Source organism: Mustela nivalis, assembly GCF_964662115.1.
Source record: "Mustela nivalis genome assembly, chromosome: 8".
Taxonomy (NCBI): Eukaryota; Metazoa; Chordata; class Mammalia; order Carnivora; family Mustelidae; genus Mustela; species Mustela nivalis.
The window spans coordinates 119,020,875-119,092,481 of NC_139027.1; the positions used below are offsets into that span (position 1 = coordinate 119,020,875).

Below are 71,607 nucleotides of genomic sequence, written 5' to 3' on the forward strand. Positions count from 1 at the left end.
GTCGTGGAGGAAGAAACCGAAGCTCAGAGAGGGAAAGAGACTTGCCCAAGGCCACACAGAACTGGTATATCCAAGACTCCCTGTGCTTCCAGAGCCCTAGCTCATGCAAACTCCGCATCTTAACCACCTTCAGGTGCCTTGTAATTCCTACAATTACTCGTGCCCACCCCAAGGTTTTTTAAGTAAACATTTCCTGATGGGTGGGCGGCTACCAGTGTCAGATGTCAACTTTATGCAGAGACTGGGCCTGGTTGTGAGTGGGGCCAGAGATGACCCTGCTGCTCAGGGGAAAGAAAGGGAAATAATAGTGTCCTGATGGATCTTCATGACCTTCCAGGTGATGGCCATCCCAGGAACTGTAATCACCAGCACCAGGATGGTGGGTTCGCTAATGACAGATTGCATTATGATCACAGTATCTACTTAGGTTCTCTTTTTTTAGAGATTTTATTCTTTCACTTTTAATTTCTTTAAAAGATTTTATTTATTTATTTGACAGAGAGAGAGAGATCACAAGTAGGCAGAGAGACAGACAGAGAGAGGTGGAGAAACAGGCTCCCCACCGAGCAGAGAGCCCGAATACGGGACTCGATCCCAGGACCCTGGGATCATGACCTGAGCTGAAGGCAGAGGCTTAAACCACGGAGCCACCCAGGCACCCGAGACTTTATTTTTTTAGAGCAGTTTTAGGTTCACAACAAAACTGAGGGGAAGGCACAGAGAGATTGAGCACACACACTCCTTGTCTGTCCCCATATGTGTGGCCTTCCTTGTTAGCAACATCCCCAGAGCTGTACCTTTGTTGTAATTGATGAACCTCCACTGACACATCTTATCACCCATAGACTATCCAAGTTTACAGTCAGGTTGACTCCTGGTATTGTACGTTCTATGGATTCGGACACATGTTTAATGACGTGTATCCATCATTATGGTATCATACTGAGACGTTTCTCTGCCCTTAAATTCCTCAGCTCTCTGCCTATTCCTCCCTTCCTGTACCCTACTCCGGGCAACCGCTGATCTTTTTGTTTGTTTGTTTGTTTGTTCAGATTTTATTTATTTATTTGACAGAGACAGACACAGCGAGAGAGGGAACACTAGCAGGCGGAGTAGGAGAGGGAGAAGCAGGCTCCCCGCTGAGCAGAGAGCCAGAGGCTGGCTAGATTCCAGGACCCTGGGATCACTAACCACTGAGCCACCCAGGTGGACCACTGAGCCACCCAGGTGGACCAACCACTGATGTTTTACCATCTCTGTGATTTTGCCTTTTCCAGAATGTCAGAGTTAGAATCATACAGTACCGTTTGGTTTCTTCACTTACTAATAAGTTTCCTCTGTGTCTTTTCATGGCTTAATAGCTCATTTGTTTTTAGTGCTGAATAATATTCCATTATCTGGATGTGCCACAGTTTATCTGCCCAGTGAACAACTCCCCATAACCCCCTCCCCACAGCCCTTGGCAACCACTGCTCTGCAGTCTGTCTCTGTATTTTAACTACTTTAAGTACCTCCTATACTTGAGTTACCAGTAGTTACCTTTTTATGTCTGGCTTACCTCACTTAACATAATGTCTTCAAGATTCATTCATGTGATAGCATGAATTTCCTTCTATTTTATTATTTATTTTAAAGCTTTATGCCCACCCTGGGGCTTGAACACACTACCCTGAGATCAAGGGTTGCATGATTTACTGGCTGAGCCAGGCTCATACCCCTAATCGTCTTCCTTTTAATATTTATTTATTTATTTATTTATTTATTTATTTATTTATTTATTAAGATCTTACTTATTTATTCGACAGAGAGAGAGCAAGCGAGCACAAGCAGGGGGAGCGTCAGGCAGAGGGAGAAAAAGAAGCCTCTTCTCTTTCTCCCAGTGAGCAGGGAGCCTGGCGCAGGGCTCGATCCCAGGACCTGGGATTGTGACCTGAGCCAGAGGCAGATGCTTAACTGACTCAGCCACCCAGGTACCCCAATTTCCTTCCTTTTCAAAGCTGAGTAATATTCCACTGTATGTCTATATCACATTTCATTTGTCCTTCCAATGGACACTTGGGTTGATTCCACCTTTTTGCTATTGTGAATAATGCTGCTATGAACATGGGTATATACAAATATATCTCTTTGGGACCCTGTTTTCAGTCTTTTTGGGCATATACCAGGATATGAATTTCTGGATCATATGGTAACTCTATTTTTAGTATTTTGAGGAACCACCATATTGTTTTGCGCAGTGATTGCACTGTTTTACATTCCCACAAAAAGTGCATGAGGGTTCCACTTTCTGTGCATCCTGACCAACTCTTGTCATTTCCTGTTTTCTGGAAATAGCCACCCTAATGGGTGAGGTAGGATCTCATTGTTGGATCTGCATTTCCCCTGATGACTAGTAATGCTGAGCTTCTTTTCATGAGTTTATTCACCATTTGTAGATCTTCTTTGGAGAAACGTCTGTTCAAGTCCTTTGCCCATTTTTTAAAAAAGATTTTTATTTATTTATTTGACAGACAGAGATCACAAGTAAGCAGAGAGGCAGGCAGAGAGAGAGGAGGAAACAGGCTCCCCACTGAGCAGAGAGCCTGATGCGGGGCTCGATCCTAGGACCCTGGGATCATGACCTGAGCCGAAGGCAGAGGCTTTAACCCATTGAGCCACCCAGGGGCCCCTACCCATTTTTTAAAAATTTATTTATTTATTTATTTATTTATTTGACAGAGATCACAAGTAGACAGAGAGGCAGGCAGAGAGAGAGGGGGAAGCAGACTCCCTGCTGAGCAGAGAGCCCAATGCGGGGCTTGATCCCAGGACCCCTGGGATCATGACCTGAGCAGAAAGCAGAGGATTAACCCACTGAGCCACCCAGATGCCCCAATATATATTTTTTAATAGTCTGCTGTGTGTTGCTATGTGCCAGGCACTGTGCTATGCCTAGAGAATACAGTAAGACAAAACCCAGTCCTGGGACCTTGATTCTGGTCCTAGTTCAGCCACAGGCATCTAGGACCTCCTTCAGGCTCTGTGATGTTAGTTATTGTTTTTTCTTCATCCCCCATGATTTATGGTGCCTGATAGCTGGGAGAGCAATGTCCCACCCATTCTCTGGGTTAAGTTCTCACAGCAGACCTCCAGGGGGCAAATAGGGAATGAGATCCAGAAAGGTGAACTAACTTGCTCAAGGTCATAGAGACAGTTAAGTGCCTGAGGAGGAAGCAATTAGCAGCCAACTCCCATCTGGTTTTCTTCAGAAAACTTCAAAGAGCTGAATTTAGAAGGCATTAGCTTAGTGAATTTAGAAGGCATTAGCTTGATTCTCAGCCGGTAGAGCCTCCCTCAGGTCCCAGAGCCTCATCCACACTGAACCTGGGCACTTAGCCAAGTGAGAACCATCCAGGTTGTCTCAGGTGCTTGGCCTCCGTCCAAGCCTGGCATCTTGTTTCTTCCTGAAAGGGGCTCTGGGATGCCACCTCCTTGTGTTCTAATAAATCATTCCCTTTACGGTCTTTCTTTCTTTCTTTTTTTTTTTTTTTTTTAATTTGAGATATAACTGACATAGTATTATATTAGTTACAGGTGTACAGCATAATAATTTGATATTTGTGTATGTTGCAAAATGATCACCACAATAAATCCAGTTAGCATCCATCGCCACACACAGTTTTAAAAGTTTCTTATAATGAGAACTTTCAAGATCCACTCTTTCTCTTTTATAGAAAGCATTAACTATAGTCACTGTGTTGTACATTACCTACCCAGGACTTAGTCCTGGGTATAACTGGAAGTTTGTACCTCTTGGCCCCCTTCACCCATGTGGCCCACCCTCTACTCCCCACCTAATGCAATTACTAATCTGTGCCCTGTATCCATGAGCTCAGATTTTTGTCGTTGTTTGTTTTTGATTTTGATTTTTGATTTCTGCATGTAAGTGAGATCATAGGGCATTTATCTTTTTCAGTCTGACTTACTTCACTCACCTTTGTAGTCTTTTTACAGGATCCCCTTTCAGCCCTCTTCCGCAAGTGGTATTAAATTTCTAAAAAGATCAAGCTCTCTTTGCCAGCAGGACTCCTTACATTTGCAATGATCATTTCCCTGGAGGATAGTATGGCCCTTCACCCAATCAAGGAAGGAAAAAGATCCACCATTTACGGAGCACGTACTAAGTGCCAGGCATGGTCCCACACCATATCTCAGTCAATCCTCACAACAAACGCAAGCGGTACCCTTAATAGCAGATGGGAAGCTGAGTCCCAGAAAGTTCACATGACATGCACTGGGTTACTCAGCTGTCTGGCGAGAGGAGGAGCTGGGATTCAAACCCAAGACCATCCAGACCCCATAGTCCAGGCTTGTCATTTTCCATAGCCCAGAGCTGCACCATCCATTTAAACTTAAATGAATCCAAATTGAGTAAATTACAGTTCAGTTCCTCAGGAGCACTAGCCACATTACAAGTGGTCGATAGCCACACGTGGCTGGTGGCTACCGTATTAGACACTGCAGACATAGATCATTTCTGTCACTGTGGAAAGATCTTTTAGACCACTCTGCTCTCAAATGTCAGAGAGAAGAGAGCAAATTGGGTGATTTTCCCCTTGCGAGAGGAGCCAGACCATCTGTCATTTGTCAACCCTGTGAGGAGCCCATCAGGAGTTATTTTCTCTAGGTGAGGTCATAATAAAACTGTTCATGGGTGTCTAGGCTAAAACTTGCCTTTCTCCTGGTCTGGTAGGAGACTGCAAGCTGGCTCCATTCAGTCCAACCCAGGCTAGGTACCAGCAGATCCCTTTCTTCACTCTCCTCCTGCCCCCAAGTCCCTAACTGTCTAGTGCTCTCCTCTGTCACAGAGCATTTGGGATGCCTCCAGCCATGAAAATGGGATGTCCTCACAGGATGAGACAGATGAGGACTGAGCAAGATTTCATGGCATGGTGGGGTTCATTCTGGTGGGTGGTCACTGGTGTCACGCCTGCCACTGGGGTGAGTTGTCCTCACTGAGTGACAGTGAGGGGGAGGACTGATGGAGCTCCTTGATAAGGGGATGTCTGGTTGTAATGAACTACCTTGCTCCTGCCTAGCAACAGAACTCTTCCCAGTGTTTGGGAATTCTCACTTTGTAAATGAAGGTAGAGTCTTCCTGCCACCATAGAAGAAGCCCCAAATGTTTGCCTTTATAGCTTCTACTACAGGTAGGAGATAGATACATGATCAAAGCTCAACCTATCAGAGCTTGGGTTACAAAGAAGCCGAGACTGTGGAGGATCCTTATGGGGAGGGTGAGCAAGAGTGGTATTGAGACAGTGCCCATGGCCAGATATCTGTGGTGACAGCTGGGCATCCGGTGTCCTCACCAGCCTGGCCAATGACCTCTCTCATTCCTGGCTGCTTCTAGAAAATTCTGATTTTGAACTTCCCATTACCCTTTTAATGAATCCCATTTCTGCAGCCTTCAGTCAGAATTGGTTTCTATTGCTTATGATGAATAGTGCTCACTGGAATTAGATCAGATCATTTCTAGGCTGGAGTTCGCTCCATCTGGCAGGGATGGGTCTCTTTTCTGGTCCACATGATCTTTCTGTATCAGGACCCTTTGACCTCATCCCATTGGCCTCATTCTCCTTGTTACATTCTTTTTTTTTTTTTTAAAGATTTTATTTATTTATTTGACAGAGTGAGAGAGATCACAAGTAGGCAGAGCAGCAGGCGGTGGGGGGGGGGGGAGGGTGCGGAGGAAGCAGGCTCCTCGCTGACCCTGAGATCACGACCTGAGTGAAAGGCAGAGGCTTAACCCAGTTAGCCACCCAGGTACCCCTCCTTGTTGCATTCTTTTTTTTTTTTTAAAGACAATCTGATTTTATTTATTTCAAGATTTTATTTATTTATTTGACAGAGAGAGATCACAAGTAGGCAGAGAGGCAGGCAGAGAGAGAGAGAGAGAGAGAGGAGGAAGCAGGCTCTCCATGAGCAGAGAGCCCGATGTGGGACTCGATCCCAGAACCCTGAGATCATGACCTGAGCCGAAGGCAGAGGCTTAACCCACTGAGCCACCCAGGTGCCCCTCCTTGTTGCATTCTTAACATTAAGATATGGGGCGCCTGGGTGGCTCAGTGGGTTAAGCCGCTGCCTTCGGCTCAGGTCATGATCTCAGGGTCCTGGGATCGAGTCCCGCATCAGGCTCTCTGCTCAGCAGGGAGCCTGCTTCCCTATCTCTCTCTCTCTCTCTGGCTGCCTCTCCATCTACTTGTGATTTCTCTCTGTCAAATTAATAAATAAAAGCTTTTAAAAAAAAAGATTTTACTTATTTGTTTGACACAGAGCGAGAGAGAGAGAGAATAAGCAGGAGGAGTGGCAGACAGCAGAGAGGGAGAAGGCCTGCTGTTCAGTGGGGCTCCATCCCAGGACCATAAGATTATTTCCTGAGCCAAAGGCAGATGCTTAACCAACTGAGCCACCCAGGTTCCCCTGCTTCCCTCAAACTTAGCAAATCTCTGCTCTGACTTGTCAAGATTTCTTTCATTCTGAGTCTCCCTCCAGGAATCTGGAGACTCAGAAATTTCTTTCCCTATTTTTCTTCTGAAACAACTCTTCCCTGAGCAATAAATGCCTCCCAGTCCAGGTTGGATGGAAAGGGGGGTCACAATCTGAAAAGGAAAAGGAACATAATAGTAATATCATATATATATATATATATATATATATATATATATATATATATATATATCACTGCAGTGGATAACTAACCACCCCAGTTTGCCCAGACTGAGGGATTTCTTGGGACATGAGACTTTTGGTGCTAAACAAGGGAAGTCCTATGCAAACCAGGATGAGTTAGTCACTCTACATTTTAGTACTACTATTACTATTACTAATCCTGTTCCTTCAAACAGAGTCATACAACTTGCTGAGGACACAACCAATACCAGACTCTCATCAACACATCAAGAGTGCGTTATCAAAAGTTCTTTTTCTTTCTGATTACGTGGGGGGAAAATCATATGGTTGTTTAAATTTTCATTTGCTTTAATATGAGTGAGCAGAAGCATGTTTTCATATGTTTAAAAGCCATGTTTTCTGTTCTTTTTCTAGGAAATACCTATTCATCCCCTTTCATCCACCTTTTTTTAAAAATTATGAAGCAAAACAGACATCCTGTTAAATACAGTGGATTGATGACATTTATATGAACTCCACTTATATGACAATAAGGAATTAAAAAATAATGTATCACCCCATGATGCTAATGGTACAGGAGGGAGACATTAGTAGTCCAGAAATTTCAGAAAGCTTTTAGCAGACAGAGATAGAGGGCAAGAAGTAACTGACTTTACAGAGAGAGGAAGTTAGGACCTAGAGTCTGCAGAAGGGAATATTGATGACTGAAAGGTGAGTCCAGAATCCTTCCACTGAGAGGTTGAATGCTAAAGTGGAGGAAATCTCCCAGATAGTAGGTGGGAAAAAAAGCCAAAAAGAGGGAAAATAAGAGTAAAACAATGAGAAAATTAAGAGCTCATTCCATGAGATACAACTTCTGACTAAGAGAAGTTCCAGAAAGAGAGAACAGAGGGGGAAAAAAATAGAGAGGAGAAAATCATCAAAGAAATAAGAAAATTTCCTAGAACAAAGAGATACAAGTCTCCAGATTGAAAGGACTCAGCTGACACAACGAGGGAAAAAACTCACTGAGGAGAATCATCATCAAATATCATAACATTATAGATAAAGAGAACGGCCTAAAAGCTTCCAAAGATTAAAAAAATAATTAGTCTTTTTTTTTTCAATTTTTTTTTTCCCCATATATTTATTTTCAGCATAATGGTATCATTATTTTTTCACCACACCCAGTGCTCCATGCAATCCATGCCCTCTATAATACCCACCACCTGGTACCCCAACCTCCCACCCAAAAAATAATTAGTCTTATACAAAGGAACAGGATTCAGAACAGGGTTAGAGCTCTTAAATATAGATACCAAAAAGAAAATAGGGCAATACCTTGAAAATTCCAAGAGAAAATAATTTTCAACCTAGATTTCTATACCCTGCTAAACTGTTAATCATATGTGAGACTAAACATATTTGCTTCCATGCGCCTTTTCTCAGGAATCTGCTAAAAAATGTGCTACACAGAAATGAAGAGTAAATCTAAAAACTGGAAGACGCTGGATGCAAGGAACGGGAAATCCAATCTAGGAGACAGACACAGGAAAGAGCAAGTATGACAGTTGTGCATTAGGTTTGGTGAGCACCAGTCCAGATTGGAGCCAAGGTCTTCAAGAGAAAAAACAAAACTCATGGACTCTTTGTGGTGTCTAAGCATCTGGAAAATCCACTGCTAAGTATTTGCCTGATTTATTGACACTATACAAAACAACAACAACAACAACAACAAACAAACAACTAAACTAACAGTAGCTACAAAGAAAAGTAATGAAGGGGCGCCTGGGTGGCTCAGTGGGTTAAGCCGCTGCCTTCGGCTCAGGTCATGATCTCAGGGTCCTGGGATCAAGTCCCGCATCGGGCTCTCTGCTTGGCAGGGAGCCTGCTTCCTCCTCTCTCTCTCTCTGCCTGCCTCTCCATCTACTTGTGATTTCTCTCTGTCAAATAAATAAATAAAATCTTTAAAAAAAAAAAAAAAAAGAAAAGTAATGAAAAAGAAAAAAAAAGGCAATTACTAACCTCAGAAAATACCAAAAGATGTGGAAGAAAGGAAACATAAACATAAACATATTATTTGATTCAGTAGAAAACAGTATTTTTCTTTTTGTTGTTTAAGATTTTATTTATTTCGGGTGCCTGGGTGGCTCAGTGGGTTAAAGCCTCGGCCTTCAGCTCAGGTCATGATCCCAGGGTCCTGGAATCGAGCCCTGCATTGAGCTTTCTGCTTGGCAGGGTGCCTGCTTCCCTTCCTCTCTCTCTGCCTGCCTCTCTGCCTACTTCTGATCTCTGTCTGTCAAATAAATAAATAAAATCTTTGAAAAAAAAAAAGATTTTATTTATTTCTTAGAGAGAGAAAGCACGAGTTAGGAGAGAGGCAGAAGGAAAGGGAGAAGCAGACTCCTCGCTGAGCAGGACCCGGAGATCATTACCTGAGCGGAATGCAGAAGCTTAACCATCTGAGCCATCCAGGCACCCTAGAAAATAGTATTTGTAGTCAGTATACGGTAAACATGATTTACTGACTTGATTAATATCGAATAACAGTGGATAGGATAGTACAGTAGGTTAACAGGATAAGGGAAATAAGCTGGAACCCAGAAGATGATTCAGAGTTACTTGGGATCAGCTAACTGCTGTGACAAAAAGCATCAACATCTCAATCACTGAATCCAACAAAAATTTATTTTCTTGTCCATCTTAAATGGTAGGGGTTGGCTAGCTTCTGGCAAGCTGTCCTTTAAGGGATGTCTCATTGATCTCCTAAGGCCTTGGAGTCCTTCCCCCTTTTTTTTTTTTTTAAGGTGTTTTTTTTTTTTTAAGATTTTATTTATTTATTTGACAGAGAGAGAGACCACAAGCAGGCAGAGAGGCAGGCAGAGAGAGAGAGAGAAGGAAGCAGGCTCCCTGCCGAGCAGAGAGCCCGATGCGGGACTCGATCCCAGGACCCCGAGATCATGACCTGAGCCAAAGGCAGCCGCTTAACCCACTGAGCCACCAAGGCACCCCACTTTTTTTTTAAAGTTTTTATTTTAATTCCAGTTAGTTAATGTGCAATGTTATGTTAGTTTCAGGTGTTCAATGGAGTTCTTCACTTTACTTATTTATTTTTTAAAGATTTTATTTATTTATTTGACAGAGATCACAAGTAGGTAGAGAGGCAGGCAGAGAAAGAGAGGCAAGCAGGCTCCCTGCTGAGCAGAGAGCCCAATGCGGGGCTTGATCCCAGGATGCTGGGATCATGACCTGAGCCAAAGACAGAGGCTTTAACCCACTGAGCCACCCAGGCACCCTGAGTTCTTCACTTTAAAGAAGAGAAAGTGAGAACAAGTATACAGGAATTTTTTATACACCAGGTCTGAGAATGTGCATATCATACTCAATTGGCCAGAAATTGGTCTTAACTGCAAGGAAGGTTGAGAAATGTCGTCTACTTGTGTGTTCAGGAGCAAGGAAAAAAGCTCTGGGGAGCAGGTAGCAATATCTTCTAGAGTAAGCAAAAGTAGGGTGTGGGGTAAGGAAGAGCATCTCAGGTATTCATTTATGTAATACTTAACACATATTTATTGAGCACCTACTATTGACTAGGCAAAGTTTTAGGCATGGCAGCTATAGTAGTAAACAGACTCTGCTCCTATGGAGCTTTCTGTTTGGTGGGGAATGGCATATGGATTTTATTTTATAATTTATAAGTAGGCTTCAAACCCAGCATGGAGCTGAACACCGGGCTTGAACTCATGAGCCTGAGATCAAGAGTGAGAGGCCTAACCCTGGGAGTCACCCCGGGGGGCCTCAGCATATGGATTCTTCTTGAGGGGATGGTGGTTAGACTGGCCTTTCAGACCAACTTGGCTGTAACAGATTTATAGCAATTTTGTAGGAAGCAATAGGGGTTTGGGATTTGATTCTAGGAGCAACGAGGTTCTGTCAAAGGATGTTAAGCCATGACCATGACATGCTTTCTTTTACCTTTTGAAAGGATCCCTCTGGCAGTCTTAGGGAAAAATGGCTTGGCAGGGCAGGGCTGGACATGAACAGAAGCAGATATTTCAGCCAGTCTAGAGGTGAGGGGAGAGTGGCCTGGCCTGGTACAGTGGCACTGAAGATGGAGAAAGGTGGACCGACGGGAGAGATATCTAGATATCTGAGAGATAGATTAAGAGATATGGTGACTGGGGCGCCTGGGTGGCTCAGTGTGTTAAAGCCTCTGTCTTTGGCTCAGGTCATGATCCCGGGGTCCTGGGATCGAGCCCCACATCGCACTCTCTGCTCTGCAGGGAGCCTGCTTCCTCCTCTCTCTCTGCCTCCCTCTCTGCCTACTTGTGATCTCTGTTCTCTGTCTGTCAAATAAATAAATAAAATCTTAAAAAGAGAGAGAGAGAGAGAGTGGATGAGGGGGTGAAGGAGAGAGAAGAGGCAGGAATAATCCCTAAATGTTTTCGGCTTGAGTGACTGACCCTAAATGAGAGCAGTCTCAGTAGCAGTTCAGGGCTTAAGTCAGATAATGAACGTGAAAGCGCTTTCGGAAAGGTCAAACGGCGGCGGCTGAAATCCGGTGGCGCGACCAAGGCAGTGAGTTCCACTTTACAGATGGGAAAACTGAGGCACGATAGTCTGGCAGATGGAGGCATTCCATGACGCGCTCGCCTCACACCTCTTGGTTGAGTGAAAGGACCCAGGCGCGTTGGGAACCTACTAAGCGCCAGTACCGTGCCCGGCCTGGCTCCGCTCCGCCGGTTTCCCTGTTCGCCGCTCGTGTTCCAATAAAGTTATTGAAATTGACACCGGTTGCTAAGGAAGTGGGTCGCTGAGCCGGGTTGCTAAGGAAGTGAGCGGCTGCCTTCTCTCCCCATCCGGGGCAGCGGGGAATGGCTGAGCCCGGGGTTTGCCGCCGCCCCCGCCGCCGCCGCCGCCGCCGCCGCCGCCGCCAGCTGTCGGCTCGCGCCGCAGGTGAGTCCGGGAGGGGCCCGGGCTGCCGCGGGGCAGGCCCATCCTGCCGGCAGCCCGCCGTCTGCCCGGGGGCCCGCGCCGCAGCCGCCGCCTGGCTCTGCTGCTTCACGAGCGGGAGCATCCTCTGCCCTGCCTCCCGGGCATCCTCCGGCTGTCTGGGCGGCCTCGCCCCTCCTCCTTCGGGCGGAGGTGCGGCCCGACCCTCAGGCTCGGCCGCGAGGGGTTGGGATCCACCCGGCGGGGTCTGCGGCCGTGGTCAGGGACCCAGCTCTGGAGAGAGGCGGGAAGCGAGAGCCTGGGGTCTGAACCTCGCCGCTGCCCCGGCTCACTGTGTGACCTTGGGCAAGTCCCTTCCCCTATCAGGCTTCTGTCGACCGTTCAGGGATCTCCGAACACTTGCTGCTCAGAGTGGTTAAGATGATGAGGTGTGTACGTTGAAAATGTCCTGAATGCGGAGAGGGAGAATTCTTAGGGCACCCTGACATGAGGACCTAGAGTCCGGTTTCAAGTCGAGAGTGTCTGAGTAGGAGACTGCACCTCCATTTAGTAATTGTGTGGCCTTGTCTTGGGCAAGTTAATCGCTGAGCCGCCTTTTCTGTATCTGTAAAATGAGTTAATGAACCACGGAGGGAAGCCCGTGAAACAGGGTATGTTAGGTAGTTTGGCGCATCGTAAGTGTCTCGCAAGCTTATTAGGAGGCATGTGGGGAGGTTTGGGCGAGGCTTCCTGGAGATGACTTTGAGATGGGTGGGATTGAAGTGTGCAGAGCACGGGCTCTTATGTGTATTCCTCCGCTTTTGACATCCCACTGCCCCCAGTTTTCCTTCTCCATGTTGGTCCGAGCAGGGAAGGTGAGGCGGCCCTGCGCAAGTAGCCCTGGTCGTGGAGACCGTGAGTTCAAGTTCTTGTAGATGACTGAGCTTATGGTCTCATTTTCAAAATACTTGGGCTTTGTTAATCCTTCCGGAGCAAAAGGGTGTGTCCTTTCTTTCTTTCTTTCTTTCTTTTTTTTTTTTTTAATGTCTCTTGGAAGGTGCTTAAAGCTTAATCGCTATTTGTAAATGTATAATTAAGAAGCACTTCTCAGGTACATTATCTCATTTAATCTTAACATAGACTTGACAGGTAGATGTGATGTTATCCCCATTTCACAGACGAGGAGACTGAGGCTCAGAAAAGTGAATGACTTGCCTAAGAATCTTATCCTTATAAAGTGGTGGTAAATCCATGTAAGTCCCATATTTTCTCCCCTGTATCCTGATGTCTCTGCTTTCTCAACAACAGCTGTTACAAAGCCAGCAGGTATTCTCTGTTTCTTCTAACTGCTATGGCTAGAGCCTCTCCCTCCCCCCCCCCCAACAGTGGCAAGAAAATAAGGTCTTATATAAAGCTTCATTCAAATAGATATCATCCAAAGTGTGGACCTCAAAAAAGAGCTGGCATGTTTAAAAGGAGGCTTCTCTGTCCCTCAGTCCCCTCCTCTTTAAAATGAAAGAAGAGGGCTAGATGACATCAGAAGGGCCCTTCAGTGATGTTGTGCAATTCTAATGGCAAGCTAGTGGTTTAACAACATGGAATCTGGTGTCTGGGTTCAAAGCTTGGCTCTGCCGCCTCCAGGCTGCATGTCACTGATCAACAGACTTCATCTCTGTGCTGCGCCTTCCTCATCTGTAAAATGGGGATAATAATAGCATCCACCATGTATGGCTGTTGTGAGGATTCATTTAAGCTTAATACACGTAATACAGGTAAAGTGATCCCAGGGTCCTGGGATCGCCCTGCATCTGGCTCCCTGCTCAGCGGCATGTTTGATAATATGTTAGCCATTATTATTTGAGCTTAACATAGCACCTATACTCTTTCTTTCTTTCTTTCTTTCTTTTTTTAAGATTTTATTTATTTATCAGAGAGGGCGGGGAGAGAGTGAGCACAGGCAGACAGAATGGCAGGCAGAGGCAGAGGGAGAAGCAGGCTCCCTGCCAAGCAAGAAGCCCGATGTGGGACTCGATCCCAGGACGCCGAGATCATGACCTGAGCCGAAGGCAGCTGCTTAACCAACTGAGCCACCCAGGCGTCCCAGCACCTATACTCTTTATTCTATTTACGGTTGGTGAGTGAATAAAGTATGTGCTCACAGCACGGGGGTTGTCCACCTCAGGAGATCGCTGTAAGCTTGAAAAAGTGGCTGTCACAGTATAACGTAAATGTTAGTGTTAGTACAGGGTGGCTCTAGGAACCTGCAACCCCATGCCAGAATGGGTTGAGAAGAAAGATGAAAGCTGATGGTAGGATGTCAGGTGGTAGCCCAGCTCCCAGTTCAGTAAATGTGTACTAAACCCCTCTGTGCTGAGCACAACAGAGGATGTGGAAATCGGTCCCGATGCCCTATACTTCAAGGGCCCCAGAACTTAGTTTGCATATCACTGGCTTTGGAAATGATCTGACTTCTTTTTTTTTTTTTTTTTTTAAGAATTTATGTATTTATTTGACAAAGAGAGCAAATGAGGGAACACAGCAGAGGGAGCAGGAGAGGGAAAGGGAGAAGCAGGCTTCCCGCTGAGCAGGGAGCCAGAAGCAGGGCGATCCCAGGACCCTGGGATTATGATCTGAGCCAAAGGCAGACGCTTAATGACTGAGCCACCCGGGCGCCCTATGATCTGGCTTCTTTAAATGAATTCCTATCTTGTGTTTACTGCTACTGCAGAGTAAAGCTTCTGGTCCACAAGTCTTCTTTTGTGTCCCTAGGCTTCTGTTGGGTGCCTCGGTCCCTGAGAAAGAACCTTCTCTTGCGCTGGTTGATAATACAATGCTCTCTGTATGGTGCCTACTGGTTTACAAAAGTGTTTAAGTGTGCCTTCACTCATTTGGTATTATTAGTAGCCCTACAAGGAAAGTAAGGTGAAGATGTAAGATCCCCATCTTGCAGTCAAGGAACGTAAGATGAGAGAAACCATGCTGCTAGTAAGTGGCCCGTTTCACCTGGGAATTGGGTCTTCCAGCTCCAAGTTCAGTGCTCTTGCCCTATGCTGCCTCAATTTTACTCACACCGCATTTGCAGAGCACCTCATATGTGTCCGGCCCCTGTTGCAGCCTGGCGATATGATGGTTCAGAGGTAGATGAGGTCTTTGCTTCCATGCAGTTTCCATTTCAGTGGCAGCAATGGAGAAATAAACCAATAAATGAACAAGGTAATTTGGATAGAAATAAGGACTGTGAAAACACTAAAACAGTGATGTCACGAACAGTAGCTTCTTATGGGGATTGGGACGCTGCTACTTTATTTATTTATTTATTTATTTATTTTTTAAAGATTTTATTTATTTGTCAGAGAGAGGGAGAGAGAGCAAAGCACAGGCAGACAGAATGGCAGGCAGAGGCAGAGGGAGAAGCAGGCTCCCTGCCGAGCAAGGAGCCCGATGTGGGACTCGATCCCAGGACGCTGGGATCATGACCTGAGCCGAAGGCAGCTGCTTAACCAACTGAGCCACCCAGGCGTCCCTACTTTACTTATTTTTAAAAAGATTTTATTTATTTACTTGACAGAGAGAAATAGCAAGAGAGGGAACATAAGCAGGGCAAGTGGGAGAGGGAGAAGCAGGCTTTCCGCTGAGCAGGGAACCCAGTGCGGGGCTCGATCCGAGGATCCTGGGATCATGACCAGAGCTGAAGGCAGATGCTGAACAACTGAGCCATGCAGGAGCCCCTTGACACTGCTACTTTAATTAGATGGTCAGAGAAGGCCTCTCTGTAAGGTGTTGACTTTTTTTCTTAATCAATTTTTTTAGTCCATTTATTTAATTTAGTGAGAGAGAGCGCACCTGCACGCCCAGGTGTAGTGGGGAGTGGCAGAGGGAGAGAGAATTCCCAAGCCGCCTCCCCTCTGAGCAGGGAGCCTGATGTGAGGCTTGATCCCAGAACCTGAGATCATGACCTGAGCCCAAATCAAGAGTCGGATGCTTAAGTGACTGAGCCACCCCAGGTGCCCCTAAGGTGGTAACACTTTTGCTGAGATTTGCAGCCAGAAGGGGCCAGCCAATTTGGAAATGTAGAAGGAACAGCTAGGGTAAAGGCTCTGAGGGAACAAGTTTGGTAAGTTCTGGGAACTGAAAAAAGGCTCCAAGCGGCTGCAGCAGGTGAGCTGGAGGTAGAGGAGGAGAGGGGAAAGGTGAGCCGAGGAGAGGCCTCAGGTCTTATAGGGCTTATAGGCTAGAGTAAGTGATTGTGATTTGATTTTAAAAGCATGGGAAGCCATTGAAGGCTTTAAGAAGGGGAGTGACAATAGTCTATTTTTTTTTTTAAGGTTTTTATTTATTTCAAAGAGAACATGAGCAGGAGGGAGGGGCAAAGGGAGAAACAGACTCCCTGTTAAGCAGGGAGCCCTATGTGACTCTATCTTAAGGACCCTGGGATCATGACCTTAGCCTATGGTAGACACTTAATTGACTAAGCCACCCAGTCGCCCCTGTTTTTTTTTTTTTTTTTTTTTTTTTAATCATTTTGACCTCTTTGTGGCCAATGAATTTTAAGGGGGTAAGTATGGCAGCCAGAAGGGTAGTTAGGAGGCCAGTAGAGAGGTGATGGTGGCCTGCTAGAGGGGTATCACTGGAGATGGGTACAGGAGCATGAATCGGGGAGGTGTTTGGGGGGCAGGAGCAGCAGGATGGTGGTTGGGAGAAGAGCCGTAAGAATCCAGGATGACCGCTGGGTTTTTGGCCCGAGCAGTTAAGTAGATGATGGTGGTGCCATCTGCCTCTAAAATGATCAAAGAACTTTTGGTAAGGTGCCCTGTGAGGAAGAATGATCGCTGGCTTGCGCTGAACCTGCTTATAGTCATACCTTATAGTCCTGGGGGAGGAGAGCCCAGCTCATACTGCAGGACAGCCGGATGCGTCTCACAGAAGCCCCCACCATGGACATCCGCAAGCCCTGCTCTTCTTGCATGCTGGCTCTTGGCCAGTTTGTGGAGTGGCAGGCGTGGGCTTTGCCAGGGCAGTGCCCATCTGTCTCATGCTGTTGCCATTGCTGTCCTGACTCGAGATCTTGGCTGATGAAGCCTGGAAGGAGGCCGGCCAGCTTGGGGAGAGAGAATGGAATGGCTGGAGAAGCTCACCATCAGTGCCTCACATGGCCACAGTTTCCCTGCCAAAGTGGTTCTTTCCTTGGCCATCAAATGACATTTCTAAAGTTTCAGAGCTTTTGATTTGGGGATCCCTTGAAAAGCTGTTGTGTCCTGCCAGAATTCCTAGAGGATCCTTGAATGGAGGATCTCTTCTGAGCAAGAGAATTTAAGCTTTTTTTTCATACATATTAATAATTGGTCTTGTAAATTTAGGCTTTGCAATGTTGTAAGTTCCACCCTGGGAATATTAAGACTGATAATCCCATCACCTCCACTTGTAGAGCAGTTCAGAATGCTCTTTCCTGTGCATTCTTATTTACTAATGCCCGCCAGTGGAGACCACATGGAATATGATCTACCCTCAGTTTACAGACGAGGCACTGAGATGCTAAGAGGTCATTTGTTTTTGTCAGTGTTAGGCACCTGTTAGGTGCTGGGTTAGGTAGATCCTTGCTTCTCAGAGTGTGTTTTACATGATGGAAGTACCCATGGCCCCTGAAAGCTTTTCAGATTTCTGGACCTAGCTAATTCACCAGGCTATATTTTACCAAAACCCCCAGTGTGTCCTGCATGAGTTAAGAGTTTCAGGTGCACTCTTTTGGTAATAAGTGGCAAAACTAGGTCTTCCCCATGATAATTATAATAAAAGTAATAGGACTAGCCTACACTTCTCCAGCCAAGCACTGTCATAAGTGCTTGACACAGGTTGTCTCTTTTGGTCCTCAAGGCAGCCCTGAACATGGGTACTGATATGAATCTCACTTTCCAGAAGAAGAAAGTAGAGGCATACAAAAGTAAAATAACTTCCCCAGATCTTCTGAGTCCAAGTCCGTTGCTCCTTCTACCACTGAGTTTATTCATCTTTCAGGGGAACAGTATATCCTTGTTGTCTTGTCTGGAGCCCTTCTCTTCTCTTCATGGGTAACCAATGTCAAATGCTGATGAAAAAGTGACTTCAGGGGCACCTGGGTGGCTCAGTTGTTAGGCGTCTGCCTTTGGCTCGAATCATGATCCCAGGGCCCTGGGATTGAGCCCCACGTGGGGCTCCCTGCTCAGTGGGAAGCCTGCTTCTCCCTCTCCCTCTGCCCCTGCTTCTGTTCCCTCTCTTACTGTGCCTCTGTCAAACAAATAAATAAAATCTTAAAAAAAAAAAATACCCTATTCATTTGAAGAAAAAAAAGTGTGACTTCAAAGAGTGTTCGAGGAAATCAGGGGAAAGACCCTTGAGCTATGTTAACTGAACCTGGATATCAATCACTTGACCTATAGTCAGTAAACAGATTTCTAATTTATAAGATAAGCCACCTCTGACACTTTTTTAGCAGTCCAACACTCAAGGCCAAAACAGCTGACGCAGGTGGGAACTGTGAGCTTGTATTGCTTGTACTGAGTCATTTGGCCCTACACTGTTTCTTGATGGTGGTGATAACATCTGTATGGGTGAGAAGAGGGCAGCCCAAGTCCTGTACCACCCGCTGACTGACCGCGAAGGCTTCAGTTTTGTGGCGCCTCAGTTTTCCCTCTCTGCCATGGGCTCATTATTTTCCTTTCCATATCTCCTGATCTCACCAGAGTCTTAGAAAGATTTCTTGGTCAAGGTATGCAATCATGAGAAATTCTGGTGTGAAAAGGAGGTAGGATCTGAGGAGTTGGGGCAAGACTTTTAGTAGAGATTCTGCCACTTGCTGTGTGACCTGGGGCAAGTAACTCAACCTCTCTGGCCTTCAGGTTCTATATACACAAAACAAGGACCTGGGACAGCCTTCTAAGGCTCTTCCAGCCCTGCCTGGAAGACTGAGCGAGGAGCTGAGTGGTATTTTCTTCTTCCTTGGTGACTTCATGCTGGGCTTTCACCCAGACCTTCCAGGGTGGGGCTTTTAGACCAGATTTCTTGGCAGCCAGAGATCAGTGATTACAATCAGCTCATCTTATTAGCGCCACACATCTGCACTGCAGCTCTGGATGCTCATGTTTAAGGCTCAGTTAGTCATGGTGACACATTGTGTCTCCACACTTTGTCACACTGCAGGCACTGAGCTCTTCACACACAGGCAGAACTATCTTTAGTATGCTGATTTATTTAAATCAGAGTTTGCATTAGAGAGCACCCAGTGATAATTGTGGTGGGTGTGGTTTTATTTTTAAAGTTTTTGGCAGGGTATTTGTAGCATTTGCATTTTGGCAGGGTATTTGTAGCATTTGTGTATAAATGGAAGCCGGTCCAAGGGAACTAGAAACTGTAGTGATTATTGGGAGTAGAGACACGACCTGCTCTTACCTACTCTGGGGTCCTTCAGATCGATCACCTTCAGCAGTGGTTCCAGGAACTGCTTTCTTTGGGGCTTCCGTGTGGGAATAAAGTAAATAGAAACTAAAAGCTTCTAGCACAGTCTCCAGCAGTAGAGTGGATTGCAGTAGTCATTACTTAACACATTTCAATAACCTAAGCAAAAAAACCTAGCTAGTAAATCACAAAAGATTCCATTCAGGTGAGATGAAGTATCAGTTCGGGTTACTTACAATAACTGCAAGAAGATAGCGCTTAGTTACTGGTTTTGCAAGATCTTCAGTAACAAATCAGATTCTAGCCTAAGAAATACATCATGTTTTTCCTTCCTTATTTCTTCAGTTGCCAGCATTTTATTTATTTATTTATTTTTATTATTTATTTATTAGAGAGAGAGAGAGAGAGAAAGCATGAGAGGAGAGAGGTCAGCGGGAAAAGCAGATTCCCTACTGAGCAGGGAGTCCAACTCAGGACTCTATCCCTGGACTCCAGGTTCATAACCCAAGCCAAAGGCAGTCGCTCAACCAACTGAGCCACCTAGGCGCCCTTGCTAGCATTTCTAATTAATTAATTAATTAATTTCCAGCATTTTTAAAATATAATTTTTCTTCCTCATTATAAAAATAAAGAATTTGTGCTGAGGAAAAACGAGGAAAGTCCTGAAAAGATTAAATAAGATTCACTTTGGGGGCCCCTGGCTGGCTCAGGCGGTGGAGCATGCGACTCTTAATCTCGGGGCTGTGAGTTTGAGCCCCATGTTGCGTATGGAGATCATGTAAAAATAAAATCTTAAAAAAAAAAAAAAGACTTTCAAAGATTCACTTTAAATCCTACCACCCAGAACTAATCACTGTAACATTTTACTATCCAAAGGCAAATATATCCTAAATATATTTTTTTCTCTGGGATGTACCGTTGTTACTTGTTTCCCCTATTATTGTCTTTTAGGCTAGTTTCAATATTGAATATTATAAATAATGCTACAGAGAATATCTTGATGATTATCTTTGCATACACCTTTGTCTGCATTTCTGACAATTTCCTTAAACTAGATGATTTAATTGCTAAAAATTTTTAATTATAAAGGTAGCCTCCTTCAATAATGTTTTGAATAAGGCAGTGTCTAAATAAAGTTGCAAAAGCAGACATTATTACAATTTGGTGGGGAGGGATTACCAGTGAAAATGGTATCCTATGTCAATTTCAGCACACTTGTCTACTTACAAAGACACTTTCTGATAAATGTACTCAAAGCGTACCTTTCATTTTTCCACTTGGAAATGTTCATTTAACATTTCGTAACCATGTTTCCATGTTTATAGTAAACTCTCCCTAGCACTGGGCGTTTTTTTCCAACTTTTTATAATCACGTATAGTGCTTTTTTTTTTTTTTAAGATTTTATTTATTTATTTGACACAGAGAGATCACAAGTAGGCAGAGAGGCAGGCAGAGAGAGAGGAGGAAGCAGGCTCCCTGCTGAGCAGAGAGCCCTATGCGGGACTCGATCCCAGGACCCTGAGATCATGACCTGAGCCGAATGCAGCGGCTTAACCCACTGAGCCACCCAGGCGCCCCACGTATAGTGCTTTAATGGACATCTCTGCTTCTCTCTTAGCCGCATAAGAGAACAATTCTAAATAAATACTTTGAAGAAAGTTAGAACTTAAAAAAGTTCTAAAGGAGAAGTGTTCATTTTCCTTCTTAAAATTTTATTAGGTGCTTCTAAAATAATTTTTTTTAAACTTCAGCTTTATTGAAATATAATTCACATGCCATAAGGATCTTTTAATAATTTTTCTTAGCCTTCCTTGCTGTTTGTCCTTAATTACTTTTCTTTTTGATACAGAATTTCCAGTGTGTAAGACCCAGAAGGTGGTCCTATTTCAACCCTCCATTCCTTGAACAGGCTGTTGGTTGGTTGGTGACTAACCAGAAATGCTGTATATACATTGTCAGGTGTGGGCACTGTGTGAGCTGGGAGAGCGCGCATATTGTTGCGGTCCTGGGCAGTGAACCATGACAGTACTGGTGGACTTTTGGAAAGGGTTTTAAAAAAAAGTATTTCCATTGTCACATTACTGAAATAAATCCTGTAACTTATAGGATATTCTGCTTCATCGACTTTGGGAACTGTTTACTCTAGAGGTGGCACATGTAGGCAGAGCTTCTCCAACATTAATGTACATACAGATCACCAGAAATTTTGATAAAATGGGATTCTGATTTTGGCAATCTAGAAGGGGTTAGATTCTGTAGAGTTAAACCAGAGTGGGACAAGAGAAGATTTTTGGTGGCACTCAAATACAACATCCTAAATTACATTGACTGGCATGATGAGTATGATTCCTTTTTTTTTTTTTTTTTTTTTTTAAGATTTATTTATTTGAGGGATGCCTGGGTGGCTCGGTTGGTTAAGTGTCTGCCTTCAGTTGGGTCATGGTCCCGGGGTCCTGGGATTGAGTCCCAGCTCTCTGCTCAGGAAGGAGCCTGCTTCTCCCTCCCCCTATGTGCCTCCGCCAGCTTGTACTCTGTCACTCACGTTCTGTCTCTCAAATAAATAAATAAAATCTTATTTATTTTTTTTTTTTTAAGAGAGATTTGGGGCAGCTGGGTGGCTCAGTGGGTTAAAGCCTCTGCCATCAGTTCAGGTCATGATCCCAGGGTCCTGGGATCGAGCCCACATTGGACTTTCTGCTCAGCAGGGAGCCTACCTCTACCTGTCTCTCTGCCTGCCTCTTTGCCTACTTGTGATCTCTGTCTGTCAAATAAATAAATAAAAATCTTTAAAAAAAAATTTTTTTTTTAAAGAGAGAAGTTTATTTATTTGGGAAGAGGGAGGGCCCGAGGGACAGGGAGAGAGAGAGAGACTCTAGGCAGACTCCACGCTCAGCATAAAGCGTGGAGCCGAAGCAGGGCGCAATGTCAGGACCCCAAGATCATGACCTGAGGCTGAACCAAGAGTCAGAGCCTAACCAATGGCACCCACCCAGGTGCTCCAAGCATTATTCCATTTTAAGCTCATTTGGTTATTCTTCTGTGTCTAGAAGAGTATTTGTTTGGTTCCTGTCTGTTTCTTAACACTTGCTAAGCTGGCTTTCCAACCCAGAGAGATCAGACCTCAGTCCTTAGGGAAGCTAAAGTGCTGGCTAGAACTGAGTAACATTGTTATGTGTCCTTGTATTTATTTTCATAGTTACCTTCTCCTTACAGCATGTGATACTGATTTTCTAGCATGTTAGTGATACAAAGTTTCTTTTAAGAATAAATTTGGGTTAAAAGAAAGTAGATTTAAAAAAAAAAAAAAGAGGGGCGCCTGGGTGGCTCAGTGGGTTAAAGCCTCTGCCTTCGGCTCAGGTCATGATCCCAGGGTCTTGGGATCGAGCCCCGCATCAGGCTCTCCGCTCAGCAGGGAGCCTGCTTCCTCCTCCCTCTCTCTCTGCCTGCCTCTCTGCCTACTTGTGATCTCTGTCAAATAAAATAAATAAAATCTTTAAAAAAAAAAAAAAAGAAAGAAAGTAGATTTAAAGAAAAACCTTGAGTAAATAATAATACAGGTGGTGCCTGGAAATGGTAAAAAAAAAAAAAAAAATGTGAAGAGACAACCTGATGACTGATATCTCAGGCTGGTGTGGAAAAAAGGCCATGAACTTTGGAGCCAGGTAGACCTGGTTTCTAGGTATTTTGCCACTTATTAACTTGGTGTGCCAGGTTACTTCCCACTCCCCATCTCAGGACTTTTCTGTTCTAAATTGTGTCGGGGCGGAAGCCCCTCCTGCAGGTTAGTCCCTATAATGCTTGTCTCCTCAGATCCTCACACAGCTCCCCTGGCAGCAGGCCTGGTGTTGGTGGTCTTCCCACTTTACAGACAGCAGATAGGCTGGGAGGGCTGAGGGAACTCATGAGGAGCCGCAGAGCTGGGACAATGGGCATGGGTTTCAATCTCTGATGTGCCAGGATCTCTCCCTCTGTATTCCAGGTCACTTCCCTCTTCTAAATGTAGATTTTGCTGTGTCTCTCTGCCCAGCTGGAAGGCAGTCTGATTAAAATGAGACGTCATTGGGGCGCCTGGGTGGCTCAGTGGTTTGGGCTGCTGCCTTTGGCTCAGGTCATGATCTCAGGGTCCTGGGATCGAGCCCCGCATCGGGCTCCCTGCTCCGCAGGAAGCCTGCTTCCCTCTCTCTCTCTCTCTGCCTGCCTCTCTGCCTACTTGTGATCTCCGTCTTTCAAATGAATAAATAAAATCTTTAAAAAAAAAAAAAAGAAAATGAGACCTCATTGAGGGGCTTCTGGGTAGTTCCATCAGTTAAGCATCCGACTCGATTTCAGCTCAGGTCATGATCTCCGGGTCCTGGTCTGCTTGAGATTTGCTCTCTCCCTCTCCTTCTGCCCCTCCCCCTGCTTGTGCACTGCACACTCTCTCTCAAATAAAAACATTTTTTAAAAAATGAAAAGTCATTGAGCACACCCATGTTCACTACAGCATTACTCAGAATACCCAGGAGGTGGAAGTAGTCCAGATGTCCATGGACAGATTAGTGGATTAAAAAAATGTGGCATATATGTACAATAGGATATCATTTAGCCTTCCAAAAACAAGGTGATCTTGTCACATGATACAACATGGAGGTGCAGTGGTGGTTTACAGGGGCTGGGGAGAGGGGGAAACAGGGAGTTTTTGTTTAATAGGTATAGAGTTTCAGTTTGGCAAGATGAAAAAGTTCTAGAGATCTGTTACAAAACAATGTGGATGTAATTGACACCTACTGAACTGTACACTTAAAAATGGTTAAAAGGGTATATTTTATGTAAGTGTGGGGGTTTTTTTACTACAATTAAAAATTTCTTTTTTTTAAAGATCTTATTTATTTATAAGATTTTATTTATTTGACACAGAGAGAGAGATCACAAGTAGGCAGAGAGGCAGGCAAGGGAGAGAGGGAAGCAGGCTCTCTGCTGAGCAGAGAGCCCCATGCAGGGCTCAATCCCAGGACCCCGAGACTATGACCTGAGCCAAAGGCAGAGGCTTAACTCACTGAGCCACACAGGCTCCCCTAAAGATTTTATTTGTTTATTTGACAGAGAGCACACAAGTAGGAGAAGCAGCAGGCAGAAGGAGAGGAAGAAGCAGGCCTCCCACTGAGTGGGGACTCTGATCCAGGGTCCATCCCAGGACACTGGGATCATGACCTGAGCCGAAGTTAGCTCCTTAACTGACTGAGCCAGGCAGGTACCCTCACAATTATAAATTTCTTAAAAGTAGAAAAAAGAGGGAAAAAAGAAAAGCAAAGCATTGGTCAGAAGGCATTTTTTTTTTCATTTTGGAAAATTCCAAGCATACATAAAAATAAAATAGTATAATGAGGCGTGAACCAATTACCCACCTCTAGCAGTTATCAGCACATAGCACTTCTGTTCTACCGATAACCTCCCATCCACCCCGCCCTACCCTAGTTTATTATGATCCCAGACAACGCATAACTTTATCTGAAAACACTTTTGTGTGTATCACTAAAAGGAAGAACTTTCTTTAAAGAACACACCTAAAAAAAGGTAATAATCTTTTTTTTAAAAGATTTTATTTATTTATTTGAGAGATGAAGATCATAAGTAGGCAGAGAAGCAGGCAGAGAGAGAGGAGGAAGCAAGCTCCCTGCTGAGCAGAGAGCCTGATGTGGGGCTCCATCCCAGGACCCTGAGCTCATGACCTGAGCTGAAGACAGAGGCTTTAACCCACTGAGCCACCCAGGTGCCCCATAATAATTCTTTAACATCATCTAATATCCAGTTCAGATGTCCCTGATTGTCTCATACATTTTGTAACAGTTGACTTTTATGAATCAAGATCCAAAAAGGGCCCCAGTCAAGAGCTAGATGTTGTATTTGGTTGATTTAAGTGTCTTACATCAACAGAGTGTACATTTTTAGCAGGGAAACAACTTTATTTCTTTCCTGGATTAGTACATCCAATAAGAAGTTCCTGGCAGGAAGGCTTATCTGGCTTTATAGTTTTGTGGTGGTTGAGAGTGTAAGTTCTGTATGTTGGGGTGGTGTGGGCAACAGGGTGCACTGGTAGTGGGGGAATTAGTGAGACAGCAGGGGGATTGTTACTGGGGTAAGATGGCACCTTCTGTCAAGAGAGGAACGTGTGTAGCTTTTCCACCTCTGGGAAAGGATCCTGCTCCTTACTCCTACCTGTAGTTAAAGGTGTATGCTCAGGATATTCCTGCAGCATTGTGTGCAGTAGCAAAAGACCAGAAACCATGAGAAGATCCCTCAGGAGTTGAATAATCAAATATATTATAAATTTATTTTATTTTAGTTTTTGGAGTAAACTCTACACCCACTGTGGGGCTGGAACTCATGACCCTGAGATCAAGAGTTGCTCTATTGGCTCAGCCAGTCAGGTGCCCCATAAAAAACATTATAAAGCAACCAAACCATGACATCTGGGCAGCTGTTTAAAAGGGGAGGTGGTGCAGAAATTACCTCATTGATCTATAAAGTAAAATGGAGAATATAAATAGTATACATATGATTGAGTTAAGAGAAAGAAAGAAAGAAAGAAAGAACGAACGAACGAAAGGTGGGAGAGCAATATAGATATATTAATGCTTTGCACATGCATTGAATATCTCTCCAAGGGGTAGGGGGTAGATTACTTGTTTACTGTATACTTACCTATATGACTTGAATTGTTGTAATCTATGCATATATTGATACACAAATGTACATATACATATATATATGTGTTCAGAATAAGTTCATATGTAGGTCTTTAATAAGATAAGCCTCGTTTTGAATTTTGACCGTTCCACTTAATTGCCTTGAACAGATTAATTTCTCTGAATCTCCCATCCTTTTTTTTTTTTTTAAGATTTTTATTTATTTATTTGACAGACAGATTACAAGTAGACAGAGGAGATAGGCAGAGAGAGAGAGGAGGAAGCAGGCTCCCCGTCAAGCAGAGAGCCTGATGTGGGGCTTGATCCCAGAACCCTGGGACCATGACCTGAGCTGAAGGCAGAGGCTTTAACCCACTGAGCCATCCACGCGGCCCCCATCCTTTTTTTTTAAATAAGGCTAATACCTCTATGCCTCCTAAGGTGATTTTGAGGATTAGAAGAGGAATATACATTAAACTCTTTTTTTAATCTTTTTTTTTAAGATTTTATTTATTTATTTGTCAAGAGAGAGAGCGCTCAAGAAGGGGGAGCAGCAGATAGAGGGAGAAGCACTCCCTTCTGAGCAAGGAGCCAGATGCAGGACTTGATCCCAGGACCCTAGGATCATGACCTGAGCCGAAGGTAAATTCTTAACCAACTGAACCACCCAAGTGTCCCTACATTAAACTCTTGACAAACTATGAGTTGTGACTATTGAATATAACAAAAACCCAGATTCTAATGAGGAGTATCCTCTAGATTTGAATATATTTTTAATGTATTTTGAGAATGTTTCACAACTGGATTTAAAAAAAGGGGGGGGATTTCTTTCCCTCTTTTTCCCCCTAGATAAATGCTTTCTTTGTTTGCCTGTTTGGGTTATCAAATGATAGGACATGCCTGATGCCAATTTGAATTTAGGACAAGAATTTATTTGTTCATGTTTCTTTTATGTGACCTTTGTAGGTTTTTTTTTCCAGATAAGTAGCCTGTCTTTCTAAGACACTTAACCAGAAATCAAGGTGCTAAACTTTTTTCCCCCAAAGAAAAAATAGCTTTATTGCAGTCTTCCCACTTGATTATAAGAAACAAAATATATGTACCTATCAAAAAGACCAAAGAAAGCAAAAAAAAAAAATCGCTTGCAAGCTCACCCCTGAGATCAGTGTTGCTTGCATTCCCTGAGCGTTCATTACACATCTTGCACTAGGCTAAGCATTGAGCATTTATTAGTTTATGTAATCCATAGAACATTTCTTTAAGATAGGTGTTATTAACTGCATTTTGTGTAAGAAACTATAACTTCTGTAACTCTCAAGATTCTGTAGCTATGTGGCAGTGCAGAAATTCAAACTCTGTCTTGTTGAACACAAAAGCTCATGCTTTTAACCATGACTTTATACCATTTCCCTGAGATCTTTCTCTGAACATGTGCATGTATACATGTAAACATAAATCACATCATAATACCTCTTCTGTTTGGTAGCCTGCATCAGCAAAATGTCATGAACATCTTCCTATAACTAAATACCTAGAGGTGTATTGTCTATTTGATGACTGCATAACTTCCCATTGTAGAGGTGTGTCATAACCAGTCCTTTACTAATGAATTTCTAGGTGGTCAGAGAAGGTACTGTAATAATTATAAACATGTATGTACATCTTGCACATATATTCCACTACTAATGTCCTTAAAATACTTCCAAGAAATGGAGTTGCTATTTCAAGAGATTATAACATTCTGAGTATTACATTTCAATCGATTGATTGATTGACTGAAGGTTTTGATTACTCCAACTCTTCTCAAATAGTCTTTGCCAGTTTGAGAAGATGTGGCTCTCATATGTACTGTAAGGGACAGTTTAAAAAGTTTTTAGACAGTTTGCACAACTATCTAGCTATAAACATTGCCTGTAATAACAACAGACTATATTTTATTAGTCTGGTATTTTGCCATCTTTGCTCTAAATGCCTTTAGGACTGAGGCTACATGACAGACTGTAATGACATTAGAATATCAAAATTGTCATTGCCATAGACCCCATGGAAGGGCTTTATGACCCTTCTCCAGAAAGTTGAGATAAGTACTTTTACTCCTAGGGCTTTGTTCATCAATTGAAACATTTTTTTTCCTTTAAAAAAAAAAAGTTATTTATTTTTATACATAATCACTACACCCAGAGTGGAACTCAGACTCACGACTCAGATCAAGAGTCGCACGCTCCACCGACTGAGCCAGCCAGGCGTCTCAAAACATTTTATTACCTTATGTCCATGGTGGCCAGTGAAAAGAAGAAAAGAATGAGTTTTAGGACCTGGATATTAGTTTACTAATTAACTTCCCCAACTTTATCCATCTTCTTTTTCCCATAATTTTATTTTTCTGACCACACAGTATACTCCTACAATTTAAAACTCAAGAGATCTGGGGCACCTGGGTGGCTCAGTGGCTTAAGCCTCTGTTTTTGGCTCAGGTCATGATCGCAGGGTCCTGGAATCGAGCCCTACATCGGGCTCTCTGCTCGGCGGGGAGCCTGTTTCCCTCTCTCTCTCTGCCTGCCTCTCTGCCTACTTGTGACCTCTCTCTGTTAAATAAATAAATAAAATCTTAAAAAAGAAACCAAACTCAAGAGATGGAAAGGGTAGACATACAAAGTCTCTCTCCTACTCTTGGCCCTCACCATACAGCTTTTTCCCTACAGGCAACCAGTGTTGTTTTCTGGCTCATGAATATCCCTTCAAATATATTTTATGCATATATAAGCAGATAAAGAAGTGTTCCCTCAACACAAATCCAGTGTGCTTGTAAAAGTTCTGCAGGGCAGTGAAGTTCTTTTTCAACAGGTGCTGAATAATCCTGCTTTGAAAATTGTGTAACTCCTGTAGTGATCACTGGCCATTACGGGAGCCAGGAGCCCAGAATTGGACTTGCTCTCTTGGGGTGGTTCAGGGATTGCAAACAAGGAGCCCTGGTACTTCAAAAACACTTAGCAGCAGCTGTGAGAGAGTGGTGTTGATGGTGATGAGGTGGATAGAATAGAAGCAGCCACTTCCCCTGGGAGAAACTTGCACAGGGAGTTGTTTTGGGCTGCTTAATAGGGAGTTGCTTTATCTTCTTGCCTGAGAGTTACAGTGGTTTTTTGGATGGCCCACATGACTTCAGCTGCCTTCCAGATACTCTGAGTCCTTGAACTCCTGGCGAGGCAGTTGGCAGGTGGTTGCCTGGTTTGTTCTTAAAGGACACTGCATTGGAATGCATTGATTAAAGATGCATTAGTGTGCACTTGCAGGCCTCTTTCCGGTAAATTGCTGGGCCTTTACTTTTTTCCCATTTAAAGATACCGCATACTCATTAAAGAACATTTGGAAAACACAGGAATGTTGAAGAAGCAGGGAAAATCACCTCTAGTTCCATCACCTAAAGTGGACCACTGTTGATATTGTGATGTGTCTTATTTTTATAGAATTGTGATTGCATGCATTCAGTTTTGTAAACTGCTTTTTCATTTATGATAAACATTTTTCATGTCATTACAGGACCTTGGTAAGTGTCATTTAAAAAGATAGGGGGGCGCCTGGGTGGCTCAGTGGGTTAAAGCCTATGCCTTCCGCTCAGGTCATGATCTCAGGGTCCTGGGATCGAGCCCCGCATCGGGCTCTCTGCTCCTTGGAGAGCCTGCTTCCTCCTCTCTCTCTGCCTGCCTCTCTGCCTACTTGTAGTCTCTGTCTGTCAAATAAATAAATAAAATCTTAAAAAAAAAAAAAAAGATAGGCTGGGGCGCCTGGGTGGCTCAGAGGGTTGGGCCTCTGCCTTCGGCTCAAGTTGTGGTCTCGGGGTCCCGGGGTCAAGCCCCACATGGGGCTCTCTGCTCAGCGGGAAGCCTGCTTTCCCCTTTCTCTCTGCCTGCTTCTCTGCCTGCTTGTGATCTCTCTCTCTCTGTCAAATAAATAAATAAAATCTTTAAAAATAAATTAAAAAAATAAAAAATAAAAAGATGGGCAAGCATGGCAGGCCATGTGAACATGAATTTGGTTATAGACAGAGATGCCTATAGGAGCCAGGCAGGAAGTACAAATGAGCAAAGCATGCTGGGAGTGAGACATAGGGAACAGGATTGGGGAGGATTGGAGAGCTCAGGTCCTCCAAAGAGGCAGCTGTTTCTCAGCTCCCATTGCTGCAATTAGCGCATGGGCCAGGGGCTATCAGATATTCCCATTCTTCAAGAGAAGCGGAAGACCTGGTTTTTTTTTTAAATGTGAAATTAGTAGGGTTTGGGTTTTTTTGTTGTTGTTTTTGTTTTTTGAGAAAACATTTTTGAGAAAATTTTAAACACTCAGAGAATAATATGAGAAACAATCAGGATTTACAGCTGTTAACATTTTCTCTTATTTTCTTCAAGCCTCGTTTCCCATTTGTTTTGTTTTGTTGAAGTATACTTAACTTCCAACGCAGGGCTTTAATTCATAACCCCTGAAATCAAGAGTCACTCACTCCACCAACTGAGCCAGTCCAGGGCACCTCCCTGTATTTTTTTTTAAGAGAAATGATAAACTATTATAGATAAAATTGAAATATCCTTCCCATTTTTTTTTTAATTTTTTATTTTTTATAAACATATATTTTTATCCCCAGGGGTACAGGTCTGTGAATCACCAGGTTTACACACTTCACAGCACTCACCAAAGCACATACCCTCCCCATTGTCCATAATCCCACCCCCTTCTCCCAAACCCCCTCCCCCCAGCAACCCTCAGTTTGTTTTGTGAGATTAAGAGTCACTTATGGTTTGTCTCCCTCCCAATCCCATCTTGTTTCATTTATTCTTCTCCTACCCACTTAAGCCTCCATGTTGCATCACCACTTCCTCATATCAGGGAGATCATATGATAGTTGTCTTTCTCTGCTTGACTTATTTCGCTAAGCATGATACGCTCTAGTTCCATCTATCATTCCCATTTTTAATCCCATTTTCCACTTCTCACCCTGCCCAATTTGGGCAGCTGCTATCATAAATTATTGTATATATATATATTTTTAATTAACATATAATATATTATTTGCTTCAGGGGTACAGCATTTTTTTACTACTTACATATACATAAATGCAATTCCATGAACACCATATTGTTCTGTAAATTTTTAATCATAATTATCACTCTGCGCTTGTTTTTTCACTCAGCCTGTTTATTTTTCCATGTAAATTTATATAAGTCTAATTTGGGGTTGGCAGACTCTTTCTGGAAAAGATCAGGCAGTAAATATTTTAGGTTTTGTGAGCCAGCCTGTCTCTGTTACAGCTACATAGCCCTGCCATTTTATAGCTAATGCAGCCATAGATAATAGGTAAACAAAGGGTTATGGCTGTGTTCCAATAAGATTTTATTTACAAAAAACAGGTTGTCGGCTCGGTTTGGCCCATGGGCTATAGTTCGCTGACCCCTACTCTAATGCATTCCTTTTACCTACTGAATAGTATAGTGTCTATGATATGATTACACCACATGTTATTTTTCAGTTCCCCTGAAAATAGATATCCAGGTTGTTTCCCATTTTTCTATTTTAACATGCTGCAGGAAGCATCCTTGTCCATGTTTCCTTGTGTACATGTGCAAAAGGTTTTTCACTAGGACATACACATACATAGTAGTGGAATTGCTGAGGCTTTTTTTTTTTTCTTATTTAACAAATAAAATGGTTCGAGTAAAATACTTCAGGTAGAATGTGACTGGTTTGTGACCTCTGTCCTAGAATCTCTGTAGGAAGCCAGTAGTGAGATTCTAACCCACACCTAGTTCTAGAATTTGAGGTAAGACTCTGTGACAACTAGCAAAGGTGAGGGTGGTTAATCTAACTGTAAGGGCTGGAGAGCCATCTGGAAGAGGTCATTGCCATGAGCACTGTGAAACTGACTTCCTCAGTGGACAAAAGAGGTGAAGTTGGGGAGAGACGCGGTTTTTCATGGGGTTTCATTCAGACTGTGGTTGTTCATGTTGGAATAACAAGTTCTAACAGAAAATGTCTTCAGGATGAAGGTGACGAGCTGCTGACCTGTGGTTGCTTCTTTCCTGGCAATGCCGTGAGTTCCTTTAAAGATTTATCACTGTAATTAGACCAGCTAGAAGGAGAATAAGGAAGGTAATAAAGTAAAGAAAGAGTGTCAGGGCATCCTTCCAAGAAAACCCTCTCCTTTGAGGAGGACCCAAGCAAGTTTTTAAGCCCTGGTGGCAGGAAATTAAATTAGCCCATCTTCCCAAAGTTCTATGTCAATAATACATGACTAGTTCAGTCGAGCTCAGTGGGTTCTGAAAAGAAATGGTGTTCTGTGTTCTGAGTTGAGATTTAATTAAGGGGATGCAGGCTTTGGGAATTCTTCTTTTTAAAACATTTTAAACATGATTGTAGGTCATTATCATACCTTTGTTTTTATCATTTCGGAGAGCTCAAAAAATAGACCGTGCTCTAACACAAGCAGCTGAACATGAAGGTCACCCTGCTGCAGGCTTTTTTTTTTTTTTTTTTTTTTTAAACAGACTTCGGGCCACATTGTTCTGGTAGGTAAGAACTGGGCAGCTCTGCCTCTTTAGAGTATGCAATGCAGAAAAATTGATCTCTCCACTGATGCATTTGCCACTTACCAACCCCCACAACCTTTTTTTTTTCTTAAGTTTTATTTATTTAAGTAATCACCCAATGTGGGGCTCGAACTCACAACCCTGAGATCGAGAGAGTTGCAGGCTCCACCGGCTGAGCCAACCCGTCACCTCCTTACCCACCCCTACCATATCTTACGCTGAGTCTAGGACCTTGTGTGAACCATCCCATGCGCTGCAGCAGAGGGCTCCCCAGAGAAGGCTCAGGGGGCTGGGGTTTGAACTTGGCACATGGACAGCTTTTGCAAGTCTCTGCTGACATGGAAGTAGAGACAGGCTCGGGTCACAGCTGCAGTGGTAGCTTGGGGGCCATTGCCCTGGAAGAGAAAAGGAGATGTAGTGAGCAGACTGGCCATTCTAACATCCAGTTCTTTCTTCTCAAAATGGTAATAGCACATAACAGGTGAGGAATGAGGGACTTTTACACGGTTTTCCTTAAATGGCTTGAGCTTCACTTTTTTTTTTTTTTTTTAAAGATTTTATTTATATATTTGAGAGAGAGCAAGAATTAGCAAGCACAAGTAGGGGGAGCAGTAGAGGCAGAAGCAGGCTGAGCAGGGAGCCTGATGCGAGGCTCGATCCCAGGACACTGGGATCATGACCTGAGCTGAAGGTGGATGCCTCACCAACTAAGCCACCCAGTTACCCCGTGAGCATCACTACTAATGGAACATTGATTAGGTATTTGGATCTCAGTTTAATCTGATTTTTTTTTTTTTAGGGTGACAACTACAAACTGAACAAGAGAATAAAAGTTAGGGCTCACCAGTAATCTCTGGAATGACCCTTTGATGAGGGTTTTGGATGAATCTGTATCGGTTTATTTTAATCCAGCTTTATGTTAGTTCATAATGTACTTCCACCTTTGTAAGTACCCCTTAGCCTTAAAATCATCCATAAAGAAGGAGAATTATCCCTGTCTTACCAATTTTATAGAAAATGGATTCCAAGAGGATTAGAGGTCTTCTAGCTCTTCAGTCTAGACATCTAGACATTCTAGACATTACTTGATTACATGTAATGACTAGAAAGTGCAAAAAATAACTTTTCATGTTTCCATGTGCTTAGCAGCAGCTGAATTTTTGATAAAAGCTTAATGGGAGAACATATTGACTCTATATTTATTAATGTACAGCACATAAGCCACAGACTGGCCCATCACGGCCTCACATTTTCACACTTCTTTGTTGGCAGGGAATAGGTCACCCTCACAACTAAAAAGAAATTGTTCGCGCTGTCCTAAGTGTCTGTTGAAATCACAAATGCATACATAGATCCTGTGAGCCAGCAGTTACGCTGTTAGAAATTTATCTTACAGATACACTTTCCCACACGTGAAAGGATGTGGGCCTAGTTTTTTTCACAGTAAAATATCAGAAACAGCTTAAGTGCTAGGATTGCGGTTAAGTAAATTGATGCTTCCAGGCAGTGGGAAATTTTTCTGCTGTTACAAAGAATAAGTTAGCTGTATATTTATTGATGGAACATGGTTTAGTGAGGAAAAGCAAGGTGCAGGACACTGTTATTACTGTGTATAACATTCTACACTTGTGTTAAGAAGGAGGGGGTAAGTATGTACTAATACGTATTTGCTTGCTATGCATAGACTAGCTCAGGAAGATTAAAAATCTAATAATACTTGCCTTGTGGACAGGGACCTGGGCGGCTAGAGAACATGTAAGGGAAAAGGACCTGTCGTTCAAGAGGTCACTGAATCAAGAAGCAGGAGAATCACCTACTTAAAACAAAAACCCAAAGACACCCCACACTGAGGTTTTTAGGAGTTTGAGATCCTCGTATGTATCTCTTCACTCTGACCTGCTTGCTTGCTGCCCGTTCCCAAAGGACCCATTTAGTCTTCCTTTCTTCCGTTCCCTGAGTTTTCTGGCACTAAATGAAGTTCTCGTTTTTGGTTTAACTCTTTTTTTTTTTACTTTGGTTTAAAGATTTTATTTATTTATGTGACACACAGAGAGAGAGAGCGCGCACAAGCAGAGGGAGCAGCAGAGTGAGAGGGAGAAGCCAGTTCCCCACTGAGCAAGGAGTCTGATGTGGGACTCGATCCCAGGACCCTGAGATCATGACCTGAGCTGAAAGCAGAGGCTTAACCATCTGAGCCACCCAGGTGCACCTACTTAAATTTTTTTTTAAAGATTTATTTGCTGGGGTGCCTGTGTGGCTCAGTGGGTTAAAGCCTTTGCCTTTGGCTCTGGTCATGATCTCAGGGTCCTAGGATCAAGCCCCGCATTGGGCTCTCTGCTCAGCAGGGAGCCTGCTTCCTCCTCTCTCTCTCTGCCTGCCTCTTTGCCTGCTTGTGATCTCTATCTGTCAAATAAATAAATAAATAAACTAAAAAAAAAAAAAAAAAAGAATTATTTGTTTATTTTAGAGGCAGGGAGGGGCAGAGGGAGAAGAGAGTCTCAAGCAGACTCCTTGCTGAGCACAGAGTCCCACTCAAGGCTCGATCTCATAACCCTGAGATCACGACCTGAGCAGAAACCAAGAGTCAGGCGCTTAACTTACCCGCCACTCAGGCGCCCCTACTTAAAAACAAAAAAATTTTTAACACCTACTTTTTTATTTGCATTCAAATTGTCTTCAATTTTTTGGTTGAATAAGTGCTTTCTATATACCGTATTACACCACATCCTCATTTATTTGCATACATTTTGCATAAGTCATAGTTTATGATTTTAGAATGGAAGAGTATTATTGGCACAAGGTAGGAAATTCAAACAGTACAAACAGAGCATAAAGTGAAGTTTTTTCTCTCTCTCTCTTGACCTGAGAGTCCTCTAGGCCCACAGTTCCCCTGCTGAGGCTGCTGCTGTTCCCACTTTGATATGCATGCTTCTAAGAATATTGTTTTGCATATCACACATAAACGTGCATGCATGTATCCGCCTGCTTATACCCCCTGTTAACTGTACTGTGCACACGGCTCCTCATCTACTTTTTCCACTTAGCAGTGCGTCTCGGGATAGGGTTACATTTAGATTAGCACATTCTTTTCAGTTACTGCACAGGATTCCACTGTATATATGTTATTACGTACGTATGTATTCAGGCAGCCCAGCCCTCTCTTGATGGGAGCTGGCGTGGCCCACAGTCTGTTGCTACCACAACGAATATCCTTGTATCTGTGGGATAAATTCTTAGAAATACAACTGCTACGTCAAAAGGTATCGATAGATAGTTCCAAATTGCTCTCCACAGAGGTTTTAGTAGTTCAACAGGACAGAAGATTATCCAGGCTTATAAAAGGTTTCTAGCTGCTGCAACCTGAAGTATAAGATAAAGTATCAGTCAAGGGGAAGACAGGCCCATTCACACAGCTGGTGGACTAAAGTGTATACTTTTCCTACTGAAACTTGTTAAGATCCTGTGAAGAAATGCAGCATGCATTGTAGTCCTTTCCGTAGCTATCAGAAGGGTAGTTAGAGGAAGGTGACGTGGGTGGGCTGGGTGCTGTTGACCAGCGCTCAGTGACAACTATACTGTCCTCACTTACTTTTGTTTTTTTTCTAGGACCTTAGCATCCTGAGACGTTTTGGATTCATAGCCCTCAAGGTTGACCCTGTCAGAGTCCATCATGTCCAAGTTAAAAAGCTCGGAGTCCGTCAGGGTGGTGGTTCGCTGTCGGCCCATGAACGGCAAGGAAAAGGCCGCCTCATATGATAAGGTGGTGGATGTGGACGTGAAGCTAGGGCAGGTGTCAGTGAAGAACCCCAAAGGCGTGGCCCATGAAATGCCCAAGACCTTCACCTTTGATGCAGTCTATGACTGGAATGCCAAGCAGTTTGAACTCTACGATGAGACATTCCGACCACTCGTGGACTCTGTCTTGCAGGGTTTCAATGGGACGATTTTTGCCTATGGACAAACTGGGACTGGGAAAACCTACACGATGGAAGGAGTCCGTGGTGACCCTGAGAAAAGAGGGGTCATCCCTAACTCATTTGACCACATCTTCACCCATATCTCTCGATCCCAGAATCAACAGTACCTGGTCAGGGCTTCTTACTTGGAGATCTACCAGGAGGAGATCCGAGATCTGCTCTCAAAGGATCAGACCAAAAGGCTCGAGCTCAAAGAGAGGCCTGACACTGGCGTGTATGTGAAAGACCTGTCTTCCTTTGTCACCAAGAGCGTGAAGGAAATCGAGCATGTGATGAATGTGGGGAACCAGAACCGCTCTGTCGGTGCTACCAACATGAACGAGCACAGCTCACGCTCCCATGCGATTTTTGTAATCACCATTGAATGCAGTGAGGTGGGCCTTGATGGAGAAAACCATATCCGCGTAGGAAAACTGAACCTTGTGGATCTCGCTGGCAGCGAACGGCAAGCCAAGACCGGCGCACAAGGAGAAAGACTGAAGGAAGCCACCAAGATCAACCTGTCCCTTTCAGCCTTAGGTAACGTCATCTCTGCCCTAGTGGACGGCAAAAGCACTCACATTCCATATCGGGACTCAAAGCTGACCAGGCTCCTCCAAGATTCTCTCGGTGGCAATGCTAAAACTGTGATGGTAGCCAACGTGGGACCTGCCTCGTACAATGTAGAAGAGACTCTGACCACTCTCAGATATGCCAACCGTGCCAAAAACATTAAGAACAAGCCAAGGGTCAACGAGGACCCTAAAGATGCCCTCCTTCGCGAATTCCAGGAAGAAATTGCTCGGCTCAAGGCCCAGCTGGAAAAACGGTCCATTGGCAGGAGGAAGAGGCGGGAGAAGCGGAGGGAAGGTGGTGGCAGTGGTGGGGGCGGGGAGGAGGAGGAGGAGGAGGGAGAAGAGGGTGAGGAGGAAGGGGATGATAAGGATGATTACTGGCGGGAACAGCAAGAAAAACTGGAGATTGAGAAGCGGGCCATTGTAGAGGACCACAGCTTGGTTGCAGAGGAGAAGATGAGGTTGCTGAAGGAGAAGGAGAAGAAGATGGAGGACCTGCGGCGGGAGAAGGATGCAGCTGAGATGCTGGGCGCCAAAATCAAGGTACCACAGCCTTCCTCAGCCCCTCTGTTCTCTCAGGGCTTCCCGTTTTATCCAAAAAATGGTATGACAGGTGACGTCCCTTTCAGTTTTACATTCCCAACAGCTCGGTGGGATCCAGTGTCTAGTAAACATTTGTTGAAGAGAAATAAAAACCATTTCTTCAAGTTTATGTCGAACTCATCAGAAGAATAATTATTACCTATGTGCAAGGTATAAAAAGCAGCAATAAAACTGACACCCAGGGGCCCCACAGCCCGTGTGATAGAACTAAATCCCTATCTTCACAAGCTTTGTGTCCCTCTCCCCCAGAGCTAGCCCTTGTTTCGAATTTGGTGTTTCCTGACTTTTCTTTATGGTTTTCTCATATAGGTATATGTCTCTAAAAAAAGGAGAGTTCCACACAATTTTGTACCTTTATATAAATGAAATCCCACTCCTGCAGTTTGCTTTTACTTGCCCAACCTTACGTAATAAGATTTGTCCAGATTGACACTTGTAGCTGTGATTCATTCATTATTACCGCTCTGAGAAGCGTGTGTATTCCATTCTCCTGACAGTGGGTTGTTTCCATTTTTTGCTCTGAATGTTTTTGTACTTCGTTCCAGGAGAACACATATGAGCAAGAATTTCTTACCTGGCACCATTAGGTCCTTGGGTTTATACAGCTGTAATTTTGCTAGATAATCACAAGTTATCTCAGTGGTAGCCACGTGAAGCAAAGCTTCTACCAACACAGTATGAACTCTGGTTGCTCCTCGTCCTTACCAGTGTTTATGACTATCTGCTTTTTTTTTCTTATTGACATATAATGTATTATTTGCCCCAGGGATACAGGTCTGTAATCATCAGGCTTACATACTTCACAGCACTCACCATAGCACAAACCCTCCCTAGTGTCCATCACCCAGACACCCTATGCTTCCTCTCTCACCCCTCAACAACCCTCAGTTTGTTTCGTCAGAGTAAGAGTCTTTTATGGTGTGTCTTCCTCCTGATCCCATCTTGTTTCATTTTTTCCCTCCCTACCTCCTCTGCCCTGCCTCTCAAATTCCTCATATCAGATTGTATGATAATTGCCTTTCTCTAACTGATTTATTTTGCTTAGCATAATACCCTCTAGTTCCATCCTTGTATGACTATCTGCTTTAATTCTCTATAAAATGGTATCTCGTTGTGGGGTTGTTTTTTGGTTTAGCCCAAATTGGGGCTTGAACTCATAGCCCTGAGATCAAGACCTGAGCTGAGATCAAGACCTGAGCTTACCTGACTGTGCCACATGGGTGCCCCTCTTTGTGGTTTTAATATGCAGCACCCCCAACCATAGAAGATAGAGAACAGTTCCCTCGCCCCACAAATGCTCCCTTGTAGTCAGCCCCCTCCCTCAACTGACTCCAAGCTCTGTGAGTCAGTGGCTGACTAGCATTCTAGAGCGTGGAGACTCCTGTGTCTTTTCTTTCTGGTGCCAGTGTACCATTCCATCAGGCGCCCAGACTCTGGGCTCCCACTGGCCTTTACTGGCAGAGGAGAGGACAGAGCCAGCCCTGGAAATCTGAGGATGACCGCTGCCTGCCTATAAGCTAGAACAGCTCTGAGGTGTCAGGTTCTTTCTTAATGAATTTATGAAAACTCTGACTTTGCCTCGCAGATGTATCCTTGTTTATTAATTTTAAAATGACCAGTGATCTCTTTTTTCTCACCTCCCCTGCCCCCACTGTATGAAGCTGTGGCTTTATCTGTGGCTTCATCTGTGGCCTTTTCACAGAGCTGCGTTCTCTTTTACTTCAGAGGTAGGGGTCCTTTCCAGCGCTTTCAAGACCCGATGTGAAAATGGAGTCCAATACAACACAGTTAGGGGGTCACTTTGTTCCAGGGAGGGGCTTAGTCTGGGATTCAACGTCAGACGCCACTTCATCCCTCCTCATTCCTGCACTTGACATATAACGGGGAGTGTCCGTGTTTGATGTGCATGCTGGTTTTTAGGATCACATCTGTTATTCAAGCCTAAGAACACCTAGACCCTCTAAACAACCAGGGTTATTTGGGCAACTCTCAGAAGCCAGGTGTGGCAAGACTCAATATTACCTCAAGGTCACTGAATCTCTTAGACTTGATTTTATTGGAGAATGATATTACTTCTGTCTCTCAGAATCACTGAATGCTATAAAATCATAGGACAAAAGTATTGTAGAGCTAGGGGCGCCTGGGTGGCTCAGTGGGTTAAAGCCTCTGCCTTCGGCTCAGGTCATGATCCCAGGGTCCTGGGATCCAGCCCCACATCGGGCTCTCTGCTCAGCAGGGAGCCTGCTTCTGCCTCTCTCTCTTTGCCTACCTCTCTGCCTCTTGTGATCTCTGTCAAATAAATAAATAAAATCTTTAAGAAAAAAAAGTATTATAGAGCTAGAAGGAATGTGTGCGTGTGGGGGGGTAGTAATCCAGTACAACCATCATTTTGAGAGAAGAGGAAATGGGCCTAGGGGTTCCCTGAAAGATGTTTGTAAGTTTCTTAAAACCTAGGTCATTGGGGCGCCTGGGTGGCTCAGTGGGTTAAAGCCTCTGCCTTCGGCTCAGGTCATGATCCCAGGGTCCTGGGATCGAGTCCCGCATCTGGCTCTCTGCTCAGCAGGGAGCCTGGTTCCTCCTCTCTCTCTCTCTGCCTTCCTGTCTGCCTATTTGTGATCTCCATCTGTCAAATAAATAAATAATTAAAAAAAAAAAAAAAAGACAAGGTCATGGAGGTTTTGGTTTCTCTGCTTTTTGGGTACAAACTGTTCCCATGGCTTTACCCACCATCTAAATATTTGCTCGAGGTGACCCGTCTACGTAGCTGTCAGAGCTGTCTCCTAACTTTAGATCCTGGTAGTCTCTGCCCACTGGACATTTCCAGAGATGGCCATGGTCACCCAGAACCTGTTTCTGCCTGCCTTTCCTCAGTCAAGCCAGACCCCTAGGAGTTATACCTGCGAGTTGTCCTTCCCTCTCTCTTATGGCCCAGTCAATCCCCAGGCCTCTGAATCCTGCGTCATCGGATTGGCTCTCTTGGACCCATCCACTTTGCTCTCTCCCGCCATTACTGCCCTAGCCCAGGCCTGGATCCTCAAAACAACCTCCTGACTGGTCCCCCTCCACCCGGCCTGTCCTTTTCCAGTCATCCTTCCTGTGGTGGTGGAAGAATGTTTCTAAAAACCAAAACTGACTGTGTAAAACACAAATCTGTGTACCCTTATACTCAAAGAATGGTCAGTGTGTTTCCTGAGGGTCTCAAATCAACTTTAGTGTCCCTTAACAGGGCTTTGATGTTTTTGAACTGAGCCCTGATTGCTTTACCAAGTTTGTGGATCATCACTTCCTACCCTACCCTTTCACACACCATGTTTTGTTTTTCTTTCCTGAAGATTTTATTTATTTATTTATTTATTTATTTATTGGGGGTTGCTTATGCAAGCAGGGGGAGGAGCAGAGAGGAAGGAGAGAGAAAATCTCAAGTAGATTCCACACTCAGCACTGAGCCCAATGCAGGGCTCAGTCTCACGACCCTGAGATCATGACCTGAGCCGACATCATGAGTTGAATGCTTAACCAATTGAGCCAGCCAAGCACCGCTACATCGATTTTTTTTTTTTTCCTTAGCTAATTCCTATTTTTACTTCAGCACTCTCAAGACAGGAAGCTTTCCTTGATTCCCTCCAAAAGCCTGAGTTCTCTCCCTCCTATATGCCTCTCCTATTATCACTCTGTCTTTTCTTTGCTTTTTTTGAAGATTTTACTTATTTATTTGACAGAGAGAGACGCAGCGAGAGGGAACACAAGCAGGGAGGGTGGGAGAGGGAGAAGCAGACTCCCCACTGAGCAGGGAGCCCAATGTGAGGCTCAATCCCAGGACCTTGGGGCCATGATCTGAGCCGAAGGCAGACGCTTAACGACTGAGCCACCCAGGGGCCCTTCTCTGTCTTCTCCTCATGCTTGTGTCTGCCTGCATAGCACGAGAGCCTGCTTGCTTATCCGTGGCCCTCAGTGGAGTCTTCAGCCTTGTGATTCATATTCTGTTGCCTCTCTAGCACTCAGCACATAGGAGGGACTCAATATGTTTTAAGTAGGGTCAACACTTTGTCCATACAAACCTCCCCAAATTTTTTTTAAGAAAGCTGGAATTCCTGTAGTCCTGGGGGAGCTGTATCTTTAGTGTTTCTGAGGTAAAGCCCCAGTGGAGCCACCTCAGCCCCACCTCGGTGATGGTAAGGACACTGCTGTGCCCAATCTGTCTTCCCCCAGAGTTCACCCCTTTGGCTCAGTCCTGAGCTCAGGATGTTTTACAGGCTTCCCTCTGAGGAGCTGTGTCCTGAGGGAGATCATTCACGAGATGGATTCTACTCTTTTCTCACTCAGGCCATGGAGAGTAAGCTGCTTGTTGGAGGAAAAAATATAGTAGATCATACAAATGAACAACAGAAAATCCTGGAGCAGAAACGGCAGGAAATTGCAGAGCAGGTAACTTTTCATTCCCTTTTGAGGAGAAGGGCGTGGGACAAGGCACACCAATGCTACAGAGTAAATATCTCTTTTATTAGATTCTTCAGAGGGAATGAAAATGGGGTGTTCAGCCCCTTCCCAGTGGGAGACTCCGATCTGGAGCCCCAGCCCTGTACTCTTGTTTAGACATAGTCTGTAGGCAAGCTGATGAATTTTGTGATTTTGCCCAGAAACGTCGAGAAAGAGAAATCCAGCAACAGATGGAAAGCAGAGATGAGGAGACCTTGGAACTGAAAGAGACGTACAGCTCATTGCAGCAAGAGGTGGACATCAAGACCAAAAAACTCAAGAAGGTATAAAGGAATGAGGCCAGGCAGAGGTGTCTTGAGACTTGGAGGGAGGGAAGAGCTCTGTTGTCTGGAGGGCTCTCCTCCTCACCTGCCTTTCCCCTCGGTTCCAGCTCTTCTCCAAGCTTCAGGCAGTGAAGGCGGAGATCCATGACCTCCAAGAAGAGCACATCAAGGAGCGTCAGGAACTGGAACAGACTCAGAACGAGCTCACAAGGGAGCTGAAACTCAAGTAAGTTCTGGACCTTTTATGGCACCCTCAGCCACTTGCCAGGTAGTTTGTTGAGTAAGAAACGTGAATCTAAAGGCAGGGCCCCTGCCTACTTCTCCCCACCTTGTCTGTTTTTTGTTTATTCTGAGAAAATCACTTGCTGTCTCTGGGTCCCATCTGTTATGCAAACGACTTCACCAGATCTCTGAATTTCCTTCCATCCTACCTGCTGGAAGTTTTTAAAGGCTCCAGCCTCTATTGATAAGAAGGAATCTTTCTTAACTACAATTTTCTGAGTGGTTTAATGAACATCCAAATGCCCCCCAACCCAGATTCATTGATAAACTACCTTTTGTCATTGTTCTTTCATAGAAATATTCTAAAATCTCATGTAATATTAACCTCGTGTTATCTTATTCCATGATTATAATGCTGTTTCAAAAAATGCTTTACTGGGGCACCTGGGTGGCTCAGTCATTAAGTGTCTGCTTTCGGCTCAGGTCATGATCCCAAGGACCTGGGTTCAAGCCCTGCATCGGGCTCCCTGCTCTGTGGGAAGCCTGCTTCTCCCTCTCCCACTCCTCCTGCTTGTGTTCCCTCTCTTGTGTGCTTGCTTTCTCTGTCAAATAAATAAACAAAAAATCTTTAAGAAAAAGTAAATAAAAAATGTATTACTGAGATATAATTTACAGACCATACAATTCACCTATTTAAATTAGTATACAAGTCAGTGGGCACCTGGGTGGCTCAGTTGGTTAAGCATCCAGCTCTTGCTTTCAGCTCCGGTCATGATCTTTGGGTTGTGAACTTGTGTCCCATGTCAGGCTCCCCACTGGGCACAGAGCCTGCTTAAGATTCTTTCTTCCTTTGCCCCTCCCTGCCCCATAAATTAAATAAATAGGTAAACAAATAAATATACAAGTCAGTTTTATTTGGGGGTGTCTGGGTGGCTCAGTGGTTTAAGCCTCTGCCTTCAGCTCAGGTCATGATCTCAGGGTCCTGGGATCAAGCCCTGCATTAGGCTCTCTGCTCAGCGGAGAGCCTGCTTCCCCTCTCTCTCTGCCTCCCTCTCTGCCTACTTGTGATCTCTCTCTCTCTGTCAAATAAATAAATGAAAATCTTTAAAAAACAAACAAAACATATTTATAAAGTTGTAAAGCCATCACCACAATCTGATTTTTTAATTTTAATTTTAATTTTTTTATTTTTTAAAGATTTTATTTATTTATTTGACAAAGAGAGAACACAAGGGCACAAGCAGGGGGGAGTGGCAGGCAGAGGGAGGGAGAAGCAGGCTCCCTTCTTAACAAGGAGCTCAGTGCAGGACTTGATTTCAGGACCCTGGCATCATGACCTGAGCTGAAGGTGGACACTTAACCAACGAGCCACCCAGGCACCTCTACCACAATCTGATTTTAGAACATTTTTTGTGTCTCCCCGCCCCCCTCAAAGAAACCCTGTGCCAGTTAGCAGTCATTCCGTATTACCCACCCCCCCTTCCAGCACTTAAGTATCTACTAATCTACTTTCTGTCTCTATAAATTTGTCTATTCTGGACATTTCATATAAATGGAATCGTATAACATGGCCTTCTGTGACTGGTTTCTTTTGATTAACATGATGCTTCCAAGGATCCTCCATGTTGTAACATGTAAGGACTTCATTCTTTTTTATGGCTGAATGATACTGGGTTTTATGGATATACCATATAATTAATTCATTTATCATTTGATGGACATTTAGGTTGTTTCCTGTCTTTGGCTATTATCAATAATGTTGCTGTGAACCTTCATGTACAAGTTTTTAAATGGATGTGTTTTCATTTCTCTGGGATATATATACCTAGGAGTGGAATTGGTTAGGTCATATGGTAACTCAGTATTTAAGTTTTGGAGGAATTGCCAAACTGTTTTCCAAAATGGCTGGATCATTTTATATTTCCACCACCAATTTTTCCATGTCCTGTTGACACTTGCAACTGTCTGTCCTTTTATTATAGCCTTCCTCATGGGTGTGAAGGCTCTCATTGTGGTTTTGCTTTGTATTTCTCTAATGACTCATGATGGAATGTCTTTTCATGTGCTCTTGGACCATTTGCATATCTCCTTTGGAGAAATGTCTGTTCAAATCCTCTGCCCATTTAAAAATTGGGTAATTTATTGGGTCTTTTTATTATTGAGTTGTAAGAGTTCTTTGTATATTCTGGAGACAAGTCTCTTATCAGACACATGATTTGTAGATATTTTCTCAAATTCTGTGGGTTGTCTTTTCACTTTCTTTATGGTACAAAAGATTTTAATTCTGAAGTAGTCCAATTTATATATAGTTTCTTTTGTTGCTTAAATTTTTGGTATTGTATCTAAATTTTCCTGTTCTGGATATTGCATATTAATTTATAATGGAATAATGTGGCCACTGGTGGCTGACTTTTTTCACTTAGTATATGTGTTTTCAAGGGTCATACATGTTGTAGCACATATCAATATTTCATTCCTTTTTTTTTAATATTTTTTTTATTTGACAGAGAGAGATTACAAGTAGGCTGTCAGAGAGAGAGGGAGAAGCAGGCTCCCTGCTGAGTAGAGCGCCAGACGCAAGACTGGATCCCAGGACCCTGGGATCATGACCCGAGCTCAAAGCAGAGGCTTAACCCACTGAGTCACCCAAGTGCCCCAATATTTCATTCTTTTTTTGTGGTTGAATAATATTGTATTGTATGACTATACCACATTTTATGTATCCATTCATCAGTTAATGGACCTTTGGGTTATTTCTATTAGCTATTATGAATAATACTGCTATGAAGATTCGTGTACAAGTTTTATTTTATTTTTTAAAATTTTATTTGTTTGTTTGACGGAGAGAGACACAGCGAAAGAGGAAACAAAAGCAGGGAGAGTGGGAAAGGGAGAAGTAGGCTTTGTACTGAGCAGGGAGCCTGATGTGGGGCTCGATCCCAGGACCCTGGGATCATGACCTGAGCCAAAGGCAGACACTTTACAACTGAGCCACTCAGGCGTCCCTGTGTACAAGTTTTATTCTGGACTTCTGTTTTCAGTTTTCTTAAGCCTCTTAGAGTCTTAAAGTTTGAGGTCTTACATTTAGGTCTGTGATCCATTTTGAGTTAACTTTTGTATATGGTCTGAAGTGCAGTTCCAAGTGCCTTCTATTGCATGTGGGTATCCAGTTGTCCCAGCACCATTTGTTGAAAGGGTCTTCTCTCATTGTCTTTGCATCTTATCAATTATAAATGGAAGGGTTTATTTCTGAACTCTCAATATTGTTCCATTGATCTGTTTGTCTTTATGCCAATACTACACTGTCTTGACTACTACAGCTGTGTAATAAGTTTTGAAATTAGGAAGTATGAGTCCTCCAATTTTGTTGATCTTTTTCAAGATAGTTTTGGCTATTTGGAGTTTCTTGCATTTCCATATACATTTTAAGGTCAGCTTGTCAATTTCTGTGAAAAAGCCAGCTGGGATTTTTGTTAGGGACTGTGTTCAATCTATAGATCCAATTGGAGAGTACTGTCATCTTAACAGTTACGTGTTTTGGTCCATGAACTTGGGATGGGATGTCTCTTTATTTTTTTAGATCTTCTCTAATTTTTGTCAAGAATGTTTTGTAGTTTTCAATAGCCAAGTCTTTGCACTTCTTTTGTTAAATATATACCTAAGTGGTTTTTTGCAATTATATATGGAATTGTTTTTCTTAGTTTTATTTTCAGAATATTTATTTCTAGTGTATAGAATCACAATTGATTTTTGTATACACAATTATATCTTTCCACCTAATAAAATTAGTATTGTTTCTTACTATTATCTCATACCTTGCCCATATTCGGATTTTATGGGTTTGTTCATATTAATATCTATATGAAGACCACATATTGCATTTAGTTATTATTTCTCTTCAGCTTATTTTAATCTGGAGCAGTCCCTTTTCCTTTTAAAAACTTTTTTTGCAGTTGACTTTTTGAAAAGTGAGGTCAGCCTCTTGAAGCGTCTCACAGTCTGGATTTAACTGAAAGGTTTAATTGAAAGCTAGTTCAAAGCACTGGTTCTCAACCTTGGCTGCTCACTGAAATCATAGGAGTTTTAAAAAGGTCCCACCCCGAGATTTTGACTTAATTGGTCCTTCAACTTTAGCAGGCACCAGATCATCTGAAGGGTTTGTTAAGTGCAGATTACTGGGTCCCAAACCCAGAGAGTCTGATTCAGTTCATCGGGCATGGAGCCTGAGAATTTGCATTTCTAGAAGATTCCAGTTGTTGCTCCTATTGGTTCTGTGAACACACTTTGAGAACCACTGGTCTCTCATGAGGTTTGGGCAAGATATTTTTCAGAACTCTGTAAGTGGTATTAACATGCAGCCTGGCTTAAGAACCACTGAGTTAACAGTTTCAACCAACAATAATTTGTCTGAAATTATTATTTCATTAGGGGTTACATAATACTGTTTTTCTCTATCAGTCCTTCCACAATATTTGCTGAAATTTTGCTTTTTTTTTTTTTTTAAGATTTTATTTATTTGACAGAGACAGACACAGTGAGAGAAGGAACACAAGCAGGGGAAGTGGGAGAGGGAGAAGCAGGCTTCCTGCTGAGTAGGGAGCCCGATGCTGGCTTGATCCCAGGACCCTGGGATCATGACCTGAGGATTTAACAACTGAGCCACCCATGCGCCCCTTCTTTTCTTTTCTTTTTTTTTTTTAAAGATTTTATTTATTTATTTGACAGAGATCACAAGTAGGCAGAGAGGCAGGCAGAGAGAGAGAGAGGGAAGCAGGCCCCCGCTGAGCAGAGAGCCCGATGTGGGGCTCGATCCCAGGACCCTGAGATCGTGACCTGAGCTGAAGACAGAGGCTTAACCCACTGAGCCACCAGGCATCCCCTTTTCTTTTCTTTTTTTTAAAGTAATTTCTACACCCAATATGGGGCTTGAACTCACAACCCTGAGATCAAGAGTCACATGCTCTGCAGACTGAGCCAGCCAGATACGTCTAGCTAGAATTTTTCTTCAAAGAACTCTTCAGAGGGATTCTTTTAATGACCAAGTTTTAAATTTGGAAGGAGCTTTTATAATTAAAGGTATCCTCTTTCTAGGTATGTACACCTAGGAAAAAAAAACAGAACAAAATATGCCAAAATATTAATAATAGCTATCTCTGGATAGTGAATGTAGTTGTATTTTTTACATTTCCTGCTGTATAAATAAGACTTTTAAAATCAGAAAAAAGCAAATATATGTCATAAAAATAATTTCTTAAATGTTTCAAATAAAATAAGTAGAAAATGTCTTCTCTCTGAAATATTTTTCTCCTAGGGAAGCCATTTTCATGGCTTTAGCTCTTATTTATATTTTTTGAATAAACAGTGAGTCAGCTTCTTTCTCATAGTCGGTACCCTACATGTCACTGGTGTTTGTTGTGTGTCTTTCCCACTTTAACACCCCTTTGGCATTGTTCTGTCCTGAGGCTTTGAAAGCGTGAATGCAGAGATGTGGGACAGCTGTCACCATGGAGAGACACAACCCAGTGGGTTCCAGTTTCATTGTTTGCTGTGTTTCCCAGCACTTCTCAGGCTGAGACTCTTCTCGGGAATGGTCCTTTATTCTCAGTGGTCTAAGGGGACTGAAATCCACTCAGTCTTGTCTTTTGTCCTGGCGACTAGCGTGGGAAGTTTTCTAGCTTGGCCAACAATCCATGGGATTGGAAAAAGACCGTTTCATTTCTAATCTCTTTTTAGCATTTTGGAAATTAACGTGCTAGGTTGGGGGCTACCAATGGCCCCCTAAGAGACACTTCAGTTAGTGCGTTTGCACTCTGGTATAGGCCAGGCATGGCCACTTTTCTTCAGTCCATTCTTCTCCTCGAGCTGCTCCTCCTTGGCCAGAAGTGACCTCCCTAGAGTCTTGGGGCAGCCCGCTGTCAGCATCTGTCATATCTAAGAGGGCCACACCATTACCTCTCTGTCTCAGGCAGGGACTGAGCGTCATTCCTGTCCGTACCCCAGCTCTCTGCCCAATGGCCGGCCTGCAGGGCCTGCCCAGGAGGTACTTGTGGAGTGGCTTGACTCTTATCCAATGACTCCCACATGTAGGATAGCCAGTACCAGCTGTCTTTTCCACCTGTGTTCATTCATGATTGTGTGCTCTTACAGGCATCTTATTATTGAAAACTTCATCCCTCTAGAAGAAAAAAGTAAAATCATGAATAGATCCTTCTTCGATGAAGAGGAAGATCATTGGAAATTACATCCTATAACCAGACTGGAGTAAGTCACTATTCATTTTAAGAATGGGGAAGATGGGGAAGAGGGAGAAAAAATGGATAAGCTGGACTTGGCCCAAGGGGTATAGTAGGATGGTGCTGTTAGGAATTGGGGGACTATCACAGTGAATTCATGTCCTTTCCCAAGTTCCTGCATTCGCGCTTCCTCAGCTGTCATGGGAAGCATGCTAGGACAAAGGGGGCAGTACCTGGGTAGGCGTCATATTGTATGGCCATCTGATGCAGCATTGATTTCCAGTCTACTTCTGGGTCTTGCTAGAATAGTGGAAAATGGTCCGCTAAGGATGTGGGGGTGGGGAACACTGACAGCTGTGTCTTGCGCCTGCCATCTGAGAACTGGGTGATTACACCAGTCCCTTACAGCTTAAGAGATGCATGATGTCCACATTTGAATCAGAATGTGACTCAGAAAATATAAACAGTTCCTGTCCCATTCACATGGTAGCCCTTAGTCCCGGGAGTTACTAGGTTCAGGCCTAATTAGATAGGCTCAGTGTCTTCTGAGAGCTGGTTCCACAGGACTGTCCTGGGACTGTGGAACACACTCCAGCCAGGGCTTTAACCACTGCAGTCCATTTCCAGGAATCAGCAGATGATGAAGCGACCAGTCTCAGCTGTGGGGTATAAGAGACCGTTGAGCCAACACGCAAGAATGTCCATGATGATTCGTCCAGAGGCCCGATATCGGGTAAGAAGATTGTCCTTGTGTTTCTCTCCTATCTCTTTTCAGGGAGTTTAGGTATATGTAAAGCCTCAGGCACCGTTCTGCAAAGTCACAGAGTATGTGTCCTGACTCTTTCCAGGGGTTCCTGAGGACATTTATATTAACATAATAATTATAATTGATAATAAACATACTAAGTAAAGAACAAATAAAAAGAACAAATAATTATGAATAAGAAGGCAAAGTAGAATGAGATTTAGAAAATTAGCCTACAGAAGGAGGAGAGTACAAACATACTGTCAGTAATGGCCAAGAAACATCATCACCACAAAGCCTGAAAATGGATCCGTGCGAAGACTGGAGGGAATGCAGATGTGCAATGACGGGAGGTGGAGATGAGTTATAGAACCTTCGGTACTTCTGTTTAACAGGATGTGGGTCAGTCAGGTAGTTATTTCAAGTGACATAATTGAGGACTTTTTAAATGACCCAAACATATTTTGCAATAATCCCACTGTACGAACTGCTACACATAAGCACTTGCTGTATGCCGGACATGTACTCCGCGCTTCTTGGCTTTCTCTGATTGAACGCTCCCACCTCCTCTCTGCCGTAGGTCCCATGGCTTAGTAGGTAGCTGGTAAGTGGATGGACCAGGAGACACAACTTACTGTTAAGTTATAAAACAACTGGTACTGAAAGTTTGCATATGAATTAAATATGTGGACTGGTTATCTCTGGTTCATGGAAGTGCACTCAATTTAAGTTGCCTTCTTTTTGCTTATCTGTATTTTGTATCAGCAGGGAGCCTGTATCTTGAAAATTTTAAATTGTTTTTGAGTCTCCCTTAGCCGTCAGAGCAAAACAGATTGGGATTAATTAGTTGCTCAGGTGCTGTTCTTCCTGTTGCTGAGTTATTTAAAATAAAGGAAACAAAAGCAAAAAAGCTACATTAGGTGGGGTTTTCTGTCGTAGAAGGTGAATAATGTATCTGTGTCCTCAGAAGCATTTTCCTAGCAGTTTCAGAGGGTGCATCTCTTGCCCATTATTTCAGGTCCCAAAACTAGAACATGATTTCAAAGCCTTCAAATCAGAACGTGTGGATTTCCAAGGGGCTAACCTGATACAAAGGTAGAATTTAAAGCAGCGGCTTTCAGATGTTTTTAGCACCGGACACACTCCATTAAGAGAAAATTTAAGCAATGTCTCGGTATATAAAATTGATTGATGGAGCCACTCCATCTCCCCAACTTCTCCCCGCAGTGGCCCTCCTGCCCCTTCTGGAGTTCTGGGGCTTGAACTCTACTGGGTAGGAGGAGCTGAAGGACGAGATGTGTACCGTGGGTGTTCTTCCCTCTACACACTCATTTCAGCATGTAGGACCCAGGGAAAGGCCCACCACAGGCTGTCAGGTAAAGGAATCCAGCCACAAGGCCAGTTATGAGGCAGGGCTGGGTATGATAAAAGATAAAATGTGGTTACAAGACACACACTGCCACACACCTTGCACATATATACTACCTGCCTGCTTCCTTCCCTCAGCAACCAAAATGTTCATCAGAGCCGCTGGGGGTGGTGAGGTTATCAGTAATTACCCTCTTCTTCTTTATACCTTTTTTTATTTTCACATTGTCTGCAGTCAATGGATTCTGCTTATTATTTTTCCCTGCTTATTCCCCTTAGAGTATAATATATGTTCATTGTTTAAAAAAACATTTTTTTAAGGAAATAGAGGAAAGCCCAGAGAAGAAGATAAAAACATCTGTGTCCTCACCAGGAAAAAAGTTATAAATCTGTGTCATTACAGGCTCTTGGTAGGCTCCTAGTAGCAAGACATGTGCAGTTCTGTCTTTCGGAGGGTGGCAGGATTGCTTGTAGGCTCTGTGTCTGATCGGAGGCCGGCCTCACTGGTCATGGCTGTGCTTCTGCAGGCAGAGAACATCGTGCTGTTAGAGCTGGACATGCCCAGCCGGACCACCAGAGACTACGAGGGCCCCGCCATCGCTCCCAAAGTCCAGGCTGCACTGGATGCAGCCCTGCAGGACGAAGATGAGATACAGGTGGATGCATCATCCTTTGAAAGCACGACAAATAAGAAGTCCAAGGCCAGGTGAGTGGCTTTTGATGACCTGCAATTAAACAGAACGTGCTCAAACAAGGACAAACAAAGGTAGAGGCTTATCATGGAATGCTTTACAGAACACACCAGAAAATGCTGCCATATTACTCCTAGGTTTGTTCATTTAATCCACAAATATTTATGGCCCAGTCAAGTGTTGTGAACACCAGAATGGCTAAGGAATGTGTATTCCCGTGAACTAGGGGACAGTTCTTTGGTCCCTGCCAGGTACTAGGCGGTTGTCAGTCCTTTGACAGAATGATCTTACTGTTTTCTGCAAAAACTTACGAGATAAATGTTATCATTAATCCCATTTATAAAATCTATAAAATAAGAAGACTGAGTCTTAGAGAATTTGAGAAAGTAGCCAAGTTCAAGGAAGTAAGTACAGAGCCAGGGTTCAAACCTAGGTGTGTCTAAATCCACAGCCCAGACTCTGAGCCTCACTGCTGAATTTACCTCATTTAAATGACCTGTGAAATAACCAAGTACTTAATTTGGTGCTAAATTAGAAGTTCTGTCTTATTAAATTTTGGACTAGAGGCTTAAGGACAACAATGGGAAAAAACCAAAAATGGAAGAAATTCCACCTGCAAACAGTACTTTCTGCCAGAAAAGACAATCAAGATCTGATGTAAATGGAAGAACAGTTGCCAAGAAGCAGGTCTCTTCCCTGAGGTGTCACGCCTCGGTTGGCTGGTCACGTTGGCCATGCACAGAGGGTCAGGCTGTGCCAGTCTGGTGGTTTTACAGTGGAAAGTGTACTGGCGTTCAGGCCATTGAGGAAAGGCTAAGGCTACTTGGTGAGAAAGGAGTCTGATCTGTGTCAGGGACAGAGACGGGACGTGACATGTAAACATGTGCTTGACTTTTGCAGGCCTAAAAGCGGAAGGAAGTCGGGATCCTCCTCCTCTTCCTCAGGAACCCCTGCATCTCAGCTTTATCCACAGTCTCGAGGACTGGTTCCCAAGTAAAGCCAGTTCCTCCTCTCCCAGGGTGTAAATAGCATTTGCCTTCTGAGAGAAGAGACGAGCAAAAACCTGCAGAGAGGACTTCAAGCCCTAACTCAGAACTGTGCCCCTGGGGAGAAGCGATGGCCTCTTTGCAGATTAACCATCGTAATCTGGTTGAAACGTGCCAGCACTCACCTGGCACGCAGCGACTCTGGGAAATGTCCTTTAATTAGCATCTCAGAAATGCATGGGTAAGGTAAAGTGTGATAGTTGAAGTGGAAAGCAAGGGAATGACCAGTGACCTTGCTTCCCTTCTCCCTTGCCTTCTCCTCTCCCTTGCCCCGCCCGCCCTCCCATTCCCCTCTCCTTATCTAGCCTGTTCTTTGTGCTGGGCTCCTTTCTTGTTGAACAACAGGGCAAAATCAGGAGTCACCTGAGCAGGACCAAGTCTTTGGAGCCTCAGGATAAAATGACAGTGAGACTGAAAAGTAAAAGCCCTAGAACTTGAATAGGTGCTTGTTCCTGTAGGTAGAATGAGAATTCTCATTTGGATCCAAGCCCCCGATAGGCTTGATGGGCCTTTGGGATCTGCTGAATAAGGAAATGTTTCCCAAGCATGTTGGAAGCAATAGAAACAACATTCCCTTTGCCTCCTTGGAGAGTTTTAGGGGAACAGCTTTTTTAAAACCTTAAAACCATGACCATCCTTGTCTAAGACGTAAATCTGTAAGCTGATGCCATGTCCATACACTGTGTCACTTTACTCTTCATTTGTCACCATCTTTCCCCTTGCACACATCCTCTGAGCATCCCTGCCTCAGCCCATCCTCTGCCCGCGCAGCTGCTCAGCCATGGGCCTGTTTTATGGGAAGAGGAAGGTTGGGTCTGCTTTCTCTGACCGGACAAGAGTTGGGAGAATGAGACGTACAGTGGCACTTTTGAATTCCCCGTTTTGTTCCCTGTCTGCAAAAGGGTGATAAGGCAGTGCAGACCCAGAGATGTGGGACTCGGGGCAGTGGCAGAGGACGATAGAATGGATGGGAATGAAGGCGTCCTGCCTGCCTTCCCCAGGACCCTCACCTGAGGCCAGAACAGCGGCTCACTGCCGGCAGAGCCAAAGGTGGTGGCCCGCAGTGTCCATGCAACTGAGTAGGCTCAGAGGAGAGAATTAGAAATTCCCGTTGACATAGACTAGTTTGGTTTTTAAGTTTTAGTTCTTCGTATTATTGAAATTCAAAGCTTCATTTTATGTTGGTCCTTAGGTGAATGTTACTCATTTCCCCCCCAAGAGAAGCTCAGAAGTGTGCGTGCGTGTGCAAGCACAGTGGTGCCTGTGTTCTTTGAGTGTGTCCATGTGTGTTTGTAAGAGAGAGACCAAGGACTTGCCCAGTTTTAGAAATACACTAATGTGCGGTTATTGCCTTTGTCTGTATTGAAGGCCCACTGAATGACGAATCCAGGCGGGAAGTGCTCCCATGTGAGTGTCTGAGTCCACGAGCCAAGCCTGAGGGCACAATAGGAGTCCCCAGGTCTGCCACCCTGGTGCACCTTGCTGGCACGGTGCCCCAGGAAGATGGCGACTCAGGTGGGCCTTGAGTTATATTTTAACTCAGCTGCTGAGTTCCCAGGGCACATTTCTGGATCAGAACCCGTGGGAAAGAGGAGGTACCAAGTGCAATGTCTTAGCATTCTACAAATGGAGATCTGGCATCTGGCCCCTTATCTCCTTTTTTAGTTACTGTTCTTTCTGAAAGCTGGGGCCCTTTGCAGCAATTCCCAGAGCATAATGGAGCCTTTCCTCATCTTCCTTGGGATCAGACCCTGCTTCTTATTTATTAAGAATTTACCTGTTTGAGTGGGAACCAAATGATGAGGTGGGTAGTCTGAGATGCTTATCTGCCAGCTACACCTGTCTCTTGCACCACATTCCCTCAAAGCTAGTCCGAATCCCATAGGCTGAAAATAATCACCTATCACATCTGAGAACTGAACACTGCAGATAACACTGTACCTTAATACTGATATCTCGAGGTGGCTGTTCTGAGCAAGGGTGGTTGAGTGACCGTGGAACTTTTCTAAGAAGGCGAAGGAAGAAAGCCAAGTGGGCAGGCAGGATTATTAAAACAGGCTTGCCTTACGCACAGCTGTGTTCGTCTGGCAGTCTGTGAGCCCAGGTAGAAGAGCTGTGAGGAGGTGGAGCTGTCCCTCCCCAAGCAGTCTCTGGTGCTTTTCTTCTCTCAAAATGGATCCGATAAATATTTGAGTAGAGCAGACAGGAGCATGTCTCACTGCTACCAGAAAGCTGCTGCTTTGGGCTCTGAATTGAGCCAAACACATGGAGGACCGACCTAGTTTTCATGTCTATAGTCATGCTAGAATGTTCCAAGCCGTCTGAGGGTCTTCACGCAAGAGCAGCTAGTGAAGTCTGGAAGCAAGTCTGAACAGGATCTAAGAAGATCATCTGGGAGGAGGAGTTTGAGACTGTGTGCGACCCTTATCACGCCCCTTTTTGCTCTGATCAGTAAGAATGTATCTGGCTTCCTGTTTGAAAGTCACATGTCTCCCAGATCCCCGGATTCAGAACCCAAGGACACAAATCACAGGCATGAAGCACTTTCTGAAGACTCTGACCTAACATTGGATTGTTCCCCGTCGAATGCCTGCATGCTGCTTGAATTGTACCACTCGCACCTCCATGACCAAGGGCGTCAGAGAGTTCTGCAGTTCAGGCCCGGGCCACTCTCCGCTTTTCCTGTCTGACTCTTGTTAAGTCCTCCCTCACTGAATGTAGAATTGTTGCCAAGTTCTTGAGAAGCGTCGACTCCCTGCTAACATGGGATATCAGTTCTGCCTCACATTTCCGTATGGTCCAGGCTCATCGCAAACAACACCTTGGGCCATCTCAGCACCATCAGTGGATGAAAATGGGGCTATTAATAAGCCCTAAAAGCCATAATCAAAATGCTCAGAGGGAACTGGATAAGGACAGTGGGCCTGGCTGTTGCTACTGCACATGGTTTTGTCCAGTACTATTTGGCAATCTGCCCCCTCTCACCCCGCCCTTGTTTTCTTGAATGAAATGCTTTTAAGGTTGTTTATGAAGGGAGTGATCCTGGGGCAGGCAAGGGGCAGTGGGCTTTATGGCTCTTTGGAGTTACTGTTGATCTTGACCTTCTCTTTGGCTACCTTTAGACAAAGAATATGCCAATACTTGGGGCTCTAAGTTTTACAGTTGATATTTATTTGTATCATCTCTTTGTCTAGGAATGTAAAAGTGATTCTAAACTAAGATGTGTAATAAAAATCAATCAGATTTATTGTACCTACAAAAAGGTGTCCTCATAAATGACTAATGCTTTTGAAAATGACATGCTCATGGCCGACACACTGCCACTCTCTTTAAACATTTAAACTTCCAGGGAAAGGAGGGTGGGAATAGAAAATGAAGACTGAGTTGGAAGGCTGGCATTTAAAAAAAAAGAAAAAAGATAGCAACAAGGTAAAGGAATGAAGAAAGAGCGACAAATAATAAGTGCTTCTCATGTTTTTCCACAGAGGTTTTCCACAGGTAGACCTGGGTATCAGGTGTGGCATTTCTTTGAACTTCCGTTGTTTGGGGTTCAAAATTTCTTTTAAGTTCATTTCATATTATACTTTAAAATGCGGCCCTTTTTTAACACAAAAATATATGATGTTACTCACCATCAGGTAAAAAAGGAAATAACCGGAAATAGGCAACATGCTGCTCTTGTGGTCTCCCATACGCCCAGGGCTTTTGGTCTGTCCCCCTGGGGGCTTGAGAAGAACGGGCACAGACCCTGGACTCTGAGCTGGGTTTGAGTTCTGATTCTGTTTGCTTTCTATTATGTGACTGTGAGGAATTCAGTTTACCTCTCGGAACCTTGGTGTCCTTGTCTATAAAATGGGACAGTAATCCCCACCTCACAGGGCCATTGTGAAGATTAATAATGTAGTTAAAACAACAGCACACAAGTGTGTGGACCATAGCAGCCATTTAAAAATGTGGTTATTGCTATGACCTGGCTCTGTGTTCAGAAGACACTAGGAATAGTTTGTATCCCAAACTATGACTGGTCGCACCATGTTTAGAAAATTCTAGGCCTTTTCAGAAAAGCTGCTAACTGCTTAACAAGTGTATGTGAAGTACCTATTATGTGCCACATTGTTCCGGGCCAGGGTATACAGATGTGAGCCACTCTGTCTTGGTCTCTGCCCACACAGCTTGTCCTTAAATGAGGAGGGAGGCAGGATAAATGTTAACAGAGTGCACACCAGTGTACCATTACAAATTACGACAGATCCCATGAAATGTTATTACAGCATATTACAGGAGACTAAGGGGTCCTAATCGGGATTGGGTGGGTAAGTAAAGGAAGGGCTTTCTGAAGAAATGACATTTACAGTGAGACCTAAAGAATGAGAGATTTGGGGGCACTGGCTGTCTCAGTCGGTAGAGCATGCGACTCTTGATCTCAGGGTTGTGAGTTCAAGCAGCATTCTGGATGTAGAGCACACTTTAAAAAAGACAAAAAGCAGGGGCGCCTGGGTGGCTCAGTGGGTTAAGCCTCTGCCTTCGGCTCGGGTCATGATCTCAGGGTCCTGGGATTGAGCCCCACATCGGGGTCTCTGCTCAGTAGGGAGCCTGCTTCCTCCTCTCTCTCTGCCTGCCTCTCTGCCTACATGTAATCTCTGTCTGTCAAATAAATAAACAAAATCTTAAAAAAAAAATAAAAATAAATTAAAAAGACAAAAAGCAAGAAAAAGAGGAAGCATCTGGGTGGTTTGGTTGATTAAGCGGTTGCCTTTGGCTCAGATTGTGATCCTGGAGTCCTGAGATGGCTCCCTGCTCAGTGGCGGTCTGCTGCTCCCTCTGCCCCTCTCCTTACTCAGACTCTCTCTCTCTTGCAAATAAAATATATTTTTTAAAGATTTTATTTATTTATTGGGGCGCCTGGGTGGCTCAGTGGTTTGAGCCTCTGCCTTTGGCTCGGGTCACGATCTCAGGATCCTAGGATTGAGCCCCACATTGGACTCTCTACTCAGCGGGGAGCCTCCTTTCCCCTCTTTCTCTGCCTGCCTCTCTGCCTACTTGTGATCTCTGTCTGTCAAATAAATAAATAAAATCTTTAAAAAAAAAGATTTTATTTATTTGTTTGTTTGTTTGACACAAAGAGACAGGGAGATCCTGTCCCCCCATTGAGCCCCTGTTGGGCTCCCTGCTCAGTGGGGAGTCTGCATCTCCCCCTGCCCCTCCCCCTGCTCTTGTGCTTGGGCCCTCTCTCAAATAAATAAGTAAAATCTTTTAAAAATAAATAAATAAACAAGTATGATAGGTTAGCTGGGTAGAGAAGGGGAGGGAATCTATGAAGGTCTTGAAGCAGAATTTCATAAGAAGGTATCTCCAGTCCTTTTTACCCTCACTACAGGGAGGCATGGTGAAATATTAGGGGAAAAATTACAGCATAGGACTTAAACCAAACCAGAACAACAAATTTAAAGAGCATAGAAAGGATAGCATCCTATGTGACTTAGGCAAAGGAGTTTTAATTGTGTTTCTTCGTAGGATGCCCTCAAACTGTGTGTAATGTTCCCATAACCCCCCTTTCCTTCCAAAAAAATAAAGAGTTAAAAAGCATAGCTTGGCTTAGCCTAAGTAATTATTAATTTAGGATAATTCAAAATCCATTAGCCAGAAAGCAAGAGTTCAAAATGTGATTTGAAGAATTATGAGTGTGTTCTTGAAGGTGACAGAATTCTGGATGGGACAGGGGCTAATTCATAAAGGAGGTATAGGACAGAGCAGCTGGGCAACTTGGAAATTCCTGTGACTCACCAAGTTGTCTTCTCATCTGCTGGGTTGTTCTTCTAAAAATAAATAAATAATTTAAAAACGATACAAGCCTTGTGTGATTCAGTAAGAAATATATATTTGGTCTTTGTCCCTGAAGAGCTTTTACATCCCTTGGAATTTCTTGAGTGACAGAGGAGATAGGAGGATTTTTTGGTATTCCTAACAAACCCCTTTCAACCTTGCCTGAATCTAATAATAAAGTGACTCGAGGTGGGTCCCTAGATAGCTTCCGAATAGGAGCCGGTTGCGGGAGGAACCAGTCTTGTGACTAGAGGGTTGGAACTTTCAGCCCCACCTGCTGATGCCCTAGGAGGGGGGAGGAGCTGGATTGGGCTAATCACCAATAGGCAATAATTTAATCCATTGTGGCTGGGTAGCAAAGCCTCCATAAAAGCCCCTAAATGACGGGGTTCCAAGAGCTTCCAGGTTGGTGAACACAGCGAGATGCTGGGGGGGGGTGTCACATCGGAAGGCAGAATGGAGCTCCACACCCCTCCCCCCATCCTTGCACTGTGCATCTCTTCCATTTGACTGTTCCTGAGTTGCATCCTGTATAATAAATTCATAATAGTAACTAACACTCTCCAGAGTTCTGTGAGCTGTTCTAGCAATGATCAAAACTTGGGGCATGGGTCATAAGAACCCCTGAGGTACAGCTAGTTTATAGTTGGCTGGAAAAACAAGTGTCAGCCTTGAACTTTGAGCTGGCATCGGAAGTGGGGAAATCTTGTGGGGCGGAGCCCTTAACTTGTGGAATCTGTGCTGACTCCAGGTAGGTTCAGAATTCTTGGTGTCTAGAGAATCAAAGATTTGGTTGTTGCATGGAAGGAAAAAAAAATATTTGGTTGTCAGGGTGTTGTGAATAACAGCAGTTGACCTTGGAGACTGTATTTTGAACTTCATGCTAATGGCTTAAGTCTTGGGGCATGTGATTTTGGCAAGCCCTATTGCACTAGACTTGCCATCTGATTGAAGTTTACCCTGAGAATCTAGTCTCCAAGGATCATGTGGTAGTTACATCTGTCACCTGGGTCATCATCAGCATTCATCAAGGACATAACTGTAGCTCTTGCAGCTGCTCCTGTTTTGACCTCTGTTTCCATCACCAGAATTGTGGTTAACCATCGCTGGGGGTTTCAGTTGGGTGAGCCAACTGGGGACTTGCTTTTTTGGAGTGGGGGAATGGGCAAAGAGAGAGGCATCTCTGAGGGCAGTATAGCACTCAGGAACTTGTTGAATCCTATTTTGCACCAGGTCTCTTGTTCTGCAGTGGAAATGGGGAGGAGTAGAATGTTCTCAGGCACTTCGAAGACACAGTCCAGAGCGCTTAGGACCTGTGAGAATACCTGCCTCCTCCCCTCATATGCTCTCCCAAACGTTTGAGGCTGGAGCCACACAGCTCTCCTTTTGGTTCCTTGGTTGTGCCAACTGCTTTCATGCCTTGGCACCTTCACATGTCCTGTGTCCTCTTTCTGGAAACTTCTCCGCACTCTTTGGTGGGCTACCTCCTACTCATCCATCAGGTACCAATTTAATGTCACCTCTTCAAAGAAGCCTTCCCCAAGCATCCATCCTGGTTTCTCCCCATCTCCATCTGACTGTATGGTATCTCTCATCTTGTTTCCCTCTTTGCCCCTTTCCCAACTTACAATGATGGGTTATGTTTTTTGTTTTTGTTTGTTTTTTGTTAGTTTTTTGCTTTCCTCTCCCCTACCAGACAGTAAATTCCCTGAGGGCATGTCCTATAGTTTTCTCCAAGTTTGACACTTACATGAGTTGGAGGCGCGCAGTCACCTACAGCTGAGAACAGTGTTTTCTAGCAGAGGAAGGAGAGATGTGCCACTCCAGGAAGGAGAGGTGAAACAAGGTTTTGCCAAGGAGACAGCATTTGAGCTGTGCTCCGTGAAAATGGGTAGGGTTTTACCCATCTGGGAAGGAGGGAGGAGCATGCGGGACAAAAGGCAACATGAAGGAGCTCCTGGGGAGTTCTGGTGGTTGGGGACCTGGAGACTGATGGGAGTGAGAAAGGCTGGGCTTGGGAAGGGTCTTGACTTTGTGGCACAGCCTGAAGGTAGAGAGTCCTTGAAGGCGTGTGTGTGTGTGTGTGTGTGTGTGTGTGTGTGTGAAACATGAGCATTTTCTCCTTAAGCCAGCCTCATATGCTATTTCCTCTGAGATAACAGAAAGCAATTTCACTAAGTGCTGCTTTAAGTTTGCCTGCTGTTTCATGCAGGTTTTTCTGGGCTCGGCTGGCAAATTCCATTCTGCAGGGAGCTTTCCCCGGCACAGCTCGCTACCCAAGGAATTCCAAGAAGCACTTGAACTTGACTTCAAGGTCTTAGTTTCCTGAGAATGCGGCTGAGGCATTTTTCAGTGCAGTGGTCTGGAAGGTGTCCCTTTGCTGCCATTGGGAAGAGAAAAATTAAATTGCTGCTGTTGAAATTACCCTTCTTTATCCAGTCAACAGAGGATTTAAGTATGCTGTTCAAGTCCGCACTAGGTGTCATGGGCTACAGCTTGGGAACTTGCCCTTCCAGAGCTCCCAGTCTGGTAGGGAATGACTTGGCCATTCACAAATAAGTCCAAGTCCAGGTTGTCAGTGGTACCTCTGATGGGATGCAGAAGGGGTCACAGATTTGTGTAAGGAGCGTGCTAAACGCAGCGATCAGTCTCTTTGCTAGATTATCTGAGGGGCAGTAAGATAAGCCTGAGCTTTGGAATTTGATTAATGTATTCATTTTTTTATTATCTACTATGTTCTACCCATTGTTCTAGTCCTAGAGTCCCAGGATGAACTCCTGTGCCCAGGAATGTCACATTCTAGGGGTGGGGACAGATGGTTAACGAAGTGTGTGTTGGGGCACCTGGCTGGCTTAGTCAGTAGAGGATGTCTTCGTCTCGGGGTGGTGAGTTTGAGCCCCATATTGGGGGGTAGAGTTTACTTCAAACAAACAAAAAAGAAGTATGTGTTATGTTGTGTGGTCAGAAATGCTCTGAAGGAAAACAAGGCAGGTCTAACGAGACTGCCAAGCTGGGGGAGGTGGGAGCTGGGTTTGATCAGGAAGTTAGGGAAGGCTTCTCTGCAACAGTGATATGCGACATTTGAGCAGAGCCCTGAGTGAAATTAGGGAGCAAGCATGTGGGGATCTGGTACCCAGAGGAAGAGTATTCCAGGGAAAAGACCACGGTGCAGAGGTCCAGAGGTGGGCGTGTGTTTGGGGAAAGCAAGGAGGCGAGAGTGGCTGGTGGGCAGTGAGTTTGGAAAGGTGGCCAGGGGCCAGCTCTGAATTGTAAGTCAATTTTATCTTTAGACCATTGGAGGCTTTTAAGCAAAAGAGGGAAATCTGACAGGAATGCTTTAAGCCGATCTCTCTGGCAGCTTTGTGGAGAAGAGAGGTAGGGAGCAAGGGGACAAGACGAGGGGTGCTTGAAGGGGTGCAGTAGTTGGGGTGCGGGGCCATGACCTGCCCCAGGTGCTGGGAGAGGAGAGGAGAAGTAGGCGCCTCCGGGTGTGTATTGATTTCTGGTAAGTGGATGCACGAAGCGAGAGACATAGAAAAGGCCGCGGTGGTACCAGTGGTTCCCGGGTGTTTGATCTGAAGCCAGTGGAAATTCCACAACTGCTACTTCCTCCTCTGTGTCCTCCCCACTTTCAAAATAAAAGGCTTGATTAAGATATAACTCACTTCCCACACCGTTCACCCACTGAAAGTATATCAGTCACAGGTCTGGAGTGTATTCACAGGGAGCTGTACAACCATCACCACCATCAATTTTGAAAACATCTCTGTCCCCCTGGTGCACCAAATGCAGCCATGGCACCTTCGCTCCCAACTGCAGAGGGTCAGGCTGCCACTGATCGATTCTCTGTCCAGGTCTGGCTTTTGTTGGGTCTCAGAACCCCGGTTTGCTCATCTACAGTTTCACAGGGCGACGGCGAGGTTTAAAAGAGAAGATGAAGAGAGATACACGAGGGCATGCCTGATGGGTCAAGCAGCCCAGCCTTGACCTTGGTGAGTGCTTTGGGGATTCCGACCCTCTCCGCCGCTGGCTCTTGGTCCATCACCTTACGGAGGCAGCACAGGCAGTGGAGAACAGCGTAGGCACTGGACCCACACTGCTGAACTGTGAATCCAGAACTCACCATTTACTAAGCTTTGTGATTATGGCAATTTTTTTTAACCTCCCTAAGGGCCTCAGATTCCTCCACTGTCAGAAAGGGGTCATAGCAACTAGTTTCCAAATGGAGAGAGAGGCCGTGAATCTATTTTTAGTGTAGTCCTGTAGTTGGATCTGTACCTTTGCAAAAGTCACTTGTTGTATCTAAGCCTCATGTTGCTCATCTGAAAAGTGAAGGCAAAAGGCATTTTTTAAAAAGATTTATTTGAAAGAGAGAGAGAGCACACATGCGCACAAGCAGGGAAAGGGGCAGAGGGAGAAGGAGAAGCAGACTTCCTGCTGCGCATGGGCTCAATCCCAGGACCCTGAGATTGTGACCTGAGCTGAACACCAAGAAACCAAGAGTTGGGCCCCCCAGCCGACCGAGCTGCCTGGGCTCCCTACTTCACAGGGCTCTGGGGAGGACTCCGTGACCTCCTGAGCCACCAGTATGCCAGGCACTGCTGTGAACACAACAGAGAGAAAATCTTGCCCTCCTAGAGCTTTATGGAACTAGTTGGAGAGAGACCGAAGGCAAAGAATAATCATAAGGATAATAATCAACAAAATAAATGAAATCTACACAGAAAAGTTAGAGAGTCTCCGTAAACCGCCTGGTGCCCGGCCCCTAGCAAGTACTCCGTAAATGGTGGCGATGACAGTCACGATGTGACAGCACTTTGTAAAGCCGGGCAGCGCAGCACAGAGGTACAGGTACAGGTGGCAGACTGTGAACACGTTGCCTTCATTGAAGCTTTACCCCCTCTCTGCTCAGTCACATTTCATTCAGCCCCCAAGGCCCCCCTCCAACCGCCTGCTTGAAATCCTTGTCTCTTACAGTATGGAGCTTTCTCCTTTCTTCTTTTCAGCCAGCATTTAGAGACTGCCACTTTGGGCGGTCAGGTAGTCGGGGAGTGGTCAGGAGGGCAGATAGAGGGAGCCCAGAGGTCAAGCAGAAGAGAGCCAGACTGGGGAGGAGCGAGGCAGCTTTGGTTTTACTCTGCCAGTGGAAACGTCACAGCATTCTTGCTTAAATACTACGCGACAAAAGTAAACATTTGCGTTATGGCCAAAGGAGTAATAATCTGTATTTAAGGACAATCAAATCGAAGGTCTACAAGAGGAGAGGGAAAGACATATGGAAGAGCAGAGACCTCAGCGCAAATAATGTCTCAAGGTGAAAACCACATGCTACTTCATCAGCGAGAAATGTGGCAAAACGGAGCAGGGAGGTTTGGGAGCTGGATAACCCTGGGTTAGCGCTTACTACCCGTGGCAAGCTACTGCGCCTTGGTGAGAGGGTTACTACCAGTCCTGTTGCTTTGGGAATCCATCGAATGCCTGGCACTCTCTAGGCATATAATAAGAGGCCCATACTATTCAATAACAATATTAGTTGTCAGTAACCGGGCAGGCATTCCTGAGCTCTGTCTGTCAACCAGAACTGAATTCACAACCTGATAATGTCCGGCACAGTTTGCTTAACCTTTCTGAGCCCTGAGTTTTCTTCTTTCCTGTAAAATTATTGAAGAATACCTTCCTTGTCGGGTTGAGGTAAGGAATGAACGCGACAATGAAACGTTTCTAGGCTCTATGCTCGTTGTTCACTTAAGTGCTATTTTTAAGTCAAAATGCAGTGAGTTTTATTGAATAGTCTAGTCTGATGATAAGAATCACATATATTTTTTTTAAAGATTTTATTTATTTATTTGACAGGTAGAGATCACAAGTAGGCAGAGAGTCAAAGCGGGGAGTGTAGGCTAGTGGGGAAGCAGGCTCCCTACCAAGCAGAGAGTCTGACGCAGGGCTCGATCCCAGGACCCTGAGATCATGATCTGAGCCAAAGGCAGAGGCTTAACCCACTGAGCCACCCAGGCACTGCAAGAATCATATATTTTGATGATAACAAATTTAAATAATGCAGAAACATTTAAAGGAGTAATGACAAATCACTGGAAATTCCATTAACTGTAGCTAGCTGATGGCCAATCTTTTAAATAACACCTTATACAAACTTTTAGTTTGATTTTCATAATATACATGGGTTCATAGTTCACACCTGTCTGGTTTTTACTCTGTAACATGTTCTGGACATATGTCCAGTTCATAAATATAGACATACCATTTTTAATGGCTGCATGGTAATCTATTTTACGGAATACCAGAATTTACTTAACATCATTGATAGTCACTGAAGGCACTTCCAGATTTTTCCTATTTTATACAATATTATATTAAGCAAACTTGTACGTAGATCATTGTGCTTATGGATAGATTCACCTGTTGAATTTCCTCTCTGAGATAAAGCTCCATAAGTGAGATTACTAGATCAAAGGCTTTTCCCATTATAATCTGTTCACACACTGCTAAACTGCCTTGTAAAATGTGTGAATTTGCACTCCCACCAACAGTGCAGAAATCATTCTTTGTTTTCCCATACCCTTCCTTGCTAACACTAGATTCTGCCAGGCTTTTTAACTTTGTCATTCTGGTCTATTGAAAAATGGTATCCAGGGGCCCCTGGGTGGCTCAGTCCATTGAGCGTCTGACTCTTGGTTTCCGCTCCAGTCATGACCTTGGGGTCATGGGATTGAGCCCCGAGAGGCAGGATCCACGCTTAGTGGGGTGTCTGCTTGAGATTCTCTCTCTCCCTTGCCCTCTGCCCCTCCCCCTACTCTCTTTCTTTCTCTAAGGTAAATAAATATATCTTAAAAAAAAAATGGTTTCACAGTCCTGTAGTTCCAAGATTACGAATGAGATTGACAATCTTTTCAAGTATTTACTTCATTCGTCTTTCTTCTTTTGTTAATTGCTTACTTAGGCCATTGTTATTTGACTATTTTCCTATTGAGGTGCTTCTATTGACTTTTAAGAACTCTGCTTATTAGGAATCTTAACTCTTTGCTGTATATGTGAAAAATATTTCTCCTTCTTCTTTGTTTCCCTTTAACCTTTAACCTTGTGTGTTTGCCTTTATCCTTGTTACAGATGCACTTTTAATTGTATGTAGTCAAATCTATCGATTTCACTTGATGGATCTTCTTTTAATTTGTATAGCATGTTTAGAAATAACTCCAGTTCCAGGATTATAAAAATATTCACTTTTTTCCCCCTTCCAATGCTTTGTTTCTTTCACGACATATAAATCTTTGATCGAGGTGGATTTTTTTCTCCAAATGGCTACCCAGTGGTCCTATGCTGCTTATTGCCATCCAGCTTCTCTCCATCAATTTGAAATGTTACTTTTATCATACGCTACAGTTCCTTATACACTTGGTTCTATTTCCATACCCTGTTCCGTTTAATTGGTCTGCTTTTTTTCATTTGTCAAAATTGCACTGTTCAGTTGGCATAGCTACCCAACACATTTTAATATCTGGTAGAACAAGTGCCAACTCACTAATCTTCAAACTTTTGGGGGTCAATAGGGCAGAGTGGTTCAATTCATGGAGCTTGGGTTCATTCAGCCAGCCCTGAGCTTTAATTCCAGGTCAGCTGCTCACTAGCTGTGTGATCTTGGGCAAGTTATTTCCTTCCCTTTGAACCTCTCCTTCCTCATCTGTATAATGTTGATAGTAATGGTACCTACCTTATGGTATTTTTGTGAAGATGAGCTGAAATGAGGCATAGCAAGTTCATGGGATAGGGTCTGGGACGTGATAAATGGTCAGTAAATGTTAGTTCCTTTTGTTATGAAAATAATGCATCGGTCTTTCCCATTGAATTTTAGGACCACTAGGATCTTGACTGGGGTGACATTTACTTGATAGGCTAATTTGGGGATAATTGATATCCACATGTTACAGGGTCTTCCACTCTAAGGCCAGCTGTGATCTTTCCCAGTTCAGACTTCATGCGCCTTTGTAAGGTTTGTAGCTTTCTCCATATGAGATGTGCACAATTTCTGTTAACTTTATTTCCAAATGGTTGAAGTTTTTTTGTTATTGTTACTGTTCTTGTGAATGGGATCTTTTATCCACCGTTCTGTTCAAATGGAATTATTGCTGGTCCATAAGGAAGTTATTCATTTTTCAAAATTGAGATACAACTGACACATAACATTGTATTCATTTCAGGAATGCAACACAAGGACTTGGTATTTGTACACATTGAGAGACAATGACAATGAGTCTAGTCGGCCTCCATTACCACACAGGTACAGATCTGTTTTGTTCTTAGGATGAGAATTTTTAAACTTTTTAACTTAGCAACTTTCAAATATACAGCAGAGTATTGTTAACTGTAGTCACCATGCTGTACACTGCGTCCCCATGTCTCTGTAACTGGAAGTTTGTCACCTTTACCCATTATGCCTACCTCTCAACCCCCGCCTCTGGCAGCCACCAATTGTTCTCTGTATTTGGTTATTCATTTCTCAATGTTTATTTTGCACCCTAAGTAACTGTAAATGTTGAGTTAGGAAACAATTTCTCCCCTACACAGTGTCGGCTTTGGGGGCATCCTCTTCCTTCAGCTCCAAGAAGCCTCCCTCTTCTGCCCCACCCCCGGCTCCTATGGCCTGGGTTCCTACCGCATAGTTTTGCCATCGCTTGTAATCCAAGCTATGTAATGCAGAACGGTGCCCCACTGAGCTGAGTTAGTCCCCAGGGCTCAGCCCAGAGTTCACATCCCTGTAGAAGCTTATGGCGGCAATGAAAGAAGGTGCTCCATAACGTATTTACTGTTTTCTGGGTTAGAGGAGCCTCTCTTCTGGGGCACAGCACAGGGCAATAAACAGGCCTACGGTACCTGACCTCGTCTGGCTGGCAGTCTAATTCAGAAGCAGACACTGAAGATTTCATCATCAACGTCAAGAGCGAATTCTATTTTCCCTCATGATAGTTTGAAGGCAGCATTGGGTACTGTGGGACCATGAAAGACTCAAGGAGCATGGAAAGCCTTGCTGAAGAAATAGTCAGGGAGGCATCCAGGATGACTCTGCACCGCTCTCTTGCTCCTCTTCCACTGTGGACCGGCCTTAGCACCCAGTCCCACTTGACTACATCCATTTGGCAATCGAAGAGCCCCCTACTCGGTATCAGGCCCTGTGTTGTTGGGTCTGGGTAAAATTTATCTGGAAAGGGGGTCCTTTGCTTTTTAGTAGACTTCACAAAATGTAAGGGCCACTCAGAAGGAAGGTACTATGTCTGTGGTAGTTACCTACTGTTGTGTAACAGATTACCTCAAAATGTCATGCCTTAAGATAGTAAATATTTATTACTTCATATAGTTTCTGTGGGTCAGGAATCCAGAAGTACTGTATTTGGGTGATTTGGGCTCTGGATCTCTCATGAGGTTGCTGTAAGGATGTTGGCTAGGGCGGGAAGTCATTTGAAAGCTTGTCTGGGGTTACTGCCTTGTGTCTGGGACTGCTTATGTGTCCTCATGACACGGTGGCTGGCTTCCTCCAGAGAACAAAGTCATGTCTTTCATGACCTAGCACCAGAAGCCCCCCACAGTTATTTCCAAAATATTCTTTTGGGTCCACAGTTCAGCCCTCTTCCAAGGGGAACTAAAAAGAATGTGAATAATCAGGATTGGGAATCACCGGGGGCCATTTTGGAGACTGGCTACCAGTGCCTTAGGAGGTTGGAATGAGGAATTTGAGTCTAAGTCTTGACGGAGCACAACTAACTGTGGGATCTTGGGAAAGCTCCTTTGTTCTACTGGCCCTGCCATTTTACTTATTCTTCCTCACATGGCAGTTGTGATACAGCTAAGTCTGTGAAAGCCATTTATCTGAGCCTTTAACTTCACACACAGACACTGGTGATCCTTAAAGAAGGGGAGAAAGAAAAGCCAATTGGTGGCAGGGTATAAGCTGTTTTTATTATAAAACACTGAAAAGGAAGAAATAATATCAATCTATCAGTCATCACATTAGCACTACCACTTTTAGAATTTTGATGTTAAAATGCCCTTTAAGGTTTCTTTTCCTTCTTTGCAGAGCAAGGTGAAATGGCTTAAATTGAGACCAGAAAGATTTATGGTAGGAAGGAGTACATCTCTCTGGCATTAAGAGAGATTAAAAATGGGGATGGGCTCCTCAGTGAGGTCTTGAAATCTCCATCTGCAGGGGGATGATATTTTCCACAGTTTTGGTAAAAACTAGGTCAGGTCATCCTTTGAGGCCATTTTTAGGGGGTTCCACAAATCTTCTTAAGTAAAATGAAAGGAAGAATTATTATTAAAGATGGTCTCACACTGTTGAGCATTAAAATTTTAATTTTTCAACGTACTCATATGAGTGGCACATACTCATTCTAGAAGATCTGGAAAATACAGACAGGCATAAAGAAGTGAAAAACATTACATCTGCCACCATAACCTAAATGCTCTGTTTTGTGGTTAAATAAAAAATATTTATTTTTTCAATTAAAAAATATGTAATACTTTGTAGGAATAAAAGAAAAAACAAAAACTGACTTCAGTCTTACAACCCAGACGTAATCCTTATTAACATTTTGGTGGGTTAAATGAAATTTAAAGACCTTTTTTAGTCTCATGGGAGATTGAAAAAAAGGAGTGGACTTAAATGATGGAGAATGTCAGGTATGCTGAGTTAGGGCTCCCCATCATGGGGGCCAATTCTGTGTCCAAAGACAACAGGGAGGTCAGGAAGTCTTTATTCCTGAGCATCTTTACAATTTGCATAGATATGTTTGGGTGAAAACTTGCCTCAGTCTTTCCCAGTTCTGCTTGGGCATGTTCCAAATAACTATTTCAGGCTCTTCAGTGGGAAATAAATCCTCAGGGATTTTGTCCAATAAAGTAATTATTGAGTAAGTTCATTCATTCAACAGAGTGAGTGCCTGCCGTGTGCCAAGACTGTGCCAGATGTTGGGAGTGTGTGTGATGATGAACCCAAGATGCTAACATGAGCACAGACATTACACCAAAAATCATACAAGGAAATGAAATGTGGGAGGGACAGGAAAGATACACATCTTTCGATCATCTGCTGTTCTGGAAGTTTAGTAAATGTGATCTCATGTAATCATCTGGGACCCGGAGGAGGGAATTTGCCTCTGAACCTCAACTTCACTTGAAAATGGAGACAGAATTATTGGAAGAGAACCTTCATTAGAGTGGCAAACTCTATTCCGGAGTTTAGTTCGCTGAAGTATAAAAATGAGGCATTTTTTCTTGCTTCAGACTGAACCTTCTCGGAGGCAAAGAGAGCTGGCATTTAGTGAGTCTACTGTATGCTAGGCACTTTACAAAGATCCTACTTAATCCCAGTTCTACCTTTGAGTTTATGTGTCATGTTGTTCAAATGATGGCATTGAGTCAGAGAGGTTTCAGAACTTGACCAAGGCCAGTTAGCTGGAGAATGAACAGCAAGAAGATTCAGACTCAGGACTGCTGAGGTCAAAAGCCCCTGGCAATCCATTAGCTCACAGTGAGGTTCAAGAGGTGTTTTTGCCCTTTTGGGAATTCCTGGGTCTGCTAGCGGTGTGTTATTCAAATTCCTGATTGTGTGCGCTGCTCATAACTGTTCAGTTTGAAAACAGTGACTCATCCCCAAACAGAGCAGGGTTGAATACAGACCTGTTTATCTTAGACGGTCCTGCAGCACCTGTGTTGATTTCAAAGATAATTTGTAATCAAAGCACTGTGATTAAAAACAACACACACCAAAAAAAAAAAAAAAAAAAGTATAGGTTTATGTTTTGGTGCTTCTGACAACAGAATAAATTTGAGTCTCATTCATTTAAAAAAAAAAATCACATAATAAAAATAGTTCATTTTGGGGCTTCCCGTGATCTTTGTTCTCTCAGGAACATTCCGATGTAATAAAATGTTATTTTGTATAAAAAAATAAAATCACAGCTCTTTAAGGTTTAATGACTAAAATCAATTTTTCAACGTATTTTGTACAGTCCTCCGAACATACTCTTTTCACACTTTACCTATGATGTCAGTAGTTTCTGTTTGATTGTGTAAGGGCAGGGACCTTGAAATAGTCATATCTGGATTCCCCCATGGTTTGACCCAACTGTGAGAAAGCCAATCCTATTGTCTGAAAGAATTAAAGACATTTCCAGTGTATTCGCTTTTTAAAATTTTATCTTTTTTGCCACTGTAAGAAGTTACCACAGATTTAGTGGCTTAAAACAAAATCCATTTATATCTTACACTTTCTGTGGGCCAGAAGTCCATATATAGTATGGTTCAGTTGGTTTTCTGATAAGACTAAAATCAAGGTGTTGGCAGGATTGCATTCTTCTGCAGACTTGGCAGGAGTGGGCTGGTGACTACCCTGCTTGCAAGCTCATTCAGGTTGAGAGAGTCCTGTTTCATGAAGTTCTAGAACTGAGATCATGTTACTGGCTGGCAGGGCTTTGAGTTACTGGCTTCCAGAGGCTGCCTACATTGCCTGGCTACTGGCCCCCCTGCAAAGCCAGCAACACTGGGTTGAGGTCCTCTCAAGCTTCAAATCTAATTCTTCTGCTCTGTCCAAAGCATCTTGTCTTGTGTTCTTCTCCTACTTTTAAGGGCCCACGTGATTATACAGGGCTCACCTACATCATACAGGATAATCATGCTGTTTTATAGCCTTTGATTCTAGCTTCAAAGTCAATTTCCCAATGGAATGTAACATAGTGACAGGTTTCAGGGACCAGGGCATAGATGGTTTGGGTGGTGTGTGTTGGAGAGGACATTATTCTGCCCTCAGGGTCTGTACTAAACATGTAACTTAAAAAAATATTTTATTTATTTGACAGAGATCACAAATAGAGAGAGGCAGGAAGAGAGAGGGGGAAGCAGGTTCCCCACCAAGCAGAGAGCCCGATGCGGGACTCGATCCCAGGACCCTGAGATCATGACCTGAGCCAAAAGCAGAGGCTCAATCCACTGAGCCACCCAGGCACCCCTAAACATATAAAGAGTAAATCTTTTCTAGTTACTCCTTGGAGGTCAGAGAAGGGTGAAACTACTCAAGAAGAAAACAGTTGAAACAAGTCAAATGACTTGTCAAAGGTAACTGTGTCAGCTGCAGACTAAAAAAACAACTTTTGCAAAACAAAAAGAATCAGGTGAAACAATTTTGTGGTGGTGATGGTAGGGGATTATTATTCCTTTCCTCCTTCTTGGGGTGAAGAAAGGGAGAAAGATTTTATTTTTTTAACTTTCTACAGTCTATTCACTTTGCAATATTTTATTTACTGGGCATGGACATCTGTGTGATGAGCATC

General features: G+C 43.9%; 1 protein-coding gene across 3 annotated transcripts; it reads left to right on the plus strand.

The window, feature by feature from the left end:
• The first annotated feature begins 11,455 nt into the window (after window positions 1-11,455).
• On the plus strand, window positions 11,456-55,709 carry KIF3B (kinesin family member 3B). 3 transcript variants are annotated; one of them, XM_082745951.1, is made up of 10 exons: window positions 11,478-11,604; window positions 31,701-31,751; window positions 35,854-37,321; window positions 41,705-41,806; window positions 42,019-42,141; window positions 42,249-42,367; window positions 48,511-48,624; window positions 49,224-49,329; window positions 51,237-51,415; window positions 52,302-55,709. In XM_082745951.1, the coding sequence occupies exons 3-10, from the start codon at window positions 35,918-35,920 to the stop codon at window positions 52,396-52,398; spliced, it is 2,244 nt and encodes a 747-aa protein (XP_082602077.1). In that variant the 5' UTR covers window positions 11,478-11,604; window positions 31,701-31,751; window positions 35,854-35,917; the 3' UTR covers window positions 52,399-55,709. The 3 variants fall into 3 exon arrangements, with proteins under 3 accessions (XP_082602076.1, XP_082602077.1, XP_082602078.1); XM_082745950.1 differs by lacking the exon at window positions 31,701-31,751 and having other exon boundaries at window positions 11,456-11,604; XM_082745952.1 differs by lacking the exons at window positions 11,478-11,604; window positions 31,701-31,751 and adding an exon at window positions 33,061-33,192.
• Window positions 55,710-71,607: the final 15,898 nt, after the last annotated feature.

Excerpts from the sequence above, each read along its gene's own strand:
- KIF3B (XM_082745950.1), top strand. The coding sequence starts at position 35,918 with ATGTCCAAGTTAAAAAGCTCGGAGTCCGTCAGGGTGGTGGTTCGCTGT. Across the intron at positions 37,322-41,704 it reads TGCTGGGCGCCAAAATCAAG|GCCATGGAGAGTAAGCTGCT; the intron begins GTACCACAGCCT and ends TTTCTCACTCAG. Across the intron at positions 48,625-49,223 it reads CATCCTATAACCAGACTGGA|GAATCAGCAGATGATGAAGC; the intron begins GTAAGTCACTAT and ends GTCCATTTCCAG.